Below are 68,054 nucleotides of genomic sequence, written 5' to 3'. Positions count from 1 at the left end.
GAGCTGCCGCTGACCCCTCCCGCAGAGGAGGACGAGGAAGATGCTGCCATTGCCTCAGAAAACCTTCAAAAACACATCAAGAAAATGAGCTGTTATGCTACTGTGGCTGTGGTTACCACACATATCATTTGTTGAACACAGTTATGGACTGCTACTGTTATCACCATAGCCACACATGCCTGACATAGCTAAACTGTGTAGGTTTTCTAATCTAAATAGAAATGGTACAATCAAATATCAATGTATTAACTGCGACAACTATGCTAGGTGGCTAGCAAGAAAGCTAACTATTCTTGTTGCACTGATGTAGGCAACTGCCATTTACCATGAATACTATTGAATAAAACACAGCAATAACAACGATTTAAAAACAATAAAACTTACTGCCGATGTCTCAGTTATGAATGTGTTTCGTATTTGATTCCGTGCAGTTGGTTCTGTTGTTTGTTAAGATCTGTTGCCACTACTTTACGTCAAGGACAGCACTTTACGTTTACGCTACGGCATTCGTGCCTATGATTTAACAGTGATGTGGATGGTTCGCCTGGATGATTGTTAATTTCCATTTGTAGATCTACTAAACGTCAACCCAGGACCCTGTCTGCCGAACAGCACATAAACCAATGTGTCAACTCACAAGTTAAGTTATTCCATGGCAAAATAAGTGTTTTTAAAGCAAAATAAGCTTATTTACTTGGCTGCTAACTTGAGCATTTAGCTCACTTTATAGCGAGCAGTTCTGAGGTTTACTTAGGTTGAGCTAACGTTAGCTGCTTTACATTATGGACGTTTTACGACCAGCTCTTATCAATATAAATGGGAGAATATACCGGAGGAATGTCACTAAGGACTCTAAGGAGGAACATTATGAGGAAGAAGAAGAAGATGTGTCTTACATGGGGCCACCAGGTAATTGAATCCTGTCAGTGGTAGCAACTGTTTTTTAGTCACAGACAGTGCTGTCAGCCTGTGGCCACAATTCCCTATCAAAGACTCAAAAATATATAAATGTATGTAATATAAATGTGTGTTTTCATATTGGTTAGAGAGTGAATACCTCGAAGAAGATGAAGCCTGTGACACAAAGTTAATTGAACAGACTGATAAAGGATACCGCTGTGCCATTGAAGTCCCAAGTGTTCTTTACAAGTGAGTTGTTATCAACAACATGCACATGTTTGGATTGTTGTGTATCATCCCTAATTTGAAAAGCACAAGAAGTTTTGTTTATAAGCAGCATAATGTTTTTGTTCTGCAGATACATCATTGGAAAAAAAGGAGAGACAAAGAGACGCCTGGAGTCTGACACAAAGACATCTATCAGCATCCCAAAACAAGGAGTGGAGGGGGAGATTGGTGAGAATTAACTATATAATACAACGTTAGAGAGCACTTTCTGAAACAAAAATATTTTTCTTTAATTGACTTTCTCTGCCTGACAGTTATCACAGGTTCCCATAAAGCTGCAGTCTCATCTGCAGTCACACGTGTTGAGCTCCTTGTTGAGAGTTACCGGAAGAAGCAGCCTTTCACACATTTCCTGTCATTCCCTTTGAGTAATCCCAAAATCCAAGAAGGATTCCTGACCTTTAAAGACGAGGTGTTGAAGCAGTGCTCACAGGTACTGTAGAAGGAAACCTACATGTTGCCATGATGAGGGGCAAGGGCGGTGTCTGGTCTAAGATCAGCACATTATATCCTCAATACATTCTGTATTTACAACTCTTTTTTAATTTGTGTGTAGGATCATGGAGTTGAGGGGAGCATCTTTCAGAACCCTGCAAAGCTTCACATGACAATCGGCACCCTTGCTCTGTTAAATGAAACAGAAGTGAGAAAAGCATGTGAACACCTCCAACAGTGTCAACACTTTATCCGGTAAGGGCCAAACAAGTTGTGTGACTGTGACAACAACCACAAAACACAGTTATTTTGGAATACTGTTGGGAAACAAAACAACATATACTGCTTTAAGGCATAATCTAGGAACAGATTATATTTAAAATGTTGTTAACAAAGCCCATTTAAACTAGCAATGAGCTGATCCTACACACAAGTATTGTTGCTGTAACCAAAGCCTGAATTAAGTTGTTCCTTTATGCCATAGAAACAAACGCACATCAAACACAAATAGTGAACCACACTTGGTGTCCCTTCATTACTAACAAAGTGTGGACTGTAGTTTGTTTTTTGTCAAACCTGAATATACCATTTAGCTGCTGTTAATACTTACTAGGGCACCAAATCCATAGCAGAAAATAGTCCCCAACAAATATGGTGTGTACTGTAGGTAATCGCATTTTAATCGCAATTACGATTTTGGCTTGCAACGATTATGAAAACAACATAATCGAAATAAAGCAATATTTTTAACTGTTCTTTATTATTATTTATTTAAAAAAAATATATATATATATTTGTATTGGTTTTTAAATTGAATTATACTTAAAGTTCAGGGTAATCAACTGTTAAAACCATACTACACATTTTTTCTTTCAATAAATTGATGTTTTCAAAGTAAATGGATAATCGTTTTTAATAATCGTGATATCAATTATTGACCCAAATAATCGAGATTATGAATTTTGCCATAATCGAGCAGCCCTAGTGTACTGTAACATATGCTTAATCTACTTGGCCGACCTGTTATAAGAAATGGAACCTTAAAGAAGAAAAGAAGAAAGAAAGTGTACATTTGTGACCCATTTTTAAGTATTCGTATCTTAGTAGTAACAAAGGGAATCTGGGCCACAGAATGGTTGGAGCAGATTACATAATAATGATTAGATTAGTTAGAATAACAAGTGAACTCGCATAACCAACACAAATAATAGATTAGATTCCAACACAGTATTACAAATAGACCATTGTATTACAGTTTATTGCTTGCTCAACATTTAGGGTCTGAAAAATGTGCCAGGTGGGTCACTATTCTTTTTTGTTTGCTGTCCGCCATCAGGGACATCACAGAAGGAAACCCTCTGACGTTGGAGGTGACGGGCATAGAGTACATGAATGATGACCCGGGCATGGTGGATGTATTGTATGCCAAAGTCAACGCGAAAGACAAATCTGACAAGTAAGTGGATCAATAACAAATCCTATGGAGAAAATAATATTTGTGATCAAATAATGTATTTTTATTTTTATACCAAAGAGATGGACACATACAATCAACCATTCAACAATGAATTAAAGTAATACAAAACATATGTATTATATATATTGTATAACGTATTAATCTCTTATATTACAAAAAGTACACGTTTATTTTTTTTACAGACATCCACACACATCCCACAACCTACGCTAAAGACAGAAAAATAAATGATATAGAAATGCGTACTCATATACTGCATTATTACATACATACATATCTGTCTGCAGTAAAAAACATGAAATGTAAATGTTTATGATACAAGAAACATTTTATTCAACCTCAAAGAAGCTGAAAAATGAACAGAGCCAGACGCAATAAATACAAATATCCTGTGAAAAAAGAAATACATGGACAAAATGGACACGTCATATTTCTTTATGTATTTCTGTTCTTCAGGTTGCAGCTGATCGCGGACCGGCTGGTGGAGCACTTTGTCTCCGCAGGGTTGATGGTGAGAGAGTGGGACAGAGTGAAGCTGCACGGCACCGTCATAAACACTCTGTTCCGAAAGGACTCAGGTAGAGACATTACATGCGAGCAGTATATTTGCCAGTAGTTGTTGTTCTGTTGTGTGACCACATTGATAGCTCTTCCCCTCACCCTATTTGCCAATGTCCCCTTATTATCTTCTGGCGTTGACCTGAGCAGGAGTGACGACAACGCTGAATCCTTTAACAACTGCAACAACAAATTCCTGAATATACCCGACAGGCAGCCAGATCTCTGTTTGGCTACAGCTCTGTTTACGTGCGCCAAGCGGCCGTGCTTTCCAAGTATTTTGACAATGGCTTCATTCAATTTGGCCATGGATAAAGTCCAGCCCCAGTTCTCAAATTTGTACTGAGCTGACCAACAACACAGCACAAGGGAAGGTCACTGCTGATCGTGTTTGCCAGACAATTAACATTCAGTGTTTATTTCTTCTCCTTAGTCCCTGTTTCACAACTGAATGCCCTCGATGTCACCTTGTTGTTGCTCCACTGTAGCAGCAACTTAATGACATAAGTTATTTGTTTTCTTTGTTCAGTGCTGCACTGTTTAGCTTGCCTTTTACACTCTGGTGTTTTTCAGTTGAAGACGCGGGCGGCCCAGGGAGACAAACCATGAGTGAACGAGAGGCTTTTGATGCCAGAAACATATTAAAGGTTAGAGGAAACTCACTCCTTCCTGCACCTTCAAATACTGCAGCATTAGAAACATCCAGACCTGTGCTCACTGCTTCACTGATGTCAATACCAGATGCCATTATACATGGGGATTTAGAAGGTTTTGTTTATAGGCCAGATGAAAAATTGCCTGTCAATAGTCCAGATATAAACACTTCAACCCCAAAAGGAACATTTCATGATAAAAAAAAACACAGTTTTTCTTGCTTTTCATTGGTACCACGTTTGACTACAGCAAAAACTGTAAAAAAAAAAGTAAGTTTAGGTAAGGTTTACTTAAAAATACACATGTTTGGGAAGTAGTGAACTGGATAAATGAGGCTTGGATTATTTGTGTGTGAGAGTTGGTAAGCGGTTGTTTTGCTGTTGTTTTTTAAGACAGCTACCGTTTACTACAGTAATAATTTTCCTAATGTTTTAGATTCTTCGTCCACCGTTCAGGTATGCATGAGAAACAACATTTTATTCTCAAATTCAAGGTAATGTGGGATGAGAACTTGATCATTTTGGCAGTGAAGTACTCTTCAAAAGACATTTAGATAAAAATAATTGTGGTTCAATTAGTAAAAAAAAGGGGTAAAGTAAACTTCTGAATGCTTTATTTAGACCTTGCACCATACAACTGTTGCAACACTGCTAACATTCAACACACTGTTTGTATGCTTTTAACTGCTGTTGACATTTCAACTGCTTCTGGAGTAGCATTTGGATATGAGAGCTTATTAATAGGCCTTTCAAAAAGAGAGATTAAGGTTTTTGCAGGGGAACATTTTAATACCACTCTAGCATGCACAAAGGGTAATATAGCTCATGTTAGGGCCGACTCACTCCTACCCATCGTAATGGTGTTTTGATTTCAGGCTGGTATTAAATGATTATGTTCCCAGACCAGCTGCAAAATGTATTTAGCTCACCATTTAGAAGCCAGTTAGAGTTGCCCTATTTCAAATCACTTTTTTAGTTTTTAAATCTCCAGTCCTGTTATCTTCAATATATGATACTCAGTTTTAGTTGGAACATTTATATAGTAAGGCCTATATAAATGTTTATTTACAGCAGACATTTTGACTTGATACTCTAGCAAAAGCACAGGTGTTACAAATAAGGCTCTGTTATGTTCTACAATAAGCTGTGACAGTGATCAAGCATTCACAATACAAAGACCCTGAACCTGATAAGTGGAAATCAGCCATCTTTTATTTCTTGTTGTGGGTTTTTTGTCCTCTGGTGTGGAACAGGAAACATCGTATTGCATAGATGTGTATAAAAAAGGGTCTCGGCTACACGTGCACAACATGTAGGCAGTTGAATTGTAAGAGAAAGCTGTTTGCTCTCCTAATTGGATATACATGTATCACAAACTATTAAGACCCTCTTCAGTCGAAACCTATAGCGACAATAGGAATCTTTTTTATTTATAAACTATATTTATAATGCTCTTCTCAAAACAAACGTACAAATAATACTTATAATAATACATTTTATTTATATAGCGCTTTTCACAACTCAAAGACGCTTTACAGTATGAGGGAGGGTAGACAAACAAGGACAGGCAAACAAATAAATATAATAAAATAAAATAAACAAAAAATAATAATGATGTGCCATCATTGTGCTCATGTGTCAATGTTTCCATTTGTTTTCTTTTAATGCCATCAACCTGCCAGGGACTGCAGATGGAAATGAGCTTTATTGGCTAAATCTGCCACATTTACAAGATGGACTCAAAGGCTCATGTTCATTAATGTGCATTGTCCTTTCTTAAAAAATATATAAACAATAGTTATAATGCAGCTTACAATTACAAAAATTGTCAGAAAGATTTGCCATATGTGTCCCTTTGTAGATTTTCAAATGTTTATTCCCTCAGTCCTGGCTTACGATTTGTAACATTTAACAAACCAAGCTAAAATATAAGGTGCTAAAAAATGTATTAGGTGGAGAAATGTACTACTCCAGAGTATATTGATTAAAGCTGTTATGTGAAAGAAGAAGAGCGTACCTTTTTAAAGCTCAAAGAGGAGGGTTTGGATTGATTTTTATTTTATTTTGTGAGCAGCACTTGTGGTTTCTTTGTGTGGGACAACTGAAATGTGACACCCAGTTGAATCTGCAGATCAAAACAGCTTCAAAATCACCTTCCCTCCACTGCAGACAACATGTGCACACAAGGGTGCTTACCACTCTCACTTGCCCAGTAACCATGGTAACGCCATGTTTGTGAGTGACAGAATTTAACGAGCAAGGTCGACTCTTCAAGCAAAGTGCTTACTATCTAAATCATTGAGTGTTGGGACTACTTTTTTAAAATCTGGGAATAAGGTTTTATAATGGTGTTGTGGCTTTGTATTTCATTAATTGAAGACGTTTTCTGTTTTTCATTACAGAAATTTGGTGCTTATCGTTTTGGAGAGTTTGGGTTGAATACGGTGCTGCTGTCCCAGAGATATTCCTCAGACTGTACGGGCTACTACACCTCTGCAGGGAGCGCCAACTTCTCATGAGCTTCTACGGACGAGCATTTTCCGAGGTGGGAAATTAAAAATTAAAAACCTTTTTGGTTAGCTGAAGCTGTTATAATGGCAGTGTCCAGTAGGTGGCAGCAAAGATATTTTTTGTTTCTCCAAATGCCTCCTTCCACCTATCTATTTGAATCAAATTATGTTTCCTAAAACTCTATGAGAACAATTTATGCAGGAAAAACTAAAATGATCACTAGTTCAGAATGATTGAAATGATCAAGCATTTAGACTAAATATGAAACACGCTCTCAAATTATTTGAAAGACTCGATAGTCACATCTTTTATTTGTGTACTTTAGTGTGCAGTCCTTTGGTTCTCTTCAGGGAGTTTGAGGCAAATGACATCAAAGTAAACGATAAATGGGTTTTTCAATGGAACAGACAATCAAAAAGAAACATGACAAAAGCAAAAATCAACATTAAAAAAATCTCTGTCTTGACCATTGTGTATGGGGATTTGTTCTTCACAATGGATAGTTATTTTATTTAGTTTCACTGTACCAGTAGAATAATGTTACCTTGTGGGCAAAACTGTTATCATAGAGGAGGAGATGATGCCTTTGTGTGTGAATTTGGACTGTTGAAGATCTAAAGCAGCAAAATGTTTGTTCAAACAGTCGTGGATCCGGTTATATTTCCAGGGCTATCGGGGTAGATTTTTGTAAAACTAGGACAAATTTCTATAAAAGGGACATTTTGATAAACATAGTGCTTAATGCAACCAATTACATTTTCCCAGGTATTGCACATTAGGACAATTTTGAGAAACAGAGGCAGATATTGTACTTTTTACTCCATTACTTTCGTTTTGTGGGAATAGTGACTTTGCATTGTCATATTTTACATACACAACTGATTAAGAATGTACATACAATTAAATATTGTTATTGAGGAAACCAGCCAGCAGTATATTAAGTTAAAATTAGCTTCACCTTGCGTAGCTATGCTGCTAACACAAGTCTGTACATTTCACAGACAATGCTTCATGCCATGACCAGGGGCGGACTGGGACTACAAATCAGCCCGGGACTCTCGACCGGCCCACTTCGGTACCGCCGGCCCACGCGGTGCCGCAAGTAAATACCGCTAGTAAATTGTCGACGGACGGGGGGGGCTGTGCTAGTGACTTACCGCAGAGGTAGACATTAAGGGTAAAATTGACTTGTATTATCACTGGCCCCACCATTGTAACCACTGGCCCGGAGCATTCGTCCAAAAACAAATCGACTAATAATGAAGAAAATTAACACATTTGTTGCAATAGTAATTTATGCACCAACTACATTACTACTTGTACTCCAACATTTGAATCATCAGTTCTTCCTCATTTTCCTCAATTGTTCATATTTGGTTTATTAAAATAATGATATTGTGGTCATTGTTAAAAAATGTCTGCTATTATTGAGTATTATTATTTGTATAATGCACTTTCCGCCTTCCTGTCATTAGGAGTTAGATATGTAATGGCTATAGATTAGATCCTTCATTATCCTAAACTGCTGGGACATTTCGCCAATACCTTTATATTGTCTACTCTTTACTTACTTGTCAGCATAGGTCGGCCTTGATGTACAGAGCCGACAGAAGACCTTGTTTATATTGGCATCATATTGAGAGGTGCAGCCAGTGACGCATCCTAAAACCAGGAAGTAAGCTGCTGGTTCCCTACACAAAAAGCAATGGGATTTCTCCACATGGTTTTGGAAAATAACTGGAAATAAGGTCTGTGGAAAACAAACCTGTTTGATAAATGCACGTTTTGTTCAGCCGGATAATCTCCACATGTCTACCCTACTTTTATAATTTTCGAATCATAAATCTAATCGATAGATTATAAAAGGGTTTTAGGATGCGTCACTGCACCACTAGAAGCCAACTCCATCCATCAAGCTGGCTGAAACTTTCTCTCCCTCTTCTTCTCATGCTCCCTTTCACTCTCCTTTAACTCCTCCGGTGAATTTATTTTATTTGAAGATTGTTTTTTGCCCGGCTACCGCTGGTATTAAAAACATTTTGGCGAATGGTTAGGCGACGCGATAGTCTGTAGTGAAGGAGCGCGCTCCCGCTCACGGGAGCCTGCTCGCGCTGCGCTCCCGCTCACGGGAGCCTGCTCGCGCTGCGCTCCCGCTCACGGGAGCCTGCTCGCGCTGCGCTCCCGCTCACGGGAGCCTGCTCGCGCTGCGCTCCGCAGCAAACAGCTGTTTGCTTTTCACCCAACAACGACAACCGACTCACGGAACGCTATGTTGTAGCGTTGATAAACGAAACAATTTAACTAAATTGCTAGTCAAAATACCAATACCACAGGACAATTTTTTTAAAGCAATATTTTTAGTGGCCTGAGCGGGCAAGTGGAAAGTACGTTATGCTGGCCCGGGGTGTCTAAATAGTGCTTCCGGGCCAGCGGGCCATTTAATGTCGAGCCCTGCCGGTTACCGGCTGGCCCACATCGTCCGACCGGCCCACTTCAGTACCGGCCCATCGGGATTCGTCCCGAACGTCCCGATGGCCAGTCCGCCCCTGGCCATGACATCAGGACTTCTTTAAACTTACCTAAAGGATCTTCTTCCTGTTTGAACATTTACTTGTTGTCACCTGGTAAGTATCAACATCCAAATTTACAGTGTTACCCTACTTTCTGTCAAAATGTGCCTACATGTCCATTCTTGTGAGATTATTGCCTGGTACATTTTGTATACATCCAGTTTGAAAGTCAGTTCTAATGGCATTTTCTGAATAATTTGATGATTCCTGCTGCGCCGTGACAGCTGCTATAGCTGGTCAAAGTTTTTTTCAACCGCTTTTCAGCCAATCATTTTGAGAAACTCAGAAAGTTTCAAAGTAAACACCGTGTGCCAAACTAGAAAACTTTCATAGCTGTTCTGAAAGGTTCTGTTTTCACACTGATCATAAGCAAGTTATACCAATTTCCTTTCATCTCTCTGCCTCATGAATGTCCTAATGCGTCACTGACATGATTTATTGCACCAGGTTTTTTCTCTTCCTCCATCTTTTATCAGTGCCCTCCCCTGACGAAGCCACAACCTTGTTCCCACTCCCGTCTGTCGAATGTGTCAGCAAATACATACATCGGACACAGAGCCTCTTGCTCTCCAGTTATTTTTTTCAGCCTTCCCCTCAGCTGCCGATGTGCTCTGCTTGGCATGCAGAAGGGCGATCGCAGCGCAGCCAAAGTTACATTGATGGAAAGTGAGGGTGCTTTTTGTTTGTCAGCTCTGCCATCCCATGCTGTCAACCCTCCCCTGTTCCCCTGGAGCCGTGTCAACAGACGACATTAGAAAGGGACATGCAAATTGAGTCAGCCAGCAGAGCCGTCCGTGCACTTACTGTGCCACTGTCTGGGTCTAAAATGTATCTTTCTAGACTCAAGGGAGGCACCTAATTATCCACTTCCTGTCTCCTGAGAGCATGCTTGTTAGTGGGTCAGGAGTACACATCCAGCATAACGCCACTCTCTCTCAGGTAACAGATACAGTGAGGATTCTGCCAATAGTATTGCTCATAAACACACAGAGAGGGAGAGAAGAGGATTTGTAAGTTAATAGAATTCATTGAGAATATGCATCCTTGTGTCTTTTGGCAGGGACATGATTTAGGATGTGCTGGCCAGATGTCTTCACTAATGATCACACTGAAAACACTGGACTACATCGGACATATTCCATTTGACAGATTTCTATATAAGATGTTTGGGGTTTCTGTTTATTTAAATCACCATGCTTGTGTTTTGATGCATAGATAGGAATATATCGGACGAGGGGTGCGATAGCTGATTACTTCTCAATATCGGGCAATAATAGTGAATATTTCCTCAATTATTGAATAACAATCATTTAGTACTATAATATGTGAAATGGAACATAGTCAAAATGAGCATTTAAGGACAAAATGAACAATTGATGAACTGTTCATAACTCACATAGTCAAATTATGAGCATATAATGACATTCTTAAACAACATGCTGATTGGCACCGATTAAAACTTCTCATAGACATCATTTAAATGATTACAGCTTTGTTTTTACTATTTTGTCATTCATTAGGTTTTTATTACAACACGTATATCTGCATTATACCTACAATCATTGATGGGGTAAAGCAACGGTTTTAAATCCCTTGTTTTGTCGAATTAACAGGCTAAAACCCATAGAAATGTCAATCTACGACAATATACAACAGAACAATGAAAGATTCTTACATTTGAGAGGCGTCCTTAGTTGATATATACATTTAAGTCACATACAATAAATGTAACAAAATAGTACATACACTTTTGTTTGTTTTCCACAGATGTATCTTTGTTGGGGGGTAAAAGCATTGACTTAACCAAATCATGCTGCTACCTACGTATGTTGTCTGTGTGGGTGAGTTTGCTTACGCACTGTCCAACATACAGTACATATTTTTTCTGTCCCCGCCACATTTCTCACCCTAATTAGTCATCTCCGTGCTTCCTGCTGTGGGAACGTCCCACCGGACCCTTGAGATTTCTAGACTAGCATACGTCCCTATCAATAAGACAGATTAATGAGACCTCTGTGTCTGTTTGTGTTCCTGCATACCTTTTTCCTCTGTGGATCCGCATCCTTTGAACGATCTGAGGAGTCACGGGAGCTGGCTTTCAATTAAAATGTTAACTAAGGATCAAGTTACTTTTTCAGCATCTGTGTATGTTTTTGTTTACAAGTCAAATAGTCTTTGAGTAGAAGAAGGCTACAAGCACAGAAAACAAGCCCTTGCAAAGTACAACCAGTTGATACAAACTCACATTACTATTTTTCCCTTATGTTAAAGGAAGAGAAATAAAGGGCAGCCATTTTGAAACAAGTGAAAGCAAAGCAATCTCTTAGGTGAGCCCTGTTAAACTTACAGTGAACCTTTTATAATGAGAATTCACTCGTGTTGTTAACGAAAATCTTGTGTAACCTCAACTAAGCATTGTTTAGGCCTCCATCTAATTTGCATATTTAATTTCATTCAAGTTCCAAATTAGCCTTTTTTATGCAAAAGCTGTTGGAAATAGGTCTTACTTGATCAATATCAACCTTTTTTTCTGCACATTTTGGTTCTCATAACGGGTGTTTCAAAACGTGCATTCAGAGCGCTGGAAACAATATATATGTTTGACAGACGTGACCTTTTTTAAAAGAGTAGATATGTTCGATTTGTTTGCTCTGAGTAATAGCCCAAATGAAATCGATTGAGCTCTCTAAAGCACGAGGGTTGATCAGGTTCATAGAATATTAAAATCCAAATCCAATTAACTGAAAGTGTGAGTTTGACAGCAGGAAGCTGCTCAGATGACATTTCAGTTGGTAGCTTTGTATTCCTGGTGTCATGTTTTCACCTTAACAAGCTTGAATCCTTAGATTATTTAAAGGAGATCTTTTGATGGATCAAACACGTCTATCCAGGAGAAGTTACAAAGGTGCTATATTACTCGTCCCGCTCAACAAAGCAGGCACATCTTTCAAGTTGGATATTGTAAGTGGTGATATATGCCAGCCTGCCTCCCTTTGATTGTGCTCTCATGTTGGATGTGACTCCAGCTGAGTGTCAGTGCCGTTTGAATGTCACACTAATCACTCTGTCACTAATGGGCATGAGCGGTCCTGATGGACAGCCAGGGCGAGAGTATTTGAAATGTCTAATGTGCGTCTCCTGCGAGGAGGCAGGTGATCCCTGCTGCAGCGCTTTATCATTCAGAGTGCAGCTGTCCACGTCTGTTGATGCTGGAGGCATTCACACAGGAGCAGAGGCACAAAGCCCAGTGTGTTTGAACAGCAGGCAGTCATTCAGAGCTGCTGTTTACTCCCTGTACCCTTTGCACAACAACACATTTCCATTACCCCTTCATCTCTGTTACTTTGTCCTGATAATTGTCTGATGAATAAATGTCAGAAAATATTGAAATATGACCAACAATTCAGCATAACCCTAGATGAAATGTTAGAAATGCTTGTGTTTAGTTTATTCGTTTTGTTGTAATGTTTATTGTCATATCTAATATGTTATTTCCAGTTGTATACCTCTGAAAATGTTTTTTTAAGTTTGTTGCGCAGAAACATATTGTTATCTGGAAACAAAACACCACCACACTTATGCAGGTTGGCATATTAGCGTCATTACACTTATTTAGGCACTGCACTTCAGAAACTGCTAGGAAAAAGGTATTCAAATGTCACTAAGAGCTGCAATTTCTCATATTTGAGGAGCTGGAACTAGTTAATATTTGACATGTTTACTTTACACATGTATTATATGATTAACTGTTAAATTAAATTAGAATCATTGGGGAGTGAATACATTTCCCAATAATACTTAAAATAAGTGTATTTAGCATTGCCAACTTAAAGGGGACCTATCATGCAAAATGCACTTTTGTACGTCTTTTATACATGAATATGTGTCCCCGGTGTGTCAGGGAACTCACCAAGTGTCATAAAACACAACCCTCTCTCTTTTCCTCCATACCCAAATCTCTAAAAACGGGGCTGCAACGGATCTGATACAGACTGATCCAGATTTGAAATGGTTCTGAAGCCAGAAACGGGGTGCTCCGCCTATATGGGCAACTCTCCACCTATCAGGGGAAGGAGAGGTTGCGTGGCATGGTAACATGACGCTGGTGCCTCGCCCCCCTCCTTTGCAGGGGGGCGTGGTCAGCTGCAGCTCATTTGCCACAGAATCAGCCCTTGTGAAGACAGGGCTGGAATAGAGCAAATAGAGCGAAATGAGGCATGGCTAAAATGCATGATCTGTTTGGTATTTTGAAAAAAAAACTTCACAGACATGTTTTATATAGGTATGGCCCTACAATATATTATTCAAATATAGCATGATAGGTCCACTTTAAGGATTGAGGAGGTTGGATGACGATCTTTGTTTAAATTTGAAATTATTCAAGTGAAGAAATGAAAGCAGCATTACTTGATTTTCTGTCAACCTGGGGGCAAAACAAGCTGTAAACCGAACGTATTACAACTACGATATTATGGAGAATTTGTTAGCTACATTTCCGAATAAGTATAGAGGGAGAAGCATTTCCATTCTTCTGGAGTCTTGTTTCTGGCCTTTTCTCACCTTACAAATACAAGTCCAATATCCCTCTCTTTTTATCTCAGATTTTAACTCCTCCAAAACTCATGAGGGAAACACTGGCTCTTTAGCAGCTAAACGCTCCATACCTTCACCAGCTAGTCGCTAACACCTTGATCGATGCAGGTTTAATATGCAGACAGACATTGAGCTTCACAGCTGTAAACTCACTCTGTCGGATACTGTAAACAAATCCTTTGTTTTCTCCATCCCCTCCAAAGTCTTTCAGATCCAGTCACACAGCCCTTAATGCTGTTATTTATTGGTAGGATGTAGAGTAGCGAAACTGATGGGGATTTGTCATTTCTAGTGGGTATAAGCTTGGTATGCAGACTGAAAATAAATAATCTTTGAGACTGAGTATGTCAGGGTTCAGAATATTTGCCAGCTTCTGTCTTTTGTGTTCATTTAATTGAAAAGTTGCTACGCTCTGTTCCACCCATGCTGCAGCAGCCTGCAGTGAAAAACAGCACCTACCCTGCTTTCCCTGCAAATGCAAACTGCTGTCAGACTGCTCTCAACTAACTCTGCACTTATTATAGCTGTGTGACCCAGTTTGAGTCCAATTGAATTAGATCTATACGCATTTAAAGCAGCTCCACTTACAGCTGTAAATCACTCGAGATTACTTATTAAATGCCTCCCGATGTGGTTTATTCTTTCCTGAACTTTCAAAATCACTTATTTTGATGGTTCTCCCACCCAGGAACTTGCTTTCAGGCTCCATTTTCTCTTCATGCATGTCACTTTGCAGTGGTAGCCCCATTCACAGAAGTAACTGCAAACAAGCACTGGGGGCTGTTGTAGAAGACACTCAGAAGCAGAAAGGGGTTTGTTTTTATTGTGTTATCAATGTTTAATGCAATTTGGAACATACTCAAGTTAATTACAAAAAATAATATAAAGGATATGACTCGATGCATCAAAGAATCTTAACACACTGAGATGTATAAAGTAGGGCTGTCAAACGATTACAAATTTTAATCAGATTAATCACAGCTTAAAAATTAATTAATCATGATTAATCACCATTCGAACTATGTCCAAAATATGCGATTTATTTATGCATATTGTTGTGGGAATGGAAAGATAAATGAAAGAAGGCGGATATATCCATTTAACATACAGTATCTATGTTTATTATAACATTTTTCTGCGTGTCAAAATGAAAGACAACCCACAGACCTATCAATCATCAAACCGTGGGGTCTTAATTCATTACGTGTTGATTTCTATCAACGGGGGAGTACTTCAGGAAAGTCGACGGGGGGGGGCGGCGGCGGCTAGTGGAGTACTTCGTGACCACAGAGTGTGAACGTTGTGATCAGCTGTTTTAGCGCAGTTCTCCGGTGAAGGGGGGGGGAGTCTCCCTCCGTAGCCGGTTGGCGTAGTTTTGGCACAATTCCGTTGTACAGACCGACGTTAACAGCAGCCCTGTCTGTGCACACGGAGACCGACTCTGTCGTCCGGTGATCTAACCGCCTTCTGGAAAAGCTTCACAAGTCCGTCGGTACGCAAATGCGCTTTGTGACACAAGTGACGGTACGCATTTCAGAGAGATTACGCACATAACCTGCGTACCAGTTATGTGCACCCCCGTACTACAGCAAAAGTATTCTCCGTCGGGACTTCCTGCAACAACACCACGCCGTTATCAAATATGTTCTATTGAGAAGACGATCACTACGTGACAAAAGTTTTCAAAACCATGGCTACTGAAATCAATCTTACTAACTGCTGTCTGTGCAATTTACTCTGCGCGAGTTGGCAGACTTCATTTTGCTTCCTTTAACATCATTTTTCATGGTGGGGCTAAGCCATTTCTTGGTATGGGTGTAGCCTACCCCAGCCATACCCTGGCGCTGCCACTGATGGCACGTATGGGGCGGGCCATTCTGCACATGCGTTAAATGCATTAAATATTTTAACGCAATTAATTCAAAAAATTAATTACCGCCGTTAACGCGATAATTTTGACAGCACTAGTATAAAGTTGTACTAATTCTATTGTGTGTATTAGTGTTTGTATTTGCCTTAATACTGTTACTAATTATTTGAAAACTGTCATCTAACCCCTTCTGTCATTAGTCAGATTATTCAATAAATTCAAAGAGGGAAATTACTCAACAATATCGGATTTATCGTTTTAGCCATTTATCAAACACGTCAAACCTTCATTTGTTGCAGTTTTTCAACTGTGAGGATTATCCGCTTTAGTTTGATTTATATCATTGCAAATTGAAATGTTTTGGGTATTGGAATGTTGGTCAGGCAACACGGCCAAATATGGCTCCTTGGATAATTTCCCCTGTTTTCTGACATTTCATAGACTAATGGCGCATTTCCACTGCAGCGGGTAGCCCCGTGTAAGCGTCCTTAATCGTCCTCAAGCGGCCAGGCCAGTTTTTGGTGGCCTTTCCATATAGCGTAGCACCGGCTAGCGGGTACTTTTTCCCTCTTTTTCCGGCCCCATAAAATGGTGGTTCTATCAGGCCAGGGCCAGGGCTGAACTAGTGACGTCAACACTCTCGACTGCTGATTGGTCAGAGAGAATCGTCACAAGATCGCGCGCGAGATCATCCCTAGCGTCGCATATATATATCTAGAAGCAAGCTTGCAGCATTGTTATACACAGCATTTTTGTAAACGGAGGAGCTACAAAAATGGCAACGTCAAAGAAAAGCACACCGTGGTCGACTGAGGAGGTGACGACGTTCCTACATCTCATTGGGGATGATAAAATCCAGCGGGAGCTCGACGGAACAACTCGAAATGTGAAAAAAAAGAAAAGCCGATCGCCCCGCCTACACTGCGTTGCTACCAAGCCCCCAGGAAGTGCGCCTAGTCTGATGAGAATATTCGTGCTGGCCAAACGGCGGTACTACACTTCCTTTAGGTTGCTGGGCCCGGAAACACTTTTTCCCATTGATTTACATTGGGAAAGAGTGGTCTGTAACTCGTTGGATAATTTTTTTTAAACTAAATAAACAACCCAGTATGAACACTTGTATAGCCCTTCGTTCCTCAAGTTGTAAAAATGTGCTAATAACGTTATTCTGAGAGTTATTTCCCTCTGCATTATGAACGCGCATCTAACCCACGGGACTGCGCCGCCCGGCACGTTCATGTTACGTGTTCAGCACTACATGCGTTTATCTTTACCCATGGATGCACAATAAGAACGGACCATATCGCCTTACTGCCAGCCCATGGAGCTGTAATAATGGATATTGCACATGTTTGCTGTAATTCATCATTTGTAAAATATGATAGCCTACTACATGGGCTGTATGATGTAAATGTTATACCGTAAATGTTGTATTAAATAAAGTTAATATTACCGACGTAGATTAACGTCCCTGTAGCTTCTTATTGCACTAAGAAGCTTATTGCACTGTGTATACATATATATTACATTACATTACATTGCATTTAGCTGACGCTTTTATCCAAAGCGACTTACAATAAGTGCGTTATATATATTTCTCTTGTGTATATATATATATATATATATACAGTGCAATAATTATTTCATGCTAAATGAAGCTCTGTTGGATATCACTAGATCCTGTTACAGCGTAATATAAGTACATAACGACTGATATGCACATTAGCATAATTACTAGCTAGCCGCTAGCTGCTAACTGCTGCCTCGTTAATATGAAATCTATCATAACTACCATTACCATGCGGTCATGAACGCGCGGTGCTGTTACGTGTACGCAAATTGACGTGCTTGATGTGAACGAGCATTTTGGTTAAAGTTGCGCATGCACTATGAGCGCACATACGGGTACTTCTCAGGCATGCCGGGTAATCTGTGACGTTTCACTCTCTCAAAAGTTGGGCCATTTTGTCATCATGCGCTAATGAGCAACTCTCATAGGAATTAATGAGGCCCCGCCTCCCACGCTGTATCCAGTTCTTATTATACATCCATGGTTGCTACCCCAGGTCCTAAACTGTAATGGAAATGCGCCACGGCCAGCGAGGCAGCCCGAGGCCTGAGCGAGGACGCTTAGGGACGCTTAAACGGGGCTACCCCGCTGCAGTGGAAATGTGCCATTAATAACATATTGTTCTATCAGTCAACACAGTTATTGTAGATTAAAATAACCATTACTTGAAGTCCTAGTATAGTAAATATTAAACCCTGATTTTGTTGTTGTTGCAGGTCATGGATGAACACGGCAGCAGCATGAAGCAACTCTCCGTTGAGAGCAAAGCATTGTGGGAAACACCAGATGATGAACATGAATGGACTTACAACAGCGTGTCTTTGCATCCTAGCTGATTTTTTCAGTTGGAAAATGAACATTTGTTGGGGTTATGTTTTCCTTCATGCTGGAAGAGGTGCTACATTTGAACATTCTGGCAGGAATAAATAAATGTGCAAAGCATCCACCCTTGGCCTGTTGCAATTAATTGTAGTTCCTGAAGCGATCCTGGCGGAGTTGTTACATCACGTGAGAATATGTACAGCCTCGATAAGCAGCGGAGCATTATTCGTAAGACACAGAAGGCATGTGTTTACATTTGTACACAGCTAGTATTTATAGATAAGCAAACCCCTCTACGTGTTTCTACATGCTGTCATGCCTGATGTTATTCAAATTAAGCTTTCCTCCCCCCCGACTCCTTTTGTGTAAACTGATTTATGCTTGGTGAACAGGATGGATTAGTTTTATCAACATCGTCCTAGAGAGATACACAGCGAACTGATGACATCAGTTAATCCCCTTAAAGGCACTCTTCCACAGCGTAACTCTGATATGTACAACAAGATGTTGAACTACTGTAGTTAAGTGTAGCTGCTTGCATTTTTAACACAAGATTAGGGGACTGTTATATCATGTGAGAATATGTACACACTTGTTTTACTGAATAAGGTAGCTGATTAAGAGCATCTGATTTGGTCAGTGATTTAAGGTCTGCTGTAGAGCTCTCTGTTTCTGTAGAAGGGAGAAACTGTCAATCAATCAGAGCTCTGGAGGCAGGAAAAATAATGTTTTTTTTCTTTTTTCGTAGCTACATTCATGACAAATAGTTTCAAAAACTGCAGTGTAGCTGAGCTAAACACGTTTTTGAATTTGACCTGTCTTTAGCACTATTCTCACAACCAGTGAGAACCAGGTCAGTACCGATAACATATTTCAATTTTTAAACATCACGATTAATCGTCACTATCTCCATTTGGCCAAACCCCTACTTAATATCATTGCATCTGAGGTTTTCCCCACTGTCATCAACATTAAGAGGCACAAATAGTCACTGCGCATTTTGAAAAGTGAATCTATTTGATTCCTCAAGTAAATGAATTGTGCACAATCAAAAAATGACAATCAAAAGTTGTTACTTAAAGAGATGGAGGGGAGCAGATCACAGCTGAAATGATTTCTCTTGTAGAGACATTGATCTCTGACTGACAATTCACTATGATCAGTGAAGCACGACACATCCTTTTTGCCTGTACCTAATGTTCTGTATCACTGGTCCTGGTCACTGTGCCGCTCCTTCAGATATTGATGGAGCAGAAGAAAGCTGTCTGCAAATTCAAAAAATAAAAATCCTTTGAGTCTTCTCATCCCTACAACTTAGCATCTTAAAAGATGAACCACACAGCTTTCATCAACTTGTTTTCCATTTGCTGTTTTTGTGGGTTTTCCTCAGGAGACCAGAGTCCCACTCCTAACAACATCTCTGCTTTCAAACCCTCTTCAAAAGCTAATGAAGCAAAGCGGAACACAGTCCTTTTAAATGCTTCCCAACTAATCTGCAGCACATTCATTCTGATCATGACATGACTGATGGCGACCTCTTGATTAACACATCATGTCCGACACCTCGTGCTGGTGATGTGCACAGCTGGCTGACGCTGCGGGACATTTCTCCTGCTGCCCTCTGCCTCCCAATTCTGGAGCTGTGCACACTCAGGAAATCCTGCATGTGCCACATCGGCTGTTTTGATGCCAGAGTCAGTCGGGCAAGCTAATCAGCATCACAGGAACACGATCATGCCCCCGGCTACTCTACCTCGGCCAATGTTGGTAATCTTTACTCCAAAGAATCTGAGCAGAGCGCCGGATTACGTTTATCTTCATGGGGATGAAATTGAGAGCGGAGGGAGCGAGGGCATGGAGAGTTTATGGAACAGCAGGAATAATGTGGGTGGACTAAAAATGATGTGCAGGTACAGCATAACTAGTTTAAAAGTAAAGGTATCATCAACGCAGCATTTATAGCACATTTAACCTCTTGAATCACTTTAATCCATCCTAGTTTTGTGCAAAGAATCATTGTTCAAACCATGAAAGGTTATTTAAAATGGTAGTCAATGAGTCAAGGGTTTGGATATTAAATAGGCAAATGTTATACAGATTTACATGGAAATCAGTAAGTGTAAAAAACATGCAAAAGACATCATGAGTTTTCTGATGCAAATTTCTCAAACATTTCCTTTATTTCTACAGTAATCTTGAGGCCTTGAAGAGCTTTCCTGTGTCAATACATCCAGTGTTAAGACCGTTTGTTAGCTGCCACCAGCAGCTCTGTCGATTTGTCCTTCAATTAAAAAGCCACCAGCATTTGGAGGCCATCGTTTTCGCCCCAAGACGGTTGAAATTTGGCATGAAGGTCAAGTGTTTCTGCGGTTGTGTGGGGGAAAGCATGAACACGTGGATGCATGCGTATGTGTGGTTGTAGTTCTGCAAATTCCCACTTGTTCTAATCTCGGTTTAATCCAATTACCACAGTGTTCCATAGGTCAGTATACTCGTTTAGAAAAAAAGGCACAGATTGCTAGTGGGGGGAATAGGGAGTTCAAAGGGGCTCATTTTTGCCCCGAGGCCCTCTGTTAATCTGACCAGGGAATTGAACAGCGTTTTGTACCTTTCATTGAACAGAACAAGACAATTCAAGACATTTCCTTGGGCTTCAGCAAATTGTTTTCTAATTAGCATTTTCTGACCGTTGATAGATCAAATGATTAATCAAAAAAATAGTAGCAGATAAATTGGTAGCAAAAAAATAGATTAATTGAGGGGGAATGTCTTTGTGTCGGGTTGTAGCCTACTGCTATTATTTTAATTTATTGGAAAAGCATGGTTCAGTCATTACTTGATCTCTAAAATGCATTTCCAAATAAAAAGGTGACATTTTAGATTGGATTATTTCAACTGTGATGTTGCTGCTGAATTACTGGAACGACTATAGAATAACATGTAGGGTTCACATTTTGATATAGCCTACCGTAGATTAGCATAAACTAAATAAACGGAGTTGAGACACCTATCAGATGCCTGATCTGGGTCACTTTAAGTTGAAATTCTAGGGAACACATTAAGAATGAAGCTAAGCTAAATGTAACCTGATTTGCCCTGAGGCCACGTGGGAGTCCTTCACTGACCCTCAGTAATCCACAGATCCCAGTTTAGCCACTAGTGCCTGTATGGTATAAACTCAACTGCAGCGATTTCCAACATTTCTTCCAACTTGATTGTTTAATTGAATCATTCTATAGCGCATATCAGTGAGACTTATTGGCACATTTCCCCCAAAACATTATAACACACAACAACAATTGTAATTGATGATCAGTTCAACAATAAACGTCTGTTCGACTTGTGCGATTGATTTGCAGCGTGACTATTCATGTGTGTGGGCTGCGTACAGACAAACAAAAAAAGACGGTGAAGTAATGAAAGCAAGTAAGCAGAAATAAATGATTAGTGCAGGATCTAATCTCTCCTTTACTCTCTTTCTCCCTCCCTCCCCTCTCTCTCCTCTCTCATTTACATTCAGTGTGTTGAAGCAGCGGCAGTGTTATATGTGGATCCTTGGCAGGAGGACAGCAGCAGAAAGCAGGAGATACATCCCATAGCAAACTGCCTGAACAACATGGTGGTTTTAAGAATCGTCCCTTGCCTGTGTCTGCTGGTGGGCTTCTCGGTCCAGGTGGACGAGAAAAGTGGGAAAGAAGCAGGAAAAGCCGGGAATTTCATGGAAGATGAGCAATGGCTGTCAACCATCTCCCAGTACGGGCGAAAGATCAAACACTGGAACCGCTTCAGAGACGTGAGTGGTGTGTTTACGGTCATGATACAGACGTGTTTTTGTCGTAAATGGTGCATGAGATGCTGTGTGTGGAGGTAACGCGGGTTGTTCTTTTCTCAGGTGATTTTGCGCACGGTTGACAGTAACCCTGAAGTGCACACACACGCGATATTAGCAATTAGATGTGCAAAGATACCCTAAACTAAAGGATTCAAATACCACTCAGGAAGGTGCGTTCAAATATTAAACGTTTGGCAAGGTGCATGTTCTCTTTCCTACGTTCTACAATGTATTTTTGTATGGTTGAATTGATTTTGTGTTTTTATGAATTGGAACTTATCATGTAAGAGTGATTGAAATACAAACCGAAAGGAAAATCTGTCACTTTCCAAGCGTTTCCAAGCTCCTTCTGGGTGATATAGAACAGTGTTTGTAGTCATTGATCAATACCTTTTTGATCTGCCATATTGCACATACAATGTTGGTCAACACTGAGGAGCTTTTAAGGCACACAGTAAGACATCAATTGTCACAAATACAAAGGAACAAACATGTTTTAATCTCCCCTGGATCTGTTTGTTATTGGCTGTAAAGAGACTGCTTTGATAATGATGTTCAGCCATGGCTATCCACCAGAGATAAACGGTGAATTAACTTTTCAAATTACAATTTTTTTTACCAATGACATAAGTACAGTTTGACCAAATTAAAAGGCACCTGATAAACAACCAGATATTTGTTTATCCACTCATTTAAATACCTGTTCAGGGGTACATTTGCATGGAGATATTACAGGAAACCTTCCCTCAGTGTGAGGTGAGCAATCACACGGTTAACTGAGGAGTGATGATCTACTGATGTGCAGTCTCCCATTAAATGTTGGGGGGGGGGGGGGTTATGATGGGGATCTCGTTGTTTTAACTGAGGATTGAGGATGATAATGCCGGGATGTGCGCCAGGTGTTATGTCATGCTGTCTCTAATGTAGGTTGTTTCATGTGAGCATATGTGAAGCGTTTAACCATGCTTTACATTGGGTATGTGTTTCAACTGCAAGACAAATGCACAGAGATCTGATTCAAGTGCGCTCTTTTTTTTCTAAATTAGTCTGTAAACCTCAGTGCGCGCAACTCATTAAACCAAGGAATGACGTAAAAAAACAGAATTGTATATGATAATTGAGATGCATTTAAAGTTATACATTTATCAGGGTCAGTATCGATTCTGATACTGATGCATTTTATGGATTGGTGCATCTGTGATTCTTGAATACATTTTCATCTCACATTCCATATCCCAGTGTTTATCTAGTCATTGTTTAAATAATCAGGGCACGCTTATGTATTGTGTTAAACGGTTGCAACTAACATTTTTGTTTAATGGTTTTAATCCTTTGACCGTTTACTTGATTAATTATTTGGTAATACAATACTTAGAAACAGTGAAACGTACCATTCCAGTTTCTCAGTCCAAGGTGATTGTGACCTAAGGAAATGCAGTTTAATATGATATAAAAGCTATAAATCTCTACATTTAAGAGGCTTTTTCTATGATTAATCAATTGATCCTTGTCCTGTTGATCAACAAATAGATTAGTAGAATCATTGCAGCTCTAATGCTCATTCCTGATTCTAATATTTTGATACTGATCACTGATTTAAATGGGGTGCCAGATTTGATATCCTCCAACCTCGCCTCAGCATCCACATCACAATGAGCAGAGGATGTGTGGGAGACAGAGAGCTTGGTTAGGGGTCAGGAGGTAATGTTTTTGGGTCTGTAACAGTTCCCTGGTACTGAAAGACAGAATATATGGCTGCAATAAGGATGTGAGGGATCTCAGAGGAGGGATCAGTTAACAACGGCTCAGATCCAAGCCTCTACCTTGACAACCAGAGAGGCCGTTTTATCTCACTGCTGAGAAATATCACCTCAGATAGTCTTATCAATGTCAAACAGACAGTAGCTGACCACGTAGCACGTAGCAGACCACGCTCTGTGCTGTGCAGGAATCTGTCCAAACAGACTCCTCAGGGCACAGAAAGCTAGCGGGGAAATTTGTGATTGAATTGCAAATTTGTCTTGCCATGCACATGTGTGTATTTGAATATTATCTTGGCAGGATTTTTTTGGGAGAGGTCTGCCTCACCTGTCTAGTTGGACCAGCACAGCAACTGGCAGAGGGGGTGAACATGGTGGGGTCTGGGCTTTTTGGTGGCACATTTTTGGCATGTTCATCTGTACTGTGCTGAGAAGATTTGTTTGATATTTCTGTAAGTTTGATATTGGCATAGACTGTATTTAAGGAGTGGATATAGACACATTGCGACATATGCAAAATGTTAGTAAACCTACCTCATGGTATTTCAAACTTACAACAAAGACATTGAATAATGCATTGTAGGGACATAAGTGCTTGTAATAAAAGATGGAAGTTGCTGGTAATTGGAGGGGCCCACAACTAAACTGGTTTTACACGATACAAGATTATAAGAAAAATCATTTAATTAACATTTCATTTTTCCACACGTGTCTGTCTTCATCCATCTAACTTTTTCTTGTTATACAAGTTTCAGTCTCAGTGGATTAATTATTTGTTCTGCAACTGATCATTAGAGAAATCCGCTTAAATGTCAAAGTGAAAACATAGTTAATCGATACCATTAAAGTTTAATTGATGTGCTGTGAATCAAGCTTGTTAAACTATTAAATATGAAACAGTAACAGACTGATATTTTAAATATCCACTGTGTGTGTGTGTACATTGTGACGACCCCTCCCCCCTTCTGTCTGGCTGTGCTCCCTGCCTTGCTGTCCTCTGGCAGGTACTGGGAGTGTCGTCCTGTTTGTGCCGCCCATCTAGAGGCGGAGCCTCAAGAAGGTATAAAGGTTGCCCAGCTGCAAGGTTCAGTCTCTGATTCTGATCCTGGCATGCTGCTGCAACCTCAGCCTACAGCCTGTGTTAGGTTTGATGCACCCTCCAATATGCTACAACTAGTGATGGCGAGATGAAGCCTTATGAAGCTTTGAAGCTTTCCAGCCAATTGGTTCGCAAAAGGGTTCATCTCATGAGGCTTCATCATGGGCTTCATTTGAACACAAACCCCCCTGTTGGTCAAAGTGTGTAAAACAGGCAGATTGGACATCTCAACAGTGTGCTCTATCTCATACCGAGTTCCCAATGAGTAAAGCCTTAGAATAACTCTAAACAACGAACATTAAATCATATTTTCATGTTAACAATATTGTATTTATTCCAGTTTAATGATTGTGATTGAAAAGCCTAAGGAGGCTGGTAAACATTGCAAAGAGGGATTTGTATTCATAAACTTAACCATGTTGTAGCCTGAGAAAGGCTAAACCATATCAAAGAATACATTTATTAACTACATTCTCATTTAGCTGTAACTTTTATAAACAACAAAAAATACGTATTGTTCAGTCGTTGAACCAGGGACCCTGCGGTCATGAGTCAACTGCTTTCCAGCTGAGCCACAGCACACACACTAAAGCTCCCTGAAAACACTGCAAGATATGTATTCCTGTATTTATTGATGTTTTTATTCCTACATTTATTTATGCTTGTATCTATTTATACTTATGACATGTTCCGACCTCTATAAGTGAGGGTCTGAGCTCTCTTGATTCCATCGTGTCACCGGGTACAGGAGGGGTAATATGGTTCTTATTATATATCCATGGGTATTATGAGCGTTGTGGTTCAACCGATCTGAATGGCTTCCTGAAGCAGTCACGTGGTATCGACAGGCAGCGAGGCTTCGTTTGTCATCGATGACGTCACTGGCCCAAAACGATACAAGCCTCGATACATGCTTCACAAAAAGCTTCGGAGATTACTCGACACACGCTCCGAAGCCTCGGCGCAATACGTAACATCACTAGCTACAACACCCTTCCACACACCCACACACTGCTGACACTACTGACAGTTTGATTCTTACGTACACTATTCATCAGAGGTGTTTTTCCTTAAATTGTTAAATAAACAGATATTTGGCATTTAACTCTGTGTGGCCTCCCTATTTGTTCCAGCCTTAAGGCAGGTTGTAACAAGATAAATACATAATACAAGTGAAATGATCGCAACATGTTGAGAGTGAGGCACAAATAAAGTGGCAAGTAGTAGTTAAAGTCTAAATACACAAATGATTTAATAACAGACTTCTGTAACCTAAATATGGGTCTAGAGCTGGCAGATTAATAGCTTTGCCTAAACACTCACCAGTAAACACATAGAGTATCTTGTTGTTTTGAATCCGTAAACTAATAGAATAATATTGAGAACAAGTTGTAGTGTTACAGGGAAGTACATTTAGTCTGTTTTGTTTTTTGGTTACCAGCAGCCTTGTCATCACTAAGCAATCTGTCACTTTCTAAGAGTTTAAATCTTGATGATTCTACATCAGTTCTTTCTGAGTTACACTATAAAATTGGTAGGATGGAGCCCGACTGAAATCTTAATAAGAACGCCAACAAACCATGTTCCCAAAATGGTAAACATTTAAAGATTAAATATCATAATTTTGTTATACTTCTTGTATTCCCCTTCTTTAAGCTATAGCTTAGCTTTAGCTTGAAGTAAGAGGTGGACAAAAGAAATGTAGTGTTGGTGTAGATTTGTCTAACATAGGTAATATAAATCCCATTCAAGTCCATGTGAAACCTGATGAGGAGATGTGATACTGTGAGCATGCCGAGCTGGATTTGTTCTGCACTGAAATGACTATTCTATGCTGTACCAGGCAGTGAGGTGCACCATATGATATGTGAAGAGGTTTTATTTATTTACTAGTTGTCTTGGCAAACAGGTGGTGTGAAAACAGCAAGCAGGAACATTCATTCTGCATCTGAAATCACTACGTGGGCTGTGTAAAGCTGTGTAAAGCTGTGTAAAGCTGTGACAGCGGTTTGATTGATCGGACTGGTGTCTAAATTGGACCAGTGTACATATGATTACCCTGCATGGAGACGAAATGAGGAAACATTGAGAGAAAGAACAATAAGAGCAACAGCTGCAGAGGCAGGAGCTGTCAGGATTATCCTCAGCAGGTTATAGGCAGTTATACAAGCTCCATTATGATGGGAGACGTAATCATGGCACACTGCAAATGTCAGGACATCTGGATCCAGATTCCCCCGTATTCACATTAGAATAAGATGTACCCACATACAGCAGGTTAAAAGTGTCCATAAAAGAAGCTTGGGTGTAATCAGTTGAATTGATACACTTTTTTTGACTGTATTTCTTCGTCCCAAAGCGAGGTCCACTTTGCATTCTGGTACGTTCGGGTGGATCTGCCCAGCGGGAACTCTTGTGGACAATACTATGCTGTTCATTCACGGCCAGATTCCCCCATCTCTAAAGAGAGGACTCATTAATGAGCTGTGCAGCATTTAAAGCCAACCACAGAGAGCTGTTTAAGGTTTGCACCTGCTCTACTGCCTGCTACATTTTTAATGAGGGGAAATTGCCTCATCATCCTCAGGTAAATTGCTCCTCAGCCTCTTTGGTTTTTAAGATTAGCACGGAGCAAAAATGCAAGTCATTATCAGCTTCATGGTGTTTACGAACGATTTTGATATGTCTGGTGTGATAATGTTTGTACTAAGTCTCATGGCAATCCCTCAGTGGACTACATATCCTAATATGAGCATTTAGATGTTATTTTAACAGCACTGCTTTGGAAAGCCTCACAGAGCTGCTAGTAGGCTGAAGACTCTTAGTCTCGTTTCAATTATGTATTGTCAACAATGGAGGAAAAAACGTTCACCACTGTGCGCTAACCGCTGAATTATTTATCTACACAACGATTTGTTCCGTCCGGCCTTCATCAGGTATATATATATTTGTTGTCCAAATAAATATTTTAGCAGTAAGAGAGTTTTCTCATTTTCTTTCAAGATTGTATTTCCCTCCAACGCACTTGTCATACATTTTTCAAGTCCAAAATCAGTTCTCAAACTTCCTAGATGAAGATGATGCCTTTTAGATTACAATTTGTTGTCCAAATGCAGTCCAAAGTATAGAGATCATCTACAAAGCAGCAAAACAAATTCTTACTTTTGAAAAGCTGTAGTAGATTATTACAATTATTGAATATTAGTTTTTGGTTGACACAGTGACATATAAGTGCGTAATCGCAACATATAAGACAGTAAACAGGTTGGAAGAACTCGTTAAGCCGTAATAAGCAACCGGATGATTTATCCAACTATGAACTAGTCATTTTGTATCCGTGTTGTTTAAGATTATGGCCCGACCACTGATGCTACATTAACACAGCTCCTCTGTGAGAGAAAAATGCAAGACCAGGGTTCATTTTGTTTTTCTGCTAAACACGATTCTCCTGCATCTTTTCTCCGAGACACTGAGCTCCTTTACTCCGCTCAAAGACACGCTGCTAGCTGTGGCTTTTTCCTCTCCTGTCATCAACCTCAGTCATTTATTAGCCTCCCACAGGATTTATGCTCCGGCACTAACAGCCAGTCTAATTACGGATATGAAAAATTAGAACCAGAGGACAGTATGCAATTGTAGAAAATGTGATAATTAGGCTTATTTCCAATTTAAAAGTGAATGGCAATGCGGGGGTTGGAAATAAAGACGGGTGAAACCATAACCGTTAAATGAGCTAATAGTTATCTCCGTCGGCTCTGCTGGGTGAATCGACATCGAAATAAACTATCTCTGGAAATATGTTCACTGCACACTAATGAGATCAAAATGGCAGAAGTGGTGCAGAGAGAACTTTTTGTTGTCCTCTTTGCATCACGATACATGTCTTTTACATCAAGTTTTCAAATAGGATAAACAGGTTTCACATTTGAAATCTTGTTGATTTCCCAGCACGATAAGGGGTGATTCCTCATTGAGTAGAGAGGCTGTGATCTGTTTTTGCTCCTATAGATAAGCTCCACTTTCTGAGAGAAGCTCAACGGCTGCGCCAAACTGCAGGAAAGCTTTTTCATAATCATGTTCCACGGCCCACAGCTCGTCTAAAAGTCCATTTCCTTTTCTCTGTCTGAGTACGAGGAAGCTACTTGTTGTGATAGGACAGCACATGTAGATGAATGTGTTTCATAATGGATGCTGGCTGCACCTACCTCTCCTGTAGCAATGACGTCCTGAATTCCATCATTTTTTGAAGCCCTTAACTTCTCAGTGAGTCGCTGAAATGTCGGGCTGAATAATTAGCCGTTTCAAGGTTCTTCTTCTGGCTCTATTGTTCATGCATTATTTATAGTGGCATCTGCCTGAGAGTTGTCTCTGTACTGGTGGAGCTCCTCTATGCCTTGCAGCAGGCAAAGCAATACATGCTGCCACTCTGCCTCTGTACTGTCTTCATTCATGGCTGTTATGGAGGCACACCCAATATTCAATCAGTGATCCAGCTTTCAAGCAACCAAACAGAATTATATCATCACTTACAACAAGTCGAAATGGAAACTCATTCAGACGTTGGTTTGTATTGTCTTCTGGAACGCCTTTTGCTTCTGTCAATGTGGTTGCTTTGGCTTCTTGGGGTCTATTACTAACACGTCCATCCCTAGTCATGCTGCTAACCTAGCTTAAAAGCAAAACAAGGAACATTTAAAGGCAGTACAAATCTGCCTTAAAGGTTGAATGTTTGAACTTTATATTTATAAACCCATATAAGCCCTAGGCTAATCGTAGAGTACTATATTCGGTTTTAGCTGGTGGACTTGAGTTGTTCAAATTGTGTTGAGAAAAATATACTTGACCCACGTTCACATAATCGGTAAGATTCAGATTCACTAAAACTTCTTCGAAATGTGTTTTTCGGGTTTTAAAAACAAGATATAACACACAGTATATCCTAGCAGAAATAAGAATCTTCGTGATAAGTAACCCACTTTTATTTATTTTCACATGGAACTTCATTCGCACCTTGACAATGAAACCCCTATCTGTTCATCTGCAATAACCTTTATTGTTATTGTTCAGAGTCACCAGGCAGAAACCTGAGTTTACCCTTCACCGGGTAACACTTTAGAACAAGCTTCCCCAGCTGAAATCACTCTTTTATTTGAGTGGAAATTATTAAACCTGAAGGAAAAGAAAACCTGCAAACATAGCTGTGCATATATCAGCCAGGTGGAAATATATATTGGGCTGCAGAGAAGTGCTGTCATGAATACATTCAGATCTGCCTCGGGTGTTTTTATGTTTTTGATAGATTCGCGTTGGGACCATAATTATGAGTTGTGCTGGACCGAGCTGCAATGAAGGCATGTTCTGAGCAAACACAGCCGAAATGATCAGGAACAATAGGTGTAATAATGCAAGGTGCCCAGGTTCAACATGGCATTGATTGATTGTTTGCCTTAGGCCAGCCACAAATCACTCATTGTTGAACCAAGAGGGCAAGTACTGTAACATTTAAATCAAAAACTTTGAGGACATAATCTTGCCTGGAGGAATTTAGCCTATTTTCAGTCTCTTGTATGTATGATTTGGACAAGACGGCTTATTCTGTCTTTGGCTTGACTTTCTCAGAGCTTTGTAGGGAAGAGACGGACCTCCTCTCTGTCTTAACTGATTAAACAAGAGGCAGGTGTCAAGGACGCGCTTGGTTGGGAGTGTTATCCTGTCTGTGTTGAAGCTGAATTTAGCATGTGTGGCATGTGGTGGATATATTGTGTTTGTGTGTGTGGGAGACAGAGACAGTTAATTTGTCGAGTTGGCAGAGAAATGGATACGCACCACAAAGTCATATTGAAATGACCTTAATCAAGCAAATCCTATAGCGGGGATAGGGCGCGGAGCTCAAGCGCTAATAGCTTTTTTTCTCAGTTGAAAGAACCCGACAATCTCATTTATGTGTGATGTGGTCCTTCCTAAAGACATAACGTGACATCTCAATGTGGCTCCTGGTGTTACTGTAATATCCCACTGCCACTGCGGGAGATTAGCATTATCAGCTCCCACAACAACCCAATTTGTTCTCATTGCCATGGCAGACGGGGGGAATTAAGTGTAATCAGCCAGCTAGCATATTTAACTTAGCTATCCCTCTGAGCTGTCTCGTGCCGATCCCTGCAGCTTTTCAACTGGGCCGGTTATCTTCATTATCTTTTCTTAACCATGCTGCTGGTCTCTAAACTCATGTGTTTGACGGTTGTGAAAGACCTCTGTGGCTTCAATGGACTTATGGTTATCAGAGGCTAATTAATTTAAAACAGCAGGCATAGATGCTGAAATTTGGAAACGGCTAATACAATAATGTTTGAAGGCAAAGATAGATGCTGGTAAAAGGATTTTGTAATCATTATTTTTGAGCAGATTTGCTGAACACACGTGCTGACAATGCTCTATAGCACATACAGAGCAAATAGTTACACATATGCTCAGTACAATAACATGTTCTGATAAGGCCAGTTAAAACCAGAGCGGTATTTTGTAATTTTGTCAATAGAAAATCAAGAAAAATCTAAAAAACTAAGACTATGTTAGTCTGTCTCTTAGACTTTCCTACTTCCTGTGGCACTCAAACTAAACATTTGTTTAATTAACGAATTAGTCTCTACTGAAGATATAAATCTGTCACATTTATCGTTTCATTTTTTGGTAAAACTGTAATTTCCTAAAACAGCTGGGTACTGTTTATATGAAATGTTAGTAGTCGAGCAAAACCCAACACATCAATTCTCGAGGACGGTTTTCAGTGGCCGATTCAGTACGCTGTGAGGATTTTATGGCAGTAAAACAGTGTGTGGTTTAGACGCTAGCACACACAGTTCCAATCCGAGCTTTGAATGCAAGATTAAGAATGTGAACGTTATCATCATGCTAAAATGGCTAGCAACCTAGCTAGATGCACATACTGTATAATAGCCACATCAAATATGGCCATTGTATCTAATATATTAAAACCAGCCAGGCTTATTTTCTCTCGAACAAAGTAAGTTTGTCAGAATCTATTCTTTTTCTTAGCCCTTACATTCAATATTGATTTCCTGTATTAGATAAGTATTCCAACACCAAAACAAAATTGAAGTCCATTCATTCTATTTAGCTATGCTGATTGCTTTTTGTGTTTGCAGGTCAATACTGATGAGACTAGCTCCTAGAAAGTTAAAATAGCACACTGGCTTTTGTTCTTCTCTTGAGCCACATGGTACAGCTTTTCTTTTTTTGGCTTCTTTGGCTGTTGTGTGCAGCAGCAGCATGGCTCAGTACAGTAAAGACGGCCCTGCATAAGCTCCCTGGGGGCATCTGAGTAGTTCAACCTTAAGGTTTGGCCTCTTCTCTTTCTGCTTCTTTGTTTTGCAAATGGAGGGGGGAAGGGGCGGGGGGATAAGATGCTGCAGAGACTCAGCCGTTCCACGGTTCTGCTTGGCTCAGCAGTGGGGTTCAACAGAATCCATTTTTTTTTTTTTTACATCCGCTCCGTCCTCCTCCTCTCCAATTACTGCCTCTCTCGGAGCATGCAGTGCCTTGATTCAACTGAGGAGTGGGCTCCACCCCGGACCTTGTTTGATGTGTCACTTCATCAGTAAAATGTGGAGACCACGGCTTACGGCCTCCTGTGAAAAAGGAAAAAGCTTCATTTCTGTGATGCAACTTTCTGAAATTCAGTCGTATTAGCCCAAAGCAGTAAAGCCCCTCGTCAGGAGGTGTTAATGTTTTCAGACTCTTGTTTAAGATGGAAAACAGACTGTTTTATGTTAACTACACATAAACCAGCATGCGACTTGATGTAAAGACTTATTCCCTGCTAGTTAAATCATTTGCATTTTGTAGGCAGTATCCAAACACCCTAGTCAGCCTGATTATTTCTGCATTTCAGCGCAGTGCAAGTGTTTCAGATGGATGTACGCTTGACAGTTGGCTACTCCCTGGTCCGTGCCCTTCAGTGCAGAGATGGCTGCAGAATGTGCTCCGTACTGTACTGCATTGCAGGCAGGCGTCTTACCTTGTGAAACAACATGTGTCCTTCGCCTGCGAGCCCCCAGAGCACTCCTACTCATGATCAATTTTATCCAGCTCTGTGTTGCTGGGCTGCGACTTAATCCCATAACGCTCCAGTGTTTTGTTGCAATTGAAACACCCCCATTTTTCCTCTGTGGGTTTTCTTATTTCATCTGTAGATGGTGATGAACAATCTCATGCCTTTGTCATATACACACACAGCACGTAATCACTTTAAACAGTCCGTTATACGATCCCGCTTCACATCAGGGACTGTCAGAGTGAATGTGGTGTAGGAATTTCAGACCTGTCACAGTTCAATAAGAGTAAATCACAGACGTAGGAAGCACATGAGTTGGTATGTGGAATCAAAGGAGATGTGGAAAATACGTCCCTACAGCTGTTTTCCTGCTTGATATCTGCCTTAAGTTTAGATGAAAATGCAATGTGTTGCCACTCTAAAGCCGATGGGGTTCAGGCCGAGACATACAGCGTCACATTGGAACACTAATGCATTTCTAAGTGGTTCAATCTGCAGTGGGTCTGCACCATTAGTGTCTCTCCCATTTCTCCACTGTTTTTAAAGACGGCAGGGTACAAACGGAACGAGACATTACCTTCACATCTCAGGCCCAGCACGCTAAATCGGGGGGGCCATAACGACCAACAAAGGCTAGATGCTCTCCCGCTGCTCCCCGGTAACTACAGAGACCTGGAGAGGGGGATGTAGAATCACGACAGCATCCGCATGTGTGCCCTTTAGCAGCGATTTATAGTAGGCAGGCAGACGTGGCTAATTCGCCCACATTAATCAGCCAGAGCACATTACTATGCAAATGATCGGCCGGGGGAATTATGAGCCGACAATGTCCTGCAAGTCAGAGAGGCAGACGCACCTCAGCGATCTGATAGGATGACACTGGCCCAGGCCCAGAGCCGAGCAATCATCAGAGGAAAGCCTCTCCAAAGTCTCCGTTCATTAAGACATGACCCGGATCAGCAGTCCATCCATCAGCCTGTGTTTACCCAGCCGCAGCAGCAGAGTAAATGACTTCATGAAGCCAGATAAATGACAACAGGAGGAAATGCAAAATGTCCAGATCATCATTTAACCTCTATCTCATATCCTGCTGCTTAAGGGATGTCTTCACTGCAGATATTGTCCTCAGAACATCAATAAGGAATATTGCGGGGGATGAAGCATGCACTTATTGCCCCGAGAGAGAGGGATTTCGTCTGTAAACACAGCTTCTGAACTAAAACTCTTGAAATCTGTCTGTGAGGAGCAATCTGGGTTTCTGAAGATAGGATCAACAGTTTGTTTGCTATTGAGAATTTTGCATCTGGCTCTAAATCAACATCAAAAATAAAAATAGTTATAAATGCTGATTGATGATGAGTTATGATATGGAGTTGGTATGTTTCATCATCTGAATTTGGTTGCATTTGTTGAAAGAGGGAAAGCAGGTTACAACAAACAGTACATCAAATGATGAAAGATTATATATTTTAAGTAGCTTTTTTTGTTGTTGTGCTAAGCGAAATGTCTAACCATGACATACGAGACATGACATACTGACCAAACCATACAAGAGGTTTGTTTGAAATTCATTAACCAACTTTTAACTTAATTCACTATTATGCTATTGGGGGTATTCCCTTATCTTTAGTGTGTTGTATAGGTTTTTGTGCATGTAAATGGTCTCAAAGCCAGTGGGCGTGTCTGGCGCTTGAGGTTAACGCGACCAACAACCAATCACATTAATCTCCCGCCCCGGACACACAAAGCACGCGGTTTGATTGGCTAGCGCTTGTACTGGCATATGATTTCATTGGCTGGCGCTTCCGTTGACGCATGAAAAGTTGAACTTTTTCTCAACTTTCACCGTGAGCAACGGAGGCAAAGCGAAGCAACGGAACCACAATGCAGTTCGGCAAAGCGTGACGTCACCCAATTCAAAGTGAATGGGAAGCGTCTCTGTTGAAGCTCGCAATGGAACCGTGTGTGCGGGGCGTATAAGCGGTTGACCAATCACAACAGAGCTAACCAGCTAACCAATCAGAGCAGACTGGGCTCTGGTTTCAGACAGAGGGTGAAAAGAGGTGCTGCAGTATGAGAAAAATAAAGAGCTTTCTGAATATTAAAGCATGGAAACATGTCACAGTAGAGACACTACATACTGATATGAACCTAAAAGTGAGCATGATAGGGCCCCTTTAAAGTAGTTTTAGATTTTCCTTCTGTTGATCAATTAAAGGATTTATGTTTTCAGCTGTAAGGCTCACCGCTGCTGTCTATGGCTTCATATTTACTGTTCAGACACAAGACTGGTATCGACCTTCATGGTATAAACTCTCCGCCAGAAATCCTCTAAGAAGGCAGGATAACATATTCAGTGGAATCGGCTGTTTGGATATCGAATCCGTAGATAAAGAACCAATCCATAAAAAAATATGATCTGATTAGATTAGGAAACATGATGTTCTGTCAAAGAGGAGCTTATATCATCAGATGTATGAGATTACTCTGATCGTTATCTGATATTGTGTGTGTGTGTGTGTGTGTGTGTGTGTGTGTGTGTGTGTGTGTGTGTGTGTGTGTGTGTGTGTGTGTGTGTGTGTGTGTGTGTGTGTGTGTGTGTGTGTGTGTGTGTAAAAAATGTTGCGTTCTTTCAAGAATTCTTTGACATCCACCTCGGTTTTACTTCAAACATGTCCTCAATTTCCAGCCCTTTCACTACACAAGTGCATGAAGGGAAAGTTAAGGATTGGCTTTGTGTGTGTGTGACTGTACAGATGCTGCCACATTACAGGGACAGATGAGCTGCAGTGACAGAGCGAGCGAGCAAGCTGCATTCACACGTGATGGATCATTGCAGCAGGGCGAGGAGATGCAGATTCTCACGGTGACATTTATTTTACTCTGTGAGCATTTCTCCGGCAGGCTGAAGTGAGGTCGTGCTCCGTTAGCTCTCAACTCGAACACTCGGAAACCACAAGCTTCTCTTTGACCTTTCTGCTTGTTTTGTTTTCTTGGGAGACAGACACTCCCATGCATTCTCCGTTCGAGCTGTCGAACATGCAGGGCAGCGTCTTTGAATTGAACTTGACCTCTAAAGATTAAGCAGTGGATAAACACGTGTAAACATTACAGATGGCTCAAAGCCACTTTTTCTGATAGCAATGACACAACACGGAGTCCCTGCTGATTTAATGCTTATCCAGTATTCATTTTCTCCCAAGATGTTTATCAGACATAATCACCCTTTTGCTGAAACTAAATATGTAAATATGTGATGCTTAATCTCTAAAATACTTAAATCCTTGTAAGTTGATGTCTTGTAACACGACAGCTTGAAAATAAAAGAGTATTAGACACATGTTCATGCTCCCAACATCATTTTTAAATGCATTTTCCAATTTGATTTTGCTTGGGATGACATTGAGACAACAGGAAATATGGATAGGGATGCATGTAACAAGTGTTGGTATCATGATAGTTTCAAATGCAGAGTTTTAGATTTTAACAAGAGTCACAAAAATGAGAAATTGCGACTCAGAGACTTGATGTCTAAAAACCCTGATTTGGGAACTGACCGCTTAAGACCTTGGATAATTGACTTAGTGCTTTTAAATGTTGAAAAATGCTATAATAAATTACATAACCAAAACATCTCATTACCTAATGGACACTATTAGTTGCAGCTGCTGAAAGAATTAAACGGAGAAAATTAACTTTAAAATACAAAACTAGTTCTCTACCAGGGGTGTTCAATGTTTTCAGACCAAGGACACCTTAGTTGAAAGAGGGACCTTAAATAAAACCTATATATGGATACAATTTGAAGGCCTTATATTTTTTGTTATTGTCAAATCTAGGCTTTTGAGAAAGTATCTTCCTGACTTTCTTGCCTGTCAGAGCCACCTTGACATCCTAATGTTTGTTTTTACTGCTTTTGATGTTTTTCCGTTGTGCAATCGAGTGTATTTGCTAGTATCAAACCAATACTGAGTTTTTTTATTTTAAGCATCCCTTTCTGGCTCACAGCAATTTCCTTACACAACACGACACAGACATGCAGCTAAATGGTTTAAGAGTCAGCTTATCCTGCGGCTGTCATGCAGAGCTGGGATGTGTATGAACATTTTGGTGTCAGTGCTCGGGACGGGTGTGTGTATGTGGGTGACGTTGGGGTTGGCTAATTCAGGGTTATCGGGGGGATTTATGTCACCGGCAGACGGGGCTCGGGTCGAGGTGAGATATACGTTAACTCGGAGGAGCGCAGTCAGGCTCTCGGCCAAACGCTGTCAGCCTAATGCCAGCGAGCGGTCCAGGAGGAGCGGTGCAGCATCTGGATAGTCAAGCTCTATTAGCCTCACGGCTCTGTTTTACACTGGCTGCGATAGAGCCTTGTTGACAAATGGCAGAAGAGGTGGTGTGTGTGATATGAATCACATAACTCAGGGGACCTCCACCATGAATATCATACTCCCTTGCTCCCTGATCACCCCCCCCCCCCCCCCCTTCCTCCCTCTGTGGCAGCAGGCTGGATGGTATTCAGAGGGACAGCATTAGCTCCCAACCTTGGCGAAGGACTAAATGCAGCCTCAGCCTGGTGTCCTTGCCGTCACACTGCTGCTGGGAGAAGATAAGCACTCCAGCCTTTAGGACACACTGTAGGACTCCCACCAGCCCTCTGCAGCAATGCGAGCTGGGTAATTGCAGAAGCACTCCGCGAATAATTAATTAAGCAATCGTTATATCTGACACGTGACATGCTACAGTCGTTTCATTGATAATGGGGGTGGTACTTTTGCGGGATTTTATGATACAAAAATGCAGATTCTGTAGCTGATAGGAGACCAAAGCAATTTTTTTTTCTCTCTTCACACTGCGGTCTCACTCTGAAGTTCAGCGTTACAGCTATAACCTTTAAAATGCTGTGTGAACACGCCGATCTGAAATAAAAGACGAAGTAATTTGATCCGGCAGTGGAGGTGTTTACATTTCATATCACATTTAAAGTGTATTCTTCTCTTCTTCTTCAGCAGACTTTAAAGATAACAAACATGGATATTGCCTCTCGTATGTAACCCTAACCCTGGACATTTTCACTGCTACAGAGAAAATACTTAGGCTACCTCTAAGAAACAGTCTCGGAGGTGAAATCTGGAGTCTTGGTGATGAATTCTTGCTCCGGCCTTTGAAATCCTTCCTCTGGCTTTTTGGCTTGTCCTTGTGCGGCCTGTAAATTGTTCATAGTGATATATTAAGTAGACGGGTATGGCTGTGTGTGCGAGTATAAGAATTAGGTTTATTTACTGGGTTGAGTTGCTGGAATAAACCATGCAGTGCTATATTTCTCTCAAACACACCGGGGCAGTGAATGATGAAACACAGGCAGAGGCTGCCGTTGGTATTGATGTGTAATGCCCTTGGACCGGAGCCAAGGCGCTGAAATGGAATGAAAGGAAAGCAGTCACTCCCCTGTTAACTCAAGGTTATACTTTACAGGAGCTATATCTGTCCGTGTTGTCAACGGTACGCTTAGTTAATGTGCTCTGTGTGTCCACTGCGACCATAAAAAACATCTAAATCACATCTGTCCGGTGACTTTGAAGATTCCCAACACTTAGCCTGTATTCTTTCCAAGGCTGATGCGCTATGTCATGGCTTATACACAACTTCTGAGCTGGCAGGAGGCTGGCGTTTGGCTCTTGCTTGTAAACACTGCCACAGAATGAGCCCTTTAGTGATCGGGACGACTGCCAGCTCATAGAAGTGGCAGCGGATCATCCTCGCTTAATAGGCGCTCATAATCCTCTGTGAATGTCTTATGTTGTCCCCCGAGAGGAGCGAGACTAAGGCATGTATTTGTAATCAGAATGCATTAAGTTTAACTGCCACTATTACTGTAATAACCCAACCAACTGTTTGCATGCTGAATGGCAGCAAAATGAAAAGTATTTCGTTTTTTACCACTAACAATGTCTGTCTCTTTCTTTCTCTCCTACTGCTGCTCCTCCCTGCTGCTCCTCACTGCCACAGGAAGTCGAGGTAAGTGTATTTTTCAAATGTGTACATTGGTACGCTGTCTTTGTTTTGATGTCTGTTTTTGGCTGATCTGAACTTCTGGCTGAACCGGTGTAAGTAACATGAGTGTACATGTTATATAACGTCAGTATGTATACATTTGACTTGGAACACAACTAGTCCTTACACACTCAATGAATATATAATATCCTGCTTTATATTTAGTTTACTGTCAATTTGTATTGAACTTGTATATTTTCTACTTTTTAATGCTATTTTATTTCCATTTGAGATGTTTCCATTTTGAATTGTTTATTTCTAGTCTTTTAATTTCTCTAATGTACAATGTCTTGTCTTTTTATGCTGCTGCAACGCAAACATTTCCCAAATTGGGATCAATAAAGTACATCTTATCTTATAGCCTAACTAAAAAGTGAAAACCATTATAACATAGGGACAAAAGACATCAATTGGAAGGTGCAGACCTCCGCAAAGCTGTTTCTTTAGGTCTAAAATACTGCAGGAATCTAATTGATCAACATATTCCATCCACATGTATAGCCAAAATGCAGCCTTCTGCTTCTTAAAAAAGTGGTAGGCCTACGGTCCATATATTAAAATATGTAACAGACACAATCCCTTTAGCTCCTCACCCTGTGCGCAGTATTTAAGAAGCCTTCGGCTACACTTGTTCAGCTCGACTTGGGAGCTCAGTCCCGGTGTGCCCTGAGCAGAATAACACGGAGCTAAACTGAACAGACCTGATCCTCGGGGTCCTCTCTGGGCCTCGTGCCGAGCAGTAACTGCTTTATAGTTGATCCTCTCCGTCCTCACACTGAGAAATGGGTCAGAATGGATACAGCAGGGGGACGCTGTCTTTTTATTATCGTTTCAGCGCAACACCGCCTGGGACTCAATCTAAAAAGCAGATTTAGTTAGCAAATATTCCCTCTGCAACAGCGCTGCAGCTAAGATAGTCCGAGCCTTCTTATGAGATATATTTATGCTCTCACTCTTGCCTTTTGCAGTTTTCTAAATGTTAGAGACTACAGCAACAACATCAACCTCATTTGCCATTTATGGAAATATCCTGACTAACTTTAAAGCTTGAGATCGATACCAATCTCATAGCATAGCATAGCATAGCATAGCAGCTGCTAAATTTAGCATAAATACTATAAACAGGTGAAAACAGAATATGTTGTGAAAAAAAATGCTCACAGAAATTGACTACATTTAACTTAACCTTGAGTTTAAATGATTGGTATGTTAATTATCTTTTTAAAACCCATCTGTTCAAAATAAGAGCTGAATATATTTGCTAAAATCATACTCACATTTAAACTGTAGTTCATGGCATGCAGAGAAGTTTCTGTTATCTTCCTTCATTATGAATTCTCTTCTGAATTCTCCTTAAAGGGCCCTATTGTGTTGCCCAAAAGGAATTATAAAATCCATTAATGCTAATATATTTTTCTTTCCAGGATGATTACATCAAAAACATGGAGGAGAACACGGGCTCTGATGAAAGTAAGTGATTTTATCTGATTAGAAAATATTTTATCTGAGGACGATGGTTGTGTGTTGTATTTTCCACCTACATCAGAGTGTATGCTGCTGTAATATATGTAGAGACTTTGTAAAGACTTTTAATATTTAAATGGCTTTACTTAAATGGACAGCTCTACAGCAAAGGAAAATAACTGCTGTATTTCAGATTATACCGGCATAATCATTGCTAAGTGCTGTTCACCTTTATACATCTGCTGTCGACAATGAAACAGTGCGGCGCACATCATCCAAGTGCCGGCTTTTCTTAAATGCAGCAGCAGTCTGAGGTCATCCTGTGTGCAGTGAGCGAGGGTCTTGAGTGTCGCAGGTTCTGGAGGGTGAGAACACAGTTGTGATTCAGGTCTGAATTCAGTCGGATCCATTAGTTTGAAAAGCCTGCTATAATTGCCTTTGTTGCTGAGGGCTCAACTCCAAACTCCCACCAGGCTCCATTTACCTCCATGGGGTCTGTTTCTAGTTGGAGAAAAAAGATGTGGCTGTTAGAAAATCAGCTGTGGAGGAGGAATGGAGGCTATGTGAAAATGGTGAGCAAAGTCACATTTTCTTTTTGTATTCAACTGATATAAAAGGAGAAATAACTGAAAATGTGCAAACGTTTTATATCCTAAATGTTTTCAAAAATAAATCACAGCATTGAGCCCAGCTATTGAAGCATTTAACAGCGTGTCTTTTCACGGGACCAGCATCCGACATTGATGGTTTTAGGAAGTGTAGAGTTTGCCAGAAAACTGCTGATGTTGTGAAACCTGACTGCTGCTCTGTCACAGACTAAAGTTTAGGCCCAGCTGTGATATATACTAATAAAGGACTGGCTTATCTAAAGCTAGTTGAGTAGCACTTGAAATGTTTTGGCTGAAACCTGATGTACTTTTATGATTCAGTTTTCTTCAAGTTTGTATCTTCTTGGTCGAATGCACTTATTGTAAGTCGCTTTGGATAAAAGGCGTCAGCTAAATGCAATTGAATGTAATGTAATGTTTGAACACAGTCACTGTGAAAAGACTAACTGCCTAACTGCCACTAGAGGATATTGAGGTAACTTGTTTTTTTTAATTTAAAGTGGCCAATCTGGTTTATATAATTTCACAACTTTGCAATTCCCCTCAGCTCATTGTTTCGCTAGTGCGGCTCTCTGTTGTGAATCACTCATCAATGCTGTTTCAGGAGAAAAGGGTATAAAAGCCTATCATTTTGCCACCTGTCCAGCACCAAACGGTAGTCAAAGTACAGTCAAAGCATTCAGCAGCTAAAGAGGCAGATATTTAGGTTGTGTTAGGCAAAACAAAAGCAGAGTGTTGGCGCGTAATTAAGCAATTTGTTGTGCTTGTATGTATGTATACAAATGTATTTCATTATCTGGCACCTGTTAGTTTAAATTAAAATAATAATATCATAAACCAAAATTCAAACTCCAATTTCTTGTATGCAAAAAGACTATATTAAAGGGACACATATTCAGAATGTTGTAAGCATAATGACTTATCATACTTGCGAGTAGCCTAAACATATTTAAAATACATCACATCACAGCTCTTGGTATAAATATAAATATAATTGTAGGAGCCAATTAACTGTGGGTATAAAGGTAGGAACTTATGTGTGTTGGAAAGAGGTTCCGCCGGAAGGCCCATACAGTTTTTGACCACACACACGGAGAGCACACACGGAGAACACACACAAACACGGGATTACAAGCAAAGGTATTGTGTAAACGGTAATATCGTGTGGTGAATATGGAAAGAAGCAAGTAAATGGAAACCAGTCAAATGAAAATAAATGGACTGTTTCAAACTGGAAACTTTGTTTCTGACCTTTATTCGGCAGCAAACTTGTGTGCGTCAATTACACCCACCAAGCGGATCCTCAGAGGCTTAAAGCGTTGGCTTAGCCTCTACAATAATATTCATACATGTTATTCACACATGTTTTAGCCAATGGAGCGGGCCCTTAGGGGATAGCAGTGTGTTCCTGCTGCAAGGTGAGTGTGTGAGGTCGGCTTCAGCACCCACACACCCTCACTTAAAAGACTTTGAAGACTCGCCCCACAGGAGAAAGATGTAAGAAGACACTCCAGACGTTATCCCACTCATCTGTCCGTACAACAGGGGGAATAGCTAATGTAGTCTCAAGGAAACGCCTCGCCTGCTGTAGTGTGGGCGATGTTCATTTGAATACCATTGATTTCATCCCTGTCCTAAATCCCACTGGGACTAATTCTGCAGAGTTAATCATGATCATGGTCCTCTTTATTGTAAATGTAACCCGAAAGAATAAAACTCCAACCATCTGTACCTGTAGGCTAAGAAAGTACAAAAGACCCAATGGGAGACTTCAAACACCTCCAGTGCTTTTATAAGTGAGACGTCAGCTCGGCTTCAACAACAATTGACCGCTCTACATCATATTTTAGCCGATAAATTAAACTTCTCTTATGCCTGGAACCAATTTATGACTGTGATTATGCTTCCACTCGTGCAACAACACGAAGAAATGATTCATAAACATTGTGTTATAAAAAGAATCGGAGGTGTTGCATCCTCTTTAATTATAAGTCAATATTTTCATAGCTCCATTGGAGTGGAATAAAAGCTGCTTTAACACAGCGGCCACCAATTAAAATGGAAGGGTATAAAAGAGTCTGCTAAGATGACTAATTGCAAATCCAGTTGAAACTAATTTACTTAAAGCTTGTCTCTCGCATGCTTTTAATGTTCATCAGAGCTAAATCTTTTCAGATTCAGACGGGTGCGACTATTCCTTGGCAAGTCTTTTGCGGATTTTCTTTTCTTTTGTTTTAGTCCAGAACCACTGAAGTACTTTATTAAATGCACACTCTGACCATTTGAATGTAAAATAAATTGCTGAAGGCTTTAAATGGAGGATCCTGTCTAACTGGAAGCATAATGTGCTTAATATTATGTTTTAGATGGCAGCATAAGAAAATAATACAAAGAGATAGGACACAGGCTCATTCCAGTCCCATTTACTTTGCTGACATGATTCCAGGTGGATTTAAAACCCACTATGGCCCTTACACTTTCCAAATTGCAAATGCAGCATGATGTGAATAGCCAGCGACAGAGAAGGCGAGGTGAAAAACGCACTCAATCTTCAATGCAAATAAAATCTGGTGTTTAGATTTCACCTCCATATGTAGGAGTTGTATAAAAATACCGTGTGAGGGACGTGTTTGGTGTTAAGCTGTTGCCTGGAGGCAGACTTGATAGATGAAATGACTAAACATAAGAACAATGAGAGAGGGGCACTGAAATTATACTGAAAACACAGAGCGGTGTTTCTATGGGAACTTACAGTAAAGCAATTCAAACATTTATTTGAAAGTGCTACATCCAACCACCCCTAACACGTCGCTCATTATGGTCTCTTTATTCTGACTAAATCTCTAAAATTGTGAAGAATAGAAGCACACTAATTTGGTTTCCTAGACAACTTAGAAGGAAACCAATTGCTTTGTTACTGAACATTTGATCAACCCACCATTATCTGTACTATATATATAAACATAACACCCACATAATTTTCCAACACCTATCCTACAATATATTGACTTTTCACCTTATTACAAATCCATTATATCTGTATATCATCACTAGGCAAGGCAAGTGTATTTATATAGCACTTTTCAACACAAGGCAGTTCAAAATGCTTTAAACCACTTTTCTAACCACTAAAGTCTTGTTGGCATGGCATTTTTTATACAAAGCACATTACCGCTTGGATATATGTGCAATTTAAGCCACATTTTAGATGTACACATATCAACAATCCTGCACCTGATGATATTTCCCCCACAGGTAATTATTAAACCTGCTATAAAATAATCTGAAATGATCATATTCCCAGAGGGTATACAGTATATTCCCTATACATCAAGGCTGCTGTTAGCCAATGAGCATGTTGATATATTATATTTAAATTCAACCTCATGCAGGATAATACTCGACATGAATTGGATATGCATAACATGTTTTGTCTCCCTGAACGAGTATATTCTGTTCAGATTCAGATCCGCATGTTCTTTTCTAAAACACATACAGAGGATTGTGGAGCGTTAGTACCTGTGTCTCCCCCTGCGTGCTTTCGAGCCTCATTTGATTCTTCTTCATTCATTCAGACTGTGTTTGCTCTGCATGGGTCGCTGCACAGTCTGCAGTTGTGGTTTCTATCAACTGCACCATAGAAAATACAACAAAAAGGCACACAAGAAGGTGATAACAGTTAAAAGTATATTACACCACTCAAATAAATCCATACATTTTGGTTCCCTGCCCCCATAAAGGTTTATGAACCGTGAGTGGAGCTGTTGTTAACTAAATTAAATGTTAAACCTTATTCTCTGAAATAAGCCACCAGAAAGATATCCTCTCTGGAAGATACACCAGAAGAAAGCCTGAGGGAAACCTGATGGGTTTCATTGAAGAGAACTGATGTGAGTCTGTGCTCTTTATTGAAAAGAAATGGTAAAAATGAGAAATGCAGTGACAGTTTAAGGTGATTTGGGGTTTTGTGAAATGTCTGAAATCAAAGAGAAATAACAGTGGTACAGTCTGGATAATGTTACACATGCTGAGCTATCATGACAGAGCAGAAGACCTGTTTGAACAGATGAAGTGAATAAAAGTCAAACTGAAAATATTTGATAGGAAATGACATTCAGCGGTATGTCTTTACTCTTTTTTGCGGAGTCTTTTCTTTTTACCCACAGTGAGGGAAATTTGAGTATCTGTTTCGCAATTAAATTATGATAGACACTAAAATACCAGTGATATCTCACAGGTATTGATTTATCCTTTTATATAACAATTTACTGGTTGTCGCCTTGAATAATAGGCCAAGCTTTTTGGGAGCCGATACCTATATACATAAAATGCCATATTAATATATACATTATCAGAACTTAAACAGACACTTGTGAAGATATTGAAACCCCAATGTTGAAAAGTTACTTCGGCAAAAATAATGCAACATGCTTTTTCTACATCTTTCAGCAGTGATGGAACCTTTTGGGTGTTTTCTTTTTTTTTTAAATCTGTTAACTGCTACACAGTTTTAGTTCCTCCCCTCCAGTGCCATGAACAACCAGGAGCATTTTGGCACAACTGCTACTTACACAACTGTAATTGATATGCTATGTTTCCTGCAACTGTAATATATTGTTGAACAGTCTAAATTGTCTAGATAGAACATTTTATATTGAGGATTATTGTGGTTCATGTCCTTTATACTGTAGATCTATACTGTACAATACATACTTGCTGCTGTTTATTGTTTCTATTGTTATTTTAGTTCATTTTATTTAATTATGTTTATACTTTCTCCCACCTTTAGAGATGTAAAGATTGTAATGCCTGTACACTGCTGTTGCAACAAAAATAATTTCCCAATTTGGGATCAGTAAGGTATCTATCTCCCTATCAAAAATAAAAATGCTTAGTGCAACAAAGGCTAGCAGATAACAAGCTAGGTAGCTCAGAAGTGGTGCCGACCTTCAACTCTTTATGAACTCCTGCAGTTGAGACTCACACCTGCTCTTAGAAGAACTATTCCGAGCCCCCTACCTGTATTTCTGGTCTTCCTCCGAGTTGTCATCCACCGTATTTTCCTGCTGTAGCATCAAAGTATCACCTAGACCCTGGATTTGCAGGAATCTGGCTGGCAGCCACCTGGTCTGTTGACCGTGTTGACTACAAAGCAGCTGCTCAAAGCTGACTCAGGATTTCACAGCTTACATTTCTCTCTCCATCTGCCACACAATCTCCAATTTATCTGAGCTTGTGGGTCTTTCCGAGGCCTCTCAAGTGGCTTGGGACTGAGCGACATCTAGTTTGAAATGTCATTGACCAGAGGTTGATGAAGGCGGAAGACACGCTGCTATTTTCATCTCGGTCTGTCATTGGGGAAAAGGTTGGCATTGAAGAGTTCAGCTCTCCAAAGAGGGAGAGAGATTTCTCGGGAGGGAGCGAAGAGGTTAGGAAGAAATGGAGACGAAGATTAAGTGTTTGTGTGAGGGAGAGAAAAAGCAAGATGGGGAGAGACAGTGACGAGTTGACAAGGGGGAAGTGAGATGTGACAAGCAGAGAGAAAGAGATGCTCAATCAGGTCTGTCAGGCTCTCCAGTGCTAGCAACCAACGCTAATGACAGCTAGGCGTCCATGTTTTTGCAGCACTGTTATGACTATAAAGTCAATGGACTCATTTGTGCACACTGCCAGAATATTTTTCACACATTTCATGATTCTTAGTTCACACGCTGACAAAAGAGGATGGAAGATCGTTTTTTTTCAAATGTATATATTTGATTATGCAACACTTAATATAGCTGCCCCCCTTGCTATCAATCTGTTGAGCGGACAAAAACAGAAACATTGACTTTATTTAAATGTATTATGTCAACCAATTTCAAATAGCTTTATCAGGTTAGTTGAAAGCAATAATACTAAGTTTAACCTAATATGTTTTTATTTAAACTTAATATTAGTATTATTCAATAGTGTTTTTATTTGTCAGACAGTTTATAGATTGTTTATCTTCACGGTCATCTGTATATCTTTCTTTCTATTTTGTGATGTTTCTATTTTAGAATTGTTTTATTTCTACTCTTTTAATTTGTTATTATGTGCAATGCCTTGTTTGTTTTATGCTGCTGCAAAAATGTTTTCCCAAATTGGGATTAATAAAGTACATTTTAGCATATTTTATTGATTTAAACTAACCTAATACAGTTATGTGAAATCTGATGACATCATACGTTTAATTAAAGTATGTGTGTGTGCTTCCTGTTAGAAGACAAAAGAAAAACAGCTGGAATCTCTGTATTCTTTTTTCAAGGAGGTGACAAAAATAGCCAATTAAAGCATAACACTCCAGCTGTGATTGACACTTTTGGTGATATTAGTGTTGCTTTGTGCTTACAGCCGTTGATACCACCAAGGACCCGTGCCAGAATGTGAAGTGCAGCCGCCATAAGGTGTGCGTTGCCCAGGGTTACCAGAGGGCCATGTGTGTGAATCGCAAGAAAATGGAGCAGAGGTAGGTGGAGTCATAAAGTCTGAGGGGAGGCTTGTTTTGTGTGTCGCTGTTGATGAGATTTCTACGTGGTTCCGGACCAACATTTCTGTCGTGTTGGTGTCAACAGCTGTGCGTTCGTTAAAAGCCTTTCAGTGTCTGCTTGTGATGGCTATTGATTAAAGCCAGCAACAGGCCCAGAGAGTGTCATGAGTTAGGAGTGATGCCATTTCAGCTCGCACACTCATGCTGAGCACTGAGTAATTAACCAGAAGGTGGGAAAACTCAACGCAGACGGTTTGGGAAGAAAATCATAGCCATCAAAGTTTAATATGATAAGAAATTGAAAACCTAATTTTGAAAAGCAATCTCTCCTGAATACTAACATATTTAGCTTAGTTCAATATGTTTAATTTGTGTTACTGAATTTGACGAAGAAAACACACACACAACACACATTCATTTGCAATAAAAGAGACAAAACCCAAATTAAATATACCAGTATATAGACTTACTGAATTATCTGCATTTATTTTGGACAAGATAATTGGAAGTGAACTTCTGATAAACTGCCTGAAAATGTAAACTGACTATTCACACTTAATATATCAAATACATTTATATATTGTTGATGGTTTTCAAAATTAAATATTTCAGTGATTTTTAAATGTTGTTAAATATTCAGTAGCGATCAAACTTTCTTTAGTTGCTAATACCATGAACATCTTTATGGTCATTATTTATCCTTGTATGGGTTTACACGTAAAAACACTACAGTAATGCTCCTATTGGACACATAAGAGAGATGCTAGCCTAATGGGTAACACTTAATGCCAAGGGTTCAAACCTTATGATTAATTAAGGCTTAACTAATACATGACTCATCAAGGTCTTATCTAATGCGTGATGTATCATAAACTTCCGCAACTCACTTTTAATTAATAATGAAGCCGCTTCTACTTACTTTAATTACTTAAAAGTACATGGTTCATAAGTTTGTGAACTCATACATTTATGAGTAGGGACGGAATCAAATGAACATGTTTTAAATGTAACCCAGCGAAAGAGGACAACGTTTTCTCAGCTAATCCATATATTTGTATGCGTGCATTTCTGCAGTATGAAACTTTGTAAATGTGCACTTTGTCTTTGCTCATTCATTCAGAGTTGCCTGATCAAACCGAGGCTTGCATTGTGTCCACGTCTCATTTTATGGACTGAAAATACAAGCAGCTAATAGAGAGAAAAACATCAATGTGAGCCTTCTAGTTGAAACAAGTTCGCACAGCTAAAATATATAATAATATAAATATCAAAACAAAAGGGACAAGTGTCAAAACTCTGGTACCATATCCCTATCGTAGTTTAAAGGCACAATTTCTAACATGTCCGCATATAAATGTACTAAAATTACAAAACATATGTTGTTGAAGTGTGTACTTAAAAAAAATCCCAAATGTTTCCAACAATTTTCCAACACACAAGTCGTAATGTTAATGAAGTTAACTGCCTTTTTAATTTCACCTGTAATTATTTTGTATCCCCTTAATGTCAGTGTTGAGGAGGTATGCCAGAAGCCGTGATAAATCTGCTTTTTAAGAGACATTTTTACAATACACTTTAAAAGTTGATTGTTTTTAAATATATACTTTAACTGAATGAAAGATTGTAATCATTGGAAGTCTGGATCTTATATTATCAGATGAACAATTTGAGCAAAGGGTTGCTGCAGCCGAACAGCGTAGCAGAAACGCATTAGTTTTTGTTATCAGTTTCACAATATCCAATTTTTTTTTGTAGAGGAGGTTATCTCTACGTATAATTTGTCTCCTAAAACCTGCTGAACTACTTCATCTTATAAGTTATCAGAGACACAAGCTGAGCAGACATTAGTCACAACTTGGCTCGTGGCCAGCAGCATTGAAAAACACAGACTTTATTTGTGAAACTGCTGTGATCAGCGTTTTTACTGTTTTAATGACCTGCTCCACTCTATTGTCACTAAGAAACAGCACATACATGTGGAATGCAATGTGTGCTTGTCCCCCTAAATACTTTACTAAGCTACCCATGTTGACAATAGGCCAGCTTTAGAGGAGAGGTAGTCAAAAGTTATCTAGAAAAAACGTTTGGTATTTCAAAAGGTCCACCTGGAATCTTCAGTAATTCAAATGCTCTTTCCCTTTCAGTTTTCTGTGTTGAAACTCACTGAGAATAATCTATCTATTCCTTCACTTCATTTATTCCACTTTGACTGGAAAACAAATGAGCAAGGCTGCAGTCTGAACATAATGAATGGAGTGAATTATTACTACCTTCAAAGACTATCTGCTGCAACAGGCGTTTATCTTTTCCAATAAAGTGCTTCATTTACAGAGTCCCTCCAGAGATGAGAGACACTGTGTGGAATAATGGGTAATAAGCAGGGCTGCACATAACTGGTGCGCAGGTGCGCATGTGCACCTCCGCCAAAAAAAGAGCACCGTGTCATTTGAAAAAAGGCGCATTTGCGTACCAACATTGAGAGAGAGAGAGGGAGAGAGAGAAGGGAGAAGAGAAAAGAGAAAATAGAGAAGAGAGGAGAGCGAAAAGAGAAGAGAGAGAGAGAGAAATATATTTGCGAGTTGCATATGAACCTATGATATGAACTCAGGGCCGGCCCGTAGCACTAGCGTAATAGATGTTCGCCTAGGGCGCCAGATCTGTGGAGGCGCTGCGCTGGCAGCTCTGGGAGGGAAAAAACCATTTTTGACCGTTGGGGCTCATCCTAATTTTCAGCCTTGATGTAACAATATTCACAATTAAGTAAATGTAACACCCTTTTCACCCCGGTTACATGTTTCATTTGCCCTGTACGATGGGCGCTGTAAGTGATGAAAATGGGGGATATTGGCTTATCTGGCGCCCGCAGCTCACAGCCAAAGTGCGAGAGAGCGTGGGAGCGAGGGAGGGTGCACCGGTTCCGGCGCTGTTGTTATTAGCATCTGGTGCTAGCTGCTCTAACGGAAGAAGAAGATGTTTCTACAATAATGTGGAGGGAGAGTCCTCTCCAGTCAGACTGAGAGGCTGATACTACAGCTCAGTGAGGTAAAGGACTCAGAGTGTTTAGATAGTTCACTTTAGTCTAAGTTCAAACGGTTTGGTCACAATTTATGTAAACACATAGGCACTCCTTTATAATTATTGGGATAAACAGGTTTGAAATCATTCCAATGTATACTATAGGACAGTAAACAAAAATATCCTTTAAAACTGGAGAGATAAAAAAATATGCATAAATAAATAAATGTTAAGGTAAAATAAGATATGAATGAACAACACAAATAAAATAAGTTACATTCATTTGTTATTTGCTATGGTAGGTTATTGGTTATGTTCACATACTTATTTGATTACATCCACTTGTCTAAGATGACAACAGAGACTTTCACCCAAAACCAGCTGTTGACTTGTGGATGCAAGCAGCTAATCGCAGACTCAACCAGAGAGAAAGTAGTAGGCCTACATCATCAGCTACCATGTCTGACAGTCAGGAGGGTAGTGATGACAGCTTGTAGGATTACTGCTCGTGCTAATGTTGTCTTGTGTTCACCTCTGCATGTGTGTTCTGTGTTCACCTCTGCATGTGTGTTCTGTGTTCACCTCTGCATGTGTGTTCAGTGCCGTGTGTCTGGCAAATAAAGTCAAGACCCCCTCAAAAGTTACGGTTTATTTCATTTTAAGGATGAGCACCAAGCAACATCTCCAGGTGCTCCTTTGAGAACCAGGGCAAACAAGTTATGTGCACCCCTGGTAATAAGCAGGAACGCAACCACACTTAACCATCCCGGCATCATTAAGTAGCGCAGCCTCTGACGTGGTACTGCAGAGCGTAATGCTCACTGAACATCAAGTCAATCACCGTGTGATAAGAAAGAAAGTAAGCAAGGGGATTTTACCAAGCAGAGACAATTCTGGTTTTATTTACCCAACATGGTAGATATAAGCCTCTGAGGTGCCTTTTGCCATCCCATTACAGTGAAAGCATTCATTGAAAACAAATGGTCTTCCCCAAACAGTTTCCTGTTGCATTTAATTAATTTTCCAGGATATTTTGTAGAAAGCAACTTACAATACGTCAATTTCAACTGGACAGGAAAAAGATAATGTAAGTTTATCCCTCTCAAACAAGCAACCAACAGCATGTTCAGTGCTTCACTAAAAAATCTATTAGAAAGCTGCAGCTGATTCAGAACGCCGCTGCTCGAGTCCTCACTAACACTAAGAAAGTGGATCACATCACTCCTGTTCTGAAGTCTTTACACTGGCTTCCTGTGTGTCAAAGAATAGATTTCAAAATACTGCTGCTGGTTTATAAAGCACTGAATGGTTTAGGCCCAAAATACATTTCTGACCTCCTGCTAAATTATGAACCATCCAGATCTCTCAGGTCTTCAGGGACTGGTCAGCGTTCTGTCCCCAGAGTCAGAACTAAACATGGTAAAGCAGCGTTCAGTTATTATGCTCCAAATATCTGGAACAAACTCCCAGAAACCTGCAGGTCCGCTGCAACTCTGACTACTTTTAAATCCAGGCTGAAGACTTTTCTTTTTGTCGCTGCTTTTAATTGAACTATTCACATCTTAGACTGCACTGTAACTTTTATCCATGTATTTTTTATTTTAATGTTTATTTGATTATCTTTTCTTTTTAATGACTGATTTTAAATGCCATTTTCTTAATGTCTTTCGTTTTTTGTAAAGCACTTTGAATTGCCTTGTGTTGAAAGGTGCTATATAAATAAACTTGCCTTGCCTTCAATGCCAAGGCTAGTTTTGGGTTTGGAAAAAAACAAGGTTGAAGTCAAGATGTTCTTTGAGTTTTTTAAGCCTTGCCGTTACGACGATCTCATGTTACACCACTTAAAACATTTCACAAACACCCACTTGGACTTCATTGGAGGTCACTATGACCTTGTATTTTGTCCCAGAACCCAATGATTCATATGCTGATTATACAATTTCACACCACTATCTAAAAGAGTAGAAGGATGAAGTGATAACATTTTCCTGCCTCCTGACAGGTTGGTGGAGACATATAACTGAGTCAGTCATTTTAGTTTGGTTAAATGTCTTGAACACTTATGGATAGTTTGCCACTGGTGATCCCTGAGTTTTTCATTTTAACCTGTTTTCACAAAACTGTGCCTCAGGGCTTCTTAACATTTAACAACCTATTAATGTGTCATACCCATGGTCATACCCACTTAACGGGAAGAAACTCAGCTAACTGACGATATGAACAATTTTTACCGAAACAAAACACAAGTCTCACAAGAAGCGTCTAAATGAACCCTGAGCGCAGAACTCATGGTAGAAATACTTTATTACTTATCGGATCTGCACAAACAAGATATCAGCTAGCAAGCTGAGATTCCACAGATTCTAGAGGTATTAGTATCATCCAGGCCCGGTTCCAGAACAAAATGACTCAGGGTGCATCTGAGATTAGAGAGGGTGCAGTGGTAAAGTGCTATTTTTACAAGTGGGGAGTGGACCTAACACCCTCTAGGAGGGTCCTCACCTCCTCTAGGAGGGTCCTCACCTCCTCTAGGGCGGTCCGGGGGCATGCTCCCCCGGGAAGATTTTTTTTAAAATATTGAAGTTAAGTTAAGTTCTGTTTTGAAACCATGAGCTGCAAAATGAGCAGAGTTGGGTACTTTTTAAATATACCTGGGCAGGCTCTGTTTTGCAGAGGTCCTCTGGCACTTGTGGGCCGCTGAGGGGTGGCGGTGTTTGGGGCAACGAAGACGGCTGCGGCTGCTCCGCCTCTGTGGGCGAGGCGGGCAAAGCCGGCGAGTCGGGCAGGAGGACGTTAGTGTCCACGACAGTGAAAACAAACGTAACGTAATGTCCCCATGATCTGAACTGTTATTACCTGCAGTAGATGCAGTGTTACTGCTGGCGATTAGGGCTGGTTGTTTTAACCATTTTCTGATGTCCATCATTGACTGCTGTGTAAGCACCTTGCAGATGACGAACGTGCAGCGGCACAGGTCACGCGCACCTCACATAATAACGTTACTTACCGTTTAAATTGACCAAATAAATGCAGCAGACAATGTTATTTAACCACAATTACAATTTATTTTATTTCAACTAAATTATTATTATTATTATTACTACTATTATTATTATTATTATTATATATGTAATATTTTTCACTTCATTTATTTTATTTTTTTTCACTTTTCAAATGAGGGTGCATAACAACTCAACTGAGGGTGCAATGCACCCTTATGCACCCCCGTAGAACCGGGCCTGGTATCATCACTGCGATCAAAACTTGCAGAAGGGGAAGCAAACCCAGACATCACACAACGTAGCTTTACGGAGCAAAAACTGAAAATAGTCTTACCTTTGCTGATTTTTCTGATCAAAAGTTGTGTTCAATCTGTTACAACCCCAGCTCCGGGGCTGCAACAAAAAGCGGGGAGGCGAGACGAAGGGTATGAATAATAAAGACGTTTATTATAAATAATAAACGCTTGCGGCAGACCACACTTGAAAGTGTGTGGGGGAGATGCCTGGACACGTCTACGAGCAGCAAACTTTCAACAAAGATCGCTAAATGCTACAGCTTGCAGGCCAATTAACATTGTGGAGGACGAGGGGCTGCGTGATATAATTCGGGTCGCATCCAACGACTGCACTTATGAATTGCCTTCCAGAGCCACCACTGTGTCGAAAATACACAACTTGTATGAAGTCCAAAAAGCGAAAGTAGAGGAGGATTTAAGAAAGACTTCCACAGTTGCGCTCACCGGAGACTATTGGCCCCTACACACGGCGGCGTGGGTTGAAGTTTACCGGCGGGCATCTCTGACGCTCGACCAACAACCAATCACATGCATCTCCCGTCCCGGACACACAAGCAGCGGTTTGATTGGCTAGAGCTTGTACTGGCATATGATTCGATTGGCTGACGCTTCCGTCGAAGCCTCAAAAGTAGAACATTACTCTACTTTTGAAGCAACGCTACGCTTTGCTCCCACAATGCAGTTCGGCGAAGCGTGACGTCACCCCATTCAAAGTGAATGGGCAGAAGCGTTGAAGCTTCAACGCACGGCGCCGTGTGTAGGGGCCGTATTGGACTTCACTCAGTAATGACAGTTACCTCGGGGTCACAGCGCATTATTTTTGACCCACAGTGGGAACTTCAGTCTCATGCTTTGACAGTTATGAGGAGAGGAGCGGCATTTCGCCGACAACTGCGCCGACACAAACAAACAGACACACACACACACACACACACACACACACACACACACACACACACACACACACACACACACACACACACACACACACATACCATGTATACATCACTTCAGGGGACATTACATTGACTTACATGCATTTCCTGGAGACTTATCCTAACCTTAACCATAACCAACACATGCCTAACTCTAACCCTTAACCTTAACCTTACCCTAACCCTAAACCTAACCAAGTCTTCACCCTAAAATTAATAATTCCCCTCATGGGGACCTCCATTTTGTCCCCATAAGGGAGGCGAGTCCCCACACATGACTGTAAACAGAATTAGGTCCCCACAAGTATAGTAATGCTAGGCCACACACACAAACACACTTTGTATTGTATTATTGTATTGTATGAGAGAGGTTCCAGGTTGAATTGAGGCGAATATTTGTAATGTTCAGAGGTTGTTGTGTTTAATATTCATGAGAATATTTGTCATTGTTCAAATGATAATAAACAAACATTTGCATAAAGCATATTTGTCCACTATGTTGATAAGAGTATTCAAAACTTGAAAAAATATCCCTCTAAGGTACATTTAGAACAGATTAATTTGCGATTAATCGCGATTAACTATGGACAATCATGCGATTAATCGCGATTTAAATATTTTAATCGACTGACAGCCCTAGAAAATATATATCTATCTTCCTTCTTGAGGTAAAAATAGATTTGTTATCTTTTCTGTGTTTTGTTACATTGTAACTTTTCCTTTTTTCCTGTCACATTCAGAGTCAAACAGTCGGGCCAGCAGGAGGCTTCTGAAAGCAGCTGCAAGTCTTGTCCTGTTACTGCCTCCTCACCTGTATGTGGCTCTGATGGACACAACTACGCCTCTGAGGTAATAGAAATGATTCTGCACTGGCATCTCTCTTTTACATTTTACTTCTGATTTATTACTGGATTCGGCCACCATTAAAACCCTGAAAATAAAGCGCCCGTGTCATCGTTTTAAATAATGAGGGGAGTCCAGTCAGGAGCTGTTTCCTGCTGCGCTGACATATACGTGGACGCAGCGGGGCGGCACACTTCATCACTATTCACAGGAGGACGCTCACCAGCTCAACATGGCTGCATGATTAATGACTAACGTTGTTTTGAGCTGCATCATCGTACGCTGTCCGCTGCCAGGACTCCTTATTGATTTGTGCATAGTTTTTAATTTTGACCTTGCATGAGAAAACGCTGAAGAAATGACAGCTCATTCTTGTAGCCTTTCCCTGAGTCTCATCTGAATGAGCAATCCCTCTTTTCCTGCGGTCACCTTCATAAATATTTGAACTGCATCTCTCTGATTCTCTTCACAGTGTAAGTTGGAGCAGCAGGCCTGCCTCGCCGGCAAAGAGCTGAGCATCATGTGCTCTGGGTTCTGCCCCTGTGCCACTGCCTCCGTCATCCTCACCAATATCGACGCAAAACGTGGCAAGTGACCTTTTCCTTACCTCTTATAAATATGCATCGTTATTTTAGGGCTTCACACCTCACTGCCTGTATCCCTGTCATCTCTTTTATCCAGAGTAAGAAAAAAGACACATCTTTTAAGGTTAAATTGTACACTTTTCAGATGATGCTATGCTACTCTTGCAATCAGAGGTGGATAAAGTACTCGGATCCTGTAGTATTTAAGTTGTTTACTTAAAGGTGGGGTATGTACATTACATTGCATTTAGCTGACGCTTTTATCCAAAGCGACTTACAATAAGTGTACGTTTGAGAAACCGGCTCGAGATACACTTTTTGTTATATTCCATGGAATGCTCTTAACATCCCGATAGCAATGAATATCTGAAGTGCTTTGACAAAAAATCCATACAAAAATGTCATCTGTGGAAGCCGTAGTACTGTAAAAAGCACGACCAATCATTTTAGCCGGCCCGGCTAAAATAACTGGATGGCCGACCTGCCTGTCAGCCTTCCATCTGTGCACAAACTTATCTCGTGCCCTCATTGGTCATGTAAATTACCTACCTACCCTAAGTAATAGTACAAAAGTTTTAGTATCAAAATGTAATTAAAATACAAAATGTTAAAATTCTCATTCTCACGATGACCCTTTTCAGTTAGAACCATAGACTGTATATATAAATGGACGTAGTGTCCGTGACGTCACCCATAGGATTCTGCAGAGTTGCCGTGAAGCCTTTAGTAGGCGGAGTCGGCCACTAACGGCTTGACAGCAACGTCAGAGTCTAATCCCGACTGCTCCAAATAAGGGCAAAGAGGCGGAGCCGAGGCGGGACCTGCTGCCTCCGAACTGGAAGTAAACAGAGCTAGCTCAGGCTAAGAAGCTAAGCTAACATGAAATACATGCATACCAAGTTACTGCTAACAGTGTAATTCCCCCATATAAACGTTACATTCATAATCAAATGAGACAATCTGCAAGAGAATTAGCTATATTTTATTATTCTTAATGCTTGTCATTCACACGTTGAGAAAAGACGGACTCCACCGCCCGGACCTAACGGAGCCGCAGTGGGCTAGCTCCGGGACGCCGACTGGAGCTAGCCCCCTGCGGCTCCGTTAGCTCCGGCGACCACCACTGGGATAATTGGGTCCCCTATTAACATTTGCTCCCGTTTAGCATTATGGGCGTCATAGCCATAGACTATAAAAGTCTTACCCAAGGCTGAATCATAAACTAAAATGTATATGTATGCATAAAGGGTTACGTCCTTAGCTGGCTAATAAGTAACAAGCTAAGCTACCAAGCACACTAACACCTGCGAACGGGGTTAACATGTATAATATTATCATTTTAGACTTCTTGGAAGTTCTGTTAGTACATTCAAGCGCACAGCACGACATTTTAATTGTCTGGTATTTGTAACAATATTCTCTAAAAGGCACAATCACCACGAACACGGCTAAAGCTAAAGGGTCAAGTACAGTGCTATGACTAACTAACGTTGTCGCCTCTATGGTTGTAGCCTAGCAGAGTGGACAACTTGCTGTTAGCTAATTTATGCAAAAACTTTAAGACCTAATATAAATAAAAGGGTCGTGTTAGAAAACAATTCACTCACAGATTCATAATCATGAAGGTGGAATCTAACTATATCGATAATAATATTTATTGCATCCATGGGTAGAAACATGTTTTTTTCTGCTGTAAAGTTGGGCATTTTAACATGGGGGTCTATGGAAATTGCTCCTTTCTGCAGCCAGTCCCTAGCGGCCCATGTATGAACTGCAGTGTGTGGCACTTCCGTATTGGCTTCCCGGCTGTTCCCCAGAGTTTGCCGCTTGGTTAGAACAGAAGTATTATTATGATCCAAATGTACTTAAAGTACCAAAAGTAAAAAGTATGCAGAATGGCTCTTACAGTGTTTATTAAAAAAAAATTGTATCCTGTTTTATCACTTGTACAAGCATTTCAATCTAGTCTGTCAATGTGGAGCCGTTAAAAATAACATGATCTGTGGTAAAGTACTACATTACAAATAAGCATATAGTGTTTTTTAATATGTAAAAAGTAAATAGTGGTAAATACATGTGGTATGTCTTATAACATTTAAATACTCAAGTAAAGTACAAGTATGTCCAAATCATTCTTAAGTATGATACTTAGTGACTTCCCACCACTGCCTACAATACACATTTTTTCCTGTATATTACATTTTAGTTTTGCAAAGATTTATTCACAGCCTCTTTGTGGCCTTTAAGTCAATCAATATACTTTTAATAAAGATGTTAAGGATCATTTAGAATTATTTTTGTTTTATTCTCCAATACTTCAATGCATTTTCTTGTTATTCCTTGTTGTTCCTATGGTATGTTAGGCCCCTTTTAAACACAAACTGGTTAATCTCCTTATGGATAAACTTTAACAAGCCAACCGTCAGTCGGATCAACCCAGTGCTGCGTGTTTGGATCAATACTCACCAATTTCAGAGATTACTGTTAGCCAAACATCTCATGTGGTTAAACTGCTCTTTCAATCATGTGGTGATTAATTATTTGGAGTGTACACTATCTATCATTGCAGTCAAACAGCATTGATTGTCCAAGCTCTCGGGCACATAAAAATGCCAATTGATCAAAGGATGAAATGTTACTCTTGTTTTTCATCTGTAGCCTGGAATACAGACTGCAAGTGGATTTCTATCGGGAAAACAGCATTTCCCGCTGATGAGTTAATTGCGAAATTATGTTTTCTTTGAGTGGCAGATCATACACTTAAAAATGACAGCAGGAACATTACACTTTGACAGCTTTACAGTGAGGGAGCGCTGTGCCTTTGATTCAGTAAGAGCAGTAGAAAGTCTCTCTGTAGGGAAGGTGAGTCAGATTGCTGTTAAATGTCTGGCAAAGTTTTGAATGCTGGGATTTCCTTTTTTATTTTGCTCCCTCAGCGAGCTGCACCGGCCAGGACCTGGCAGACCTGGGCGACCGCCTGAGAGACTGGTTCCAACTCCTGCATGGAAACGCAAAGCAGAATAACTCTGGCAAGCTCAGAGCTGGCACTGCTTCAGGTTAGAAACTCACAAAGCGGCTTTATACTCAGAATTACAACTCAATTGCCCATGCAAATAGATACAACTTAAAGGTCACCTATTATGCAAAATCCCCTTTTTCATGTCTTTTATACATAAACACGTGTCCCCTTTGTGTAAAGAGATTCTGAAAGTGTCAGGAAAAAAGATTAGCCCACTTTTTGTCCTGATCCATTTCTATAAAAACCTGTCTGACAATGAGCTGATCAGATTTTGGCCACTTTATGATGTCATAACGATTTTTGGCTTGTGTAGCCATTAGCCAATAACCAACCAAGGTAACCCCCCCCCCACCTTATCACCTGAATCTCCTCCTAGAGCACCATTGTGTTCTTTTTAACCAAATATCTCTCAGAGGGGCGTGGGGAGGGGCTCCTTATTTTCATCTAAAGTAACAGACAGAGAATCAGCACTTTTGAAACAGGGCTGAAACAGAGGGGATTATGGGATGCTACAATGATCTGTTTGGTATTTGGAGCCAAACACTTCAGAGACATGTTTTGTATATATCTGAGACCTATAATATATTGATGAAAAACTGTATAATAGGGGACCTTTAAAAAGCTTGGGAAATGATTTCTTACAGTGCTGGATAAGAGCCTTGTGGCCAGTTGCAAGGACTCCATTGGCTGGATGTTCTCCAGGCTGGACACCAACAGTGACTTGTATCTGGACCAGGCTGAGCTGGCCGCTATTAACCTGGACAAATACGAGGTCTGCATCCGACCCTTCTTCAACTCCTGCGACAGCTACAAGGATGGGAAGGTCTCTACGGCGGAGTGGTGCCTCTGCTTCTGGAGAGAAAGTAAGGGATCTCCCCACAGTCTTTTTGGGTTGGGTGAAAGAATAGCAAGGTTATATCACAGGGAAGTAGAGAGGATGCAATGATCACCTGCAATTGCTGCTGTGAAAGGGGATAAACAAACGAGTATATTCATCTTGAAGCTCGACACCAGAGAGAACTAAGTATAAGGCTAGAATCAGGATGCTGTTTGCTTAGCAGAAAGCCTGGAAGCAGTATTGAAGGAGCTATCTGAAATTCAAAAGTACAACTTCAAAATAGTTTCAGCACTTTACTTGTCCTTAACACACAAGCTGCCATTTTACATGTATTGTTGTAAGAGGCTTAAACAAGGGAGCTACATTTTTTTTTGGAGAGAGCAAGTGAGCTGTTTTCCCCCTATCTCTTATGCCTCCATATTTATCACTCAGATGTGAATGTGTGATCAATCTTTTATCAAATTCCTCTCTGCAAGAAATAAACTATTTACCAAAATGTTGAAGTATTTCTTTATTCTGCTACAGGCTATTAGAACAAAGCAGGATTATTTTTTCAGGCCTAAGCAACATCTTCAAAGGTTTTCTCTTCAACCTTCGGCAGTGTCTACAAACGTTCCATTCTGTCTATTTTCCACCTGCGGATATCAAGGTCTGACATTATTCCCAGACACGATCAGCAGCTCTCCCCTCCTGCTGGGCAAGCCCTCCTTTATCTGAGTCATCTGAAAGTCTGCGAGAATCCTTCTCAAAACGTAAAGTCCTTCTTTGCAGCCTCACTGAACGCACATAGTCCCATCGTATTGTCTCTCCCCTGGGCCAGAAAGTCTCACAGCTCTTGTTCCGTCCGTCATTGATCTTTGGCCTCAGCCGTTCTGGTACCAGGTTTTGTAACTGTGCCTGAACACGGTGTTCCCTGTGGACAGTCAGTCCCTGATCGGCACAGAAGTCCAATAACAAAGCATCATTTAGTTAACATCAGTCACGCTGTTCCTTTCAATCAACCCCCTTCTGGTTTCCCTAGTAGCAATTGATTTTTTGGTTCAACAGAAAGTATTGTTTTTCCTCTGTGCAAGATGCGGCACACAGAAGCAACTGCAGTGCACTCAGAAAGTATTTTATGAATTTTAGTTTGAACACAAACTCCCCAAGGCCATTACTGAATCATAACCCTTTTCTTTCCATGTCATCTTATTTTTTTTACCTATTTAATTTAGATAACTATTATTTATTTATCCCCCAACCGCCTAGTCTGTGTATATATTTGAAAGAGTGTGAAGTAGGCCTATGTATTATTGCTAGATAGTGTTGTTGTTTGTTTATTATTTTATTAAAGATTGGAAACAAAAAGTCCATAAAAATCTAGGTTAATCGAGGTTTACATCTTTCGCCTTTTGTCATGTTGCAGTCTTTAATTCAATTTGATCCTTCATCCACCTGCTCTCAAATCCCCATAACGACAGTGTCGAAGCAGAAAGAGAAATATCACATTGATATGAGTATTCAGACCCTTTGGAAATCTAGCTCAGGTGCCTCTAATTTCCCCTGATTGCCTTCAAAATGTTATTACACCTTGATTTGATCCCACCTGTGGCAAATTCAGCTGATTGGATGTGATTTGAAGAGACACACACACGCGCATGCACACACACACACACACACACACACACACACACACACACACACACACACACACACACACACACACACACGGACACACCTGTCTATAAAGAGTCTCAAACAAAACCAGTCTGAAAATGCTTTCCTAATGCACCGTATCACATGGAAAATACGTTTTTTATAAATACGTGTTCAGCATCAGGTTTGACCAATCATCTGACTGGGTTTTGGAGATGTTATGTTCAACCTCTGTACTAGTACTTTGTGACCTTTCATGAAATAATATGCCCAGATCTAAACTTATTCTACATGGTTGTAAAGATTCTGGTTTGATTCAATGATAATCTTCACAAATAAGATATTTCTCTCTTTAGAAGTATTAAATGAAAAGCGTGTTACATTTGTTAGCTGTATAGAAGCTGAAAGCATGGGTTACATGGTGAGCTGGGTTAAAAGAAATGTCAGGCAAAATTATCATAGAATTAAACTAAAAAAACATGGTGTTCTTTTGAATCCTCTCTTAGAAATGAAAGCTTACTTTTGAAGCCCTGTCCCTGACATTTCATGCGCAGTTCATGCTGTAAAAATGTGGAATTGTGAGGCGTCTCTGGATAATACCTGCACTCACTGGGATTTTTCAGCTGGCGAATGTGCAGCATCTGCACCGCTTGACCTTTACTGAACAAATGCAGGATATCTCCGGCAGTAACCTCATTTGCACACGGATCTCTCCATTGATCAGGCATTTAACCTGCATGCGATAGATTACACTGACTGCCTAATCCATTTTTCCTTACTTGCTGGTGGTATTTATAAACCATTAAGTGATAATGGCTTTATGATAATGATTTGGAACAGTACGTCGCGCTACATGTATAGAAATGATTACACTTTAACAAGCCTTCCCCTCAGGCCCGGTTCTACGGGGGTGCATAAGGGTGCATTGCACCCTCTGTTGAGTCGTTATGCACCCTCATTTGAAAAATGTTAAGTGAAAAATATTACATATATTATAATAATAATAGTAGTAGTAATAATAAGAAGAAGAGTGACCTGTGCCGCTGCACGTTCGTCATCTGCAAGGTGCTTACACAGCAGTCAATGATGGACATCAGAAAATTGTTAAAACAACCAGCCCTTATTGCCAGCAGTAACACTGCATCTACTGCAGGTAATAACAGTTCAGATCATGGGGACATTACGTTACCCGCGGCCACTGTCGTGGACACTAACGTTAACCCTAGAGTGTGTTAGGTCCACTCCCCACTTATAAAAATAGCACTTTACCACTGCACCCTCTCTAATCTCAGATGCACCCTGAGTCATTTCGTTCTGGAACTGGGCCTGCTTCCCCTCGACGTATCGAAGATATGAGTGTGAGTTTTCTGAAAACACAATAAAAATGCTGTGAAAATGTACAAATACTGGGCAAGATGTATCGCCTTGTGGGTCAATATAAAGTGTCTCTCAGTTTCTATTTGTATCTCTTCTTGAGGTTCAGCTAATTTCTCTGTCATTCTCTGGCTACATCATATGTTCTTTCACCAAAGCTCCCCGCGATCGATCAGGCTCAGAGGGAATGAAATATAAGACTTCTTAAACAAATCAATACAGGCAACAAAAAAAACTGCAATTTTAAAGAGCATTGACTGAGATAAAGTTTGGAGATAGCAGTTTATGTGATTGCCTGTCATCACTTTCTTGTGTTCAATTCTCACAGAGCCGCCGTGCCTCGCAGAGCTGGAGAGGATCCAAGTGCAGGAGGCGGCGAAGAAGAAGCCTGGTACGTTTTTCATCTATCAATTTAACACTGCAAGATCAAGATGTATTTCATTGTTACACAGCGCATTTGCGTATAGGAACACCTTTTGGACTCGCTTCAGATCCCTTCAAAGCCACACAATGCCATAGTGTTAGCCTTAAAGTGCAACATCAAGCCGGCGTGTGCCCCCGCACTCGCTCTGCGTCTTTGGGTTTACATAACATGGCCTGGAGCAGCAAGCGAGAAGCTGGAGGAGGCTCATTTAATAGATCACAAACGCACGTCCCGGATTAGGTCCTAATCAGGCCGGGGGCGGGGGGGGGGATTAGAGGGCAGCGCCGGCTTTAGGAAAGAGCGAGGCTAACTCCCGTTTGGCTCTCTGAGAAACCTGTATCTACCCAGCATGCCACACATCTGTGTTCACTCTTCAGCTTGAAACCCAGAGATATATTCCTCCATCCCCAAGGCCCACTCGTCTCAGTGCTGGTGTTTCTTCCAGTTTTCACGGTAGTGGAAGGAGCTTGTTAGAGAACTTCTCTTTGGGTTTGACAAGAGTCTCCTGAGAGAGGCTGGAACAGTGCTCTGTCAGCGAGGCTGTCACGACATTTTCACACACCACTCTTGCAACATAAGGAAACACCAACACGCTGAATGAAATCACATCCAGCAGCATATGCATGCCTGTGTAAAACAAACAGGGACGCTTCCTCTGTCTCCCTGGTATTCTCTGCCAAATATCTATCCTGACTGATGGTTTTATCACAGGTTCACTAAGGCGTGCTGGCATTCTAGTTTATGCTGGCTCATCTCAGGCACCAGCATGAGGCAGCTTTGAGCTGAGAGTATAAATATTTAACAACAAGGTGTGTGTGTGTGTGTGTGTGTGTGTGTGTGTGTGTGTGTGTGTGTGTGTGTGTGTGTGTGTGTGTGTGTGTGTGTGTGTGTGTGTGTGTGTGTGTGTAGTGTGTGTGTGTGTGTGTGTGTGTGTGTGTGTGTGTGTGTGTGTGTGTGGTGTGTGTGTGTGTGTGTGTGTGTGTGTGTGTGTGTGTGTGTGTGTGTGTGTGTGTGTGTGTGTGTGTGTGTGTGTGTGTGTGTGTGTGTGTGTGTGTGTGTGTGTGTGTGTGTGTGTGTGTGTGTGTGTGTGTGTGTGTGTGTGTGTGTGTGTGTGTGTAGGGATGTACATTCCCAGCTGCGACGAGGACGGCTACTACAGGAAAGTGCAGTGTGACCAGAGCCGAGGGGAGTGCTGGTGTGTGGACCAGCATGGTGGAGAGATGATGGGCACCAGAATCCATGGCAACCCAGACTGTGGTAAGAGAGACGGGGGATTAGGCAAACAGATATTTTCACAGTGTAACCAGCATGACGTCTCCTATTCTCAAAGTTATGTTCTGTCTGTAATTGAGACCCTGCAGTTGTATTTTCTTAAAAACATGAATATTTAGTTAGAAGTGCTGTGAGATTTAATCTTGTTTCCAATGCAATGTATTGTGTTTTAGGTATTCCTTTTTTAAAGGGTACATATAAGGCACATTTTAAGGTCCATACTTGCATATTTCTTTTTTTTTACTAGAACATGTTCCCCTGCTTTATTGTTGGAAAAGCAAAACATTTTCTATCATACTACCTGTATTCATCCTTTGTATGAAACGCTCTGTTTTAGCACCTGTCACTCACAAAAAAGTCCCTTTTTTACAACAGGGACCTTTAAATCAAGGTTCATTGTTCTTTATGATAGCACTCACATGCCTTACGCTTCCTGATCTAAATAATAAATATATGCCTATCTCCCAGCTAATCCAAAAATGTGCAAAGAGGTGGAGTGTGGGAGAAGCTAAGACAGGCCTGGGTGAGAATGGGTTAGTTGTATAAAAATGTACCTCATGTGCAATTGTCGTAAACAGAGAAGATAGCTAAAGGCTAAAAAATCAAAACTGTCTTTTTTTTATTCTGCTGTAAAGTTGCGTTTTTAACATGGGGGTAGGATTGACTCACTTTTGAGCCAGCTTCCAGTGGCCATTAAGTGAACTGCAGATTTTGTCTTCATTTTTCAGCTCCAGAAGAAATGTTGTTAGCAGAAAATACAAAGTGATTCCTCATGTATTAATCATTTTCCAGATGAAGTGGCAGGATATTCCGGAGATTTTGGAAGTGGAGTGGGATGGGAGGATGAAGAGGAGAAGGAGGCAGACGACGCCGGAGAGGAGGCGGAAGAGGAGGAAGAGGAAGAGGGCGAGGCTGACGACGGAGGATACATCTGGTAGAACTGTGTGACCCCACGCAGAGAGCCGAGTCACCGCCGCTGGCCTGAAACTCTGCAGGGACGGCTCTCTCCTCACAGATAAAGATTTTGGGATTGGACGAGGGGAGGCATGGAGTTGTGTTTCATCCCGGTGGGATATGTGGTGCTCGGCAGGTCCAGGGATGAGACGATGACCAGTTTTTGTCTTAGATATGTGTAATTGCTTCATTCTCTTGTCTCTGTTTTTTTGAGCAACAGAGCATTTGTGTTGCCGTCCTTCAAAGCAGGACCCACTGACTCCTGCACCATAGGTAGCTAAAGCCCATCAGAAACCCTCTCTGTCCGACCGCCATCTATGCATAGAGATTACCAGTCATTTTGTAATGTGTGAACAATTGCTTGATTATTAGAGCTGCCGTCCCACTAGAACAACTAGAGATCAGACTTGAAAGGATAAGACTGACATTTTGGGGGAATGCTTGTTTGCTTTCTTGTCGAGAGTTTTAGGAAAAGCTTCTTGCCTCGCCAGCATTCTGTATTTGAAGTTAAAGCAATCAGATGCTAAGATTAGCTTAGCATAAAGACTGGAAATAGAGGGAAACGCTTGCCTAATTTTAAAGCTAACAAAACAGACCAGCCAAAACTTCTAAAGCCCACTAATCTTTTATCTCAGTGGTTTATTTCATACAATAACTACATTGTGAATATACAAATGTATATTGTTTTTACAGTTTATGTACAGATTAAACAAACAAGATAAATCAAAGTTAATAATGGAGATTAAGAGTTGCTGGCAAGCACATTTGATTAAGACAGAGCCAGGGTATCGCTTCTCCTCGGTTCAGTCTTTTGTGAATCAAACGTCACTGTTGTGTTCATTTGTTTCGGCTGCCCTTAAGAGGCCAATCATTATTGCAGTGTTTCCTGGTTGTGGATGAGTGTCCAGACAGAGTTGTATTGATCTTTTCATCTCTCTCTAAATAGATCGTATAAAAGCGTATTTCCCAAAATGTCAAACTATTCCGTTAAAGCCGTTTAATGCAATGTGATGATGTATGTCCAGACTGATTCTGTATATTAGTCCATTGGAGATGATCTGTGAAGCGAGCTTAGAGGGTTTACGGTTACTATGGTTTCCATTTATGATAAAGATGCTCCATAGCTCATAGTAGTTTTTAAAACGTACGTGCTTTAGGAAGTAAGTGGATGCGCTCACCTACACAGGACCTACATTTCAAGTTGGTTTACTTTTATTGAGAACCTGTAGAATGTACTTAAATGGCCCAAACTGCACCTACAGTTGAAACCACTAGTCGCTGAAGTCATGTCAAAGAATGTGCCACAACTATGTTTATTATGAGTTTGCAACTTGACAAAACTGTATTTTGTGTTTATATATATATATAATTATATAAAAAAAATTGTGCATTACTTGAAGTTATGTGTGTATACTTGAATTCACATTGTACTTTTTTTTCTATGAGAATATTGTTGCCATGTCTTCATTCATGCTATTGATAGACCAGACATTTGGTTGTTTTTAGTATTGCATGTTAGTAAATAAGAATGTACTTCTAGGCTGAGCACTTTACTAATAAAGGCACTGGAGCCAAAATGTATGTTGACCTCGATCTGTTCCTACTATTATCACTCGGAGAGAAATTACGTTGACTTTGTGGCTCCTGTCCCTCCCTCTTTATTTAAAGACAAATATCTTTGCAATGATCCTATCAAAAAGAAACACTGGAAATGTAATCGATATGTTTTTGGGTCAGGAGGGGATATATATCACCTCAGCAGATCCACTCAAATTCAGCTAGGGTGCTAAAACTGATTCCATTTTCAGTAACGCTCCCCCAGCCATGCCTATAAATCCCAAGCTAGTTGTGTAATTCTGATTATTTTGGAGAACAAAACTACTTCCTCGTGACCTTTGGGTCTCCAACCTGGTGTGTGAAGCAATACATACTGAAGCTTATCACAGCTAAGTCCAATTACAGCCTGCTATTAAATATGATTACCCAAGTATTCAATAAGGATCATTACATCATGTACAATCATGAAGCCTGCAGTGGAATAAAAACAAGAAGTTGCAGCTTCCTCTCAGTCGACTCTTTAACAAGCAGATGGAGGTATTTGCTGGAGATACTCTGGAGCTCAGCTGCCACCTTACAGCAGAGTGGCTTCCAGACAGCATCCCACGTAATGACCACGATGTGAAAGTCAACACTGTCAGAGGGCATGATCAAATC

At 40.5% G+C, this 68,054-nt stretch overlaps 3 protein-coding genes across 4 annotated transcripts in view; 2 read left to right on the top strand and 1 right to left on the bottom strand.

The window, feature by feature from the left end:
• anapc16 (anaphase promoting complex subunit 16) overlaps positions 1–539 on the bottom strand; it is a 2,458-nt gene extending 1,919 nt beyond the window's left edge. The window contains exons 1-2 of the mRNA XM_034212209.1: positions 385–539; positions 1–63 (exon numbers count right to left, since the gene is read on the bottom strand). The exon at positions 1–63 is cut by the window's left edge and continues 92 nt beyond it. Coding sequence (XP_034068100.1) covers positions 1–50 — 50 coding nt within the window. The 5' untranslated portion in view covers positions 51–63; positions 385–539. The remainder of the gene's footprint in view (positions 64–384) is intronic.
• ascc1 (activating signal cointegrator 1 complex subunit 1) lies at positions 511–18,452 on the top strand. Of its 2 annotated transcripts, none has more exons than XM_034212196.1 (10): positions 511–909; positions 1,047–1,149; positions 1,259–1,356; positions 1,443–1,621; positions 1,745–1,878; positions 2,960–3,079; positions 3,557–3,678; positions 4,232–4,305; positions 6,714–6,856; positions 18,142–18,452. In XM_034212196.1, exons 1-9 carry the CDS (start codon positions 783–785, stop codon positions 6,828–6,830), a joined length of 1,074 nt encoding a protein of 357 aa, XP_034068087.1. In that variant the 5' UTR covers positions 511–782; the 3' UTR covers positions 6,831–6,856; positions 18,142–18,452. The 2 variants fall into 2 exon arrangements, with proteins under 2 accessions (XP_034068087.1, XP_034068076.1); XM_034212185.1 differs by lacking the exon at positions 18,142–18,452 and adding an exon at positions 7,824–8,096.
• A 3,237-nt stretch (positions 18,453–21,689) lies between these two features.
• Positions 21,690–67,427, top strand: LOC117543701 (testican-2-like). The gene is made up of 11 exons (XM_034212172.1): positions 21,690–22,040; positions 39,022–39,030; positions 40,491–40,536; positions 47,514–47,628; positions 55,638–55,746; positions 56,213–56,327; positions 59,261–59,380; positions 59,988–60,206; positions 63,519–63,581; positions 64,734–64,871; positions 65,679–67,427. Exons 1-11 carry the CDS (start codon positions 21,864–21,866, stop codon positions 65,822–65,824), a joined length of 1,257 nt encoding a protein of 418 aa, XP_034068063.1. The 5' UTR covers positions 21,690–21,863; the 3' UTR covers positions 65,825–67,427.
• The last annotated feature ends 627 nt before the right edge of the window (positions 67,428–68,054 follow it).

The sequence above is a fragment of the Gymnodraco acuticeps genome, unplaced genomic scaffold, assembly GCF_902827175.1.
Source record: "Gymnodraco acuticeps unplaced genomic scaffold, fGymAcu1.1, whole genome shotgun sequence".
NCBI lineage: Eukaryota > Metazoa > Chordata > Actinopteri > Perciformes > Bathydraconidae > Gymnodraco > Gymnodraco acuticeps.
The sequence above is the reverse complement of the archived record's forward strand: the minus strand, read 5'-3'. Positions and strand labels throughout refer to the sequence as shown.

Excerpts from the sequence above, each read along its gene's own strand:
- ascc1 (XM_034212196.1), top strand. The coding sequence starts at position 783 with ATGGACGTTTTACGACCAGCTCTTATCAATATAAATGGGAGAATATAC. Across the intron at positions 910-1,046 it reads GTCTTACATGGGGCCACCAG|AGAGTGAATACCTCGAAGAA; the intron begins GTAATTGAATCC and ends CATATTGGTTAG. Across the intron at positions 4,306-6,713 it reads ATGCCAGAAACATATTAAAG|AAATTTGGTGCTTATCGTTT; the intron begins GTTAGAGGAAAC and ends TTTTCATTACAG.
- LOC117543701 (XM_034212172.1), top strand. The coding sequence starts at position 21,864 with ATGGTGGTTTTAAGAATCGTCCCTTGCCTGTGTCTGCTGGTGGGCTTC. Across the intron at positions 63,582-64,733 it reads GGCGGCGAAGAAGAAGCCTG|GGATGTACATTCCCAGCTGC; the intron begins GTACGTTTTTCA and ends GTGTGTGTGTAG. Across the intron at positions 64,872-65,678 it reads CCATGGCAACCCAGACTGTG|ATGAAGTGGCAGGATATTCC; the intron begins GTAAGAGAGACG and ends ATCATTTTCCAG.